The sequence below is a fragment of the Callospermophilus lateralis genome, chromosome 1 (assembly GCF_048772815.1).
Source record: "Callospermophilus lateralis isolate mCalLat2 chromosome 1, mCalLat2.hap1, whole genome shotgun sequence".
NCBI classification, from domain to species: domain Eukaryota; kingdom Metazoa; phylum Chordata; class Mammalia; order Rodentia; family Sciuridae; genus Callospermophilus; species Callospermophilus lateralis.
The window spans coordinates 224,869,005-224,937,691 of record NC_135305.1 but is presented as its reverse complement, the minus strand read 5'-3'; the positions used below and the strand labels follow the sequence as shown (position 1 = coordinate 224,937,691).

The 68,687-nt window shown below is 57.3% G+C and overlaps 3 protein-coding genes across 17 annotated transcripts in view; all 3 read right to left on the bottom strand.

Moving 5' to 3' along the window:
- Positions 1 to 27,174: 27,174 nt before the first annotated feature.
- On the bottom strand, positions 27,175 to 33,197 carry Plpp2 (phospholipid phosphatase 2). Of its 3 annotated transcripts, none has more exons than XM_077106060.1 (6): positions 33,059 to 33,197; positions 31,118 to 31,269; positions 30,729 to 31,006; positions 28,639 to 28,696; positions 28,223 to 28,399; positions 27,175 to 28,109 (listed from the first exon to the last, which is right to left on the bottom strand). In XM_077106060.1, exons 1-6 carry the CDS (start codon positions 33,108 to 33,110, stop codon positions 27,963 to 27,965), a joined length of 864 nt encoding a protein of 287 aa, XP_076962175.1. In that variant the 5' UTR covers positions 33,111 to 33,197; the 3' UTR covers positions 27,175 to 27,962. The 3 variants fall into 3 exon arrangements, with proteins under 3 accessions (XP_076962175.1, XP_076962181.1, XP_076962184.1); XM_077106066.1 differs by having other exon boundaries at positions 30,729 to 30,919; XM_077106069.1 differs by having other exon boundaries at positions 33,100 to 33,178.
- Positions 33,198 to 37,885: 4,688 nt separating this feature from the next.
- On the bottom strand, positions 37,886 to 59,037 carry Mier2 (MIER family member 2). Of its 13 annotated transcripts, none has more exons than XM_076852802.2 (15): positions 59,006 to 59,037; positions 52,838 to 52,925; positions 51,246 to 51,388; positions 49,900 to 49,965; positions 49,279 to 49,425; positions 48,713 to 48,833; positions 48,160 to 48,251; positions 47,715 to 47,781; positions 42,789 to 42,940; positions 42,398 to 42,479; positions 42,227 to 42,321; positions 40,710 to 40,834; positions 40,470 to 40,558; positions 39,232 to 39,649; positions 37,886 to 38,941 (listed from the first exon to the last, which is right to left on the bottom strand). In XM_076852802.2, the coding sequence occupies exons 1-15, from the start codon at positions 59,012 to 59,014 to the stop codon at positions 38,920 to 38,922; spliced, it is 1,716 nt and encodes a 571-aa protein (XP_076708917.2). In that variant the 5' UTR covers positions 59,015 to 59,037; the 3' UTR covers positions 37,886 to 38,919. The 13 variants fall into 13 exon arrangements, with proteins under 13 accessions (XP_076708917.2, XP_076708933.2, XP_076708941.2 ...); XM_076852818.2 differs by having other exon boundaries at positions 49,279 to 49,404; XM_076852826.2 differs by having other exon boundaries at positions 51,246 to 51,346.
- An 8,621-nt stretch (positions 59,038 to 67,658) lies between these two features.
- The window catches only part of Spmap2 (sperm microtubule associated protein 2), a 10,192-nt gene continuing 9,163 nt past the window's right edge, over positions 67,659 to 68,687 (bottom strand). The window contains exon 8 of the mRNA XM_076859302.2: positions 67,659 to 67,897. Within this exon, the coding sequence (XP_076715417.1) occupies positions 67,659 to 67,897 (239 nt within the window). The remainder of the gene's footprint in view (positions 67,898 to 68,687) is intronic.

Genomic DNA, 68,687 nt, shown 5'->3' with positions numbered 1-68,687 from the left:
ACCCACAAGGGTCCCCAAGCCAGGCGTGTCCCTCAGGTGGCTCTGAGGAGAAGTGGTTGCCAGGTCTCCCTAGAGACATGATCTACAGGGTCCCCAAGCCAGGCGTCTCCCTCAGGTGGCTCTGAGGAGAAGTGGGTGCCAGGTCTTTCTAGAGACATGACCCACAGGGTCCCCAAGCCAGGCGTGTCCCTCAGGTGGCTCTGAGGAGAAGTGGGTGCCAGGTCTCCCTAGAGACATGATCTACAGGGTCCCCAAGCCAGGCGTCTCCCTCAGGTGGCTCTGAGGAGAAGTGTGCTCCAGGTCTCCCTAGAGACATGATCTACAGGGTCCCCAAGCCAGGCGTCTCCCTCAGGTGGCTCTGAGGAGGTAGCAGTTCGGCCCTTCCCTGTCGAGTGACCCACCAAGTCATTGGGCCAGGATTCTCCCGCTTTGGTCCTGAAGAGGAGGCGCTTGGTCCTGAAGGAGGCGGAGGGGCATCCCGGATGGCCTGCAAAGGCCCCGCCCACACCTGGCCACAAGGCCTGGAGGTCACCCCTGGGATGGGCAGGGCCAGATCCTGCTGTGACGCCGCTTCCCAACCTCTGGTGAATTGAGCTCCTTCTTCCTCTGGTTCCAGCCGGAGCCTAGGCCTGTGCAGACTGACACAGCAGGGTCACGAGTTCCAAAACCAGCTTCAGCAGCTTGGAGGCTCTAAGCAACTCAGTGAGACCAAGTCTCTAAATAAAGTACAGAAAAGGGCTGGGGTGTTGACCCCCGGGTTCAGTCCCTGTGTGATCAGGGGCATCACAGGGAGTGGAATCTCAGGAGAGAAGAAAAGGGAATCCAGGAGACCACCTTCCTGAGATCCCACCCAGGAAATGCCAATAACTACATTGAGGTTATGTCTCACCCCGATTAGTATGATTACTTTCAAAAAACAAAAAAAAATATCAAATGGCGGTAAGGACGCGGAGATAAAGGAACCCTCCTGTGCAATTTAGTGGGAATGTAAATTAGTACAGATACGATGGAAAACAATATGGAGATCCCTTCTAAAAACTAAATGCACAACTGCTGTGTGATAGAGCTGTATCACTTTTTGGTATATATTCAAAAGGTGCCAGGTGCTGCTGCAGCCAGGCGCCATGTGAGCAGAGAAACCCGACATGCCATGCGCAGCTACGTGGAGCCCCAGCCTCACTCCTGCGACCCAGGGCAAAATGCCAGAAACTGGCCACCACAGAGGCCTTTGGGAAGTGTGGTCTTTAAGAGGGAGTAACTTAGCTGGGACTGCCCCATTTTAGGATCAAGGGTTTTAAGAACAGCAGTTAAATCCCAGTCCAAGGTAGCCACTATCAAGGTAAGGAGAACCTGAGCTGACCAAGCCCCCAGTAGCCTCTGGGAGCTGCAGGCTGCACCTTCATTCAGAACTCCCAGGGATTCTGGGGCAGTGGAGCCTGGATTTCTTTCCATACAGCCCTCATCCCAGAAGCCTATAGGACCTGCAAGAAGCACATACCCCCAGGATTCTGGGTAGCATAGTCCAGTATTCTACAATGCAGCCCCATTGCAGAAGTTTCTGGTTGCTGCATACTACCCCATCTTACAGACACCCTAAGGATTCTGGGAAGTGCAGTCTGGCGTTTCTGCCCTTGCACCCTTCACCACAGAGGATTCCAGGAGCTGAACCTCTACGGAGGTGCCCACATAACCCTCACAGGATCGTGGACATTGTAGTACGCTCTTGTTAGTGCAGCCCACACTACAGCAGCTCCTTGGAGTTCTGAGCCTCCAGGAATTCTGGGTATTATATATAGTCTGTTCCACTCAGGCAGCCCTGACCTCAAAGGTCTCTGAGAACTGTGGACCCTTGGTTATTTTGGTTAGTGCAGCCCATCATCCAAAGAGGACCTCAGCCTCAAGCTCCAAGGATCGCATACTACAGCCTACCTGGGCACCCCAGGGAATCCGGGTAGCAGAATACAAACCTTCCCTAAGAAGGTCTCAATGGGAAGGTGCCTGGGAGCTGCAAGCCCCAAGGAGCTCAGGGTAGTGTCGTCTGATCTGCAGCATGAGTAGCCTTCACTCTGCAGGCCTCTGGGAGTTGCAGGCTGCCCACTCACCTGCGCAACACCCCACCCAAGGATTCTGCTTAGTGTACCTGGGTTTTCAGCCTACAGTCCTCACCACAGAGGATCCTGAGAGCTACGGTCTCCTGGGGATTCTGGGTAAGGCAGTCTGTGTTTTTGCCTGTTCACTGCAGAGAATCTTGGAGGCTGCAGACCTTAGAAGATGTGGGCAAGCAGTCCAGTGGTTTGCACTTACCACAGAGGATTCCAGGAGCTATGACCCCTGAGGGCTGTGGGTAATGCAGACTAATGGTCTGTCTGACCAGCACAGAGGATCCTGGAGCCGCAGCCCTAGAGGATTCTGGAAAATGTGGCTTAGTGTTCTGCTTGCCATCCCTGCTGGGAAGACCACAAAAGCTGCAGACCCCATGCTTTCTCAGGTATCCTGAAGGTTATAGATAGTGTGGTCTACCACGGCAGCCCTCACACAGAAACTTCTGGGAGTCACAGAGTTGCAGGGTGCAGGCATCCCCAGGAATTCAGAGCCCTGAAGTCTGGTATTCTGCCCTTGGGCCTCACCCCGAGGCTCCTGGGAATGGCAGACAGCCCAGGATGACTGATAGCGTAGTTCGTCATTCTTCCCACACAGCTCTCATGGTAGAGGTCTTTGAGCCTCGGGTCCACAAGAGATCTGGGTAGTGCAAACTGACACGCTCGATATGAAGGCTTCTGGGAACTGCAGGCCAATAGTTGGCCAGGAGCCCCCACGAATTCTGGGTGGTCACTTTCTGCCCATGCAGTTCTCACCACAGGGGTTCCTGGGGACTCTTCTTTTAGTATTCTGTGTAATGCAATCCAGCATCTGCCCAAGGTCCTACCGGGTACGCCTTGTAGGAGCTGTAGGCCACATATTGGCCCTGATTCCCCAAGGATTATGGGTACTGCAGCCTGGAGACGGTCCACACAGCCATCATCACTGGGATGCCTGGGACTTGTCACAGGTGTCTTCTGAAATATCGTAGTCATGCAGTGGAAAAAGTCTTTCATACAGCCACAACGGAAACTGATCCCAGAGCTGGGGTTGTGGCTTAGTCAGTGGTAGACCACTTGCCTAGCACCCGTGAGGCACTGGGTCAATCGTCAGTACCACAAAGAAAAACTAAGCAAAATAAAGGTATCGTGTCCATCTATAACTAAAAACATTTTTTTTAAAAAATAAAGAAAATAATCATGAATAATTCGTTAATGTCAAATGCCCAATTAATATACCAATTTCTCCAGCTATTTCAAAGAAATTTTGGAGTTCGACACAAACAAATAAGGTTCAAATTAGGAGCATCCATTTCATTTGATTAATATATCTTCCTTTTCTTATCACCTTCTTATTGACAAAGGCAGTTTTTTTATTCATGCTGCAGATCTCCAAGTCTGTGTCTTGCTTCTTTGTTTTACCTCACAGTGCCTGGAATCGAGCCACATCCTCAGACATGCCACCCCAACTTATGACCCCACCCACTAAGTTCTCTGTAACAGACACAAATATGATATTTATACTTATTTATTCATACTTTGAATTTTAACACATCACTTTAACACTATAGTTCTTTAACACTATAAGAAAATGAGTCATTAAAACAAGATAAAAGCAAGAATAATGGGCACACTAGCTCTTCCCCTCGGGCCCCAGTAAGACTCCTGGGCTGGGCCCTCCCGGTGCCATCCTGAGGGGCCATCTGTGTTTCTCCTTTCTGTATCCCTGGGTTTCTCCCCCAAAATATACTCAAGCCACACAAGACACATTGACATGATGAACAACCAAAGTCTTGAGTAAGGAACACTGTTGCAAACAAGTTCTGCTAAGATGTTACCTTGTGAAGGACCCGGCAGTGTCGGCCTCAGCACACCAGGCAATGCACGGTGCTCGGTTCCTCACAGGGACCTCCCTCATCCTGGAGCCACAGTGAGTCTCCACGGCAGACGGCGAGGAGAAGGAAGCCCTGGTCCCCACCAGACAGGGTTCTCAGGTATCCCCAGGCCATAGTGTCTCCCAGGTGTGTTCTGAGAAGAAGGGAGTTCTGATCCTCACTGGACATCGTCCCCCAAGGTGTTCCCAGCCTAGCGTCTCCCAGATGAGTCCAAGGAGAAGGAAGCTTGCAGAGGACACAGAACACAGGCCCTCAAAAGCAGTGTTTGGCCATGTGAGAAAGTTGCTCTGATCGCCACCTTCTGGCCACTGTGGGAAATGCGGGGTGCTAGGGCTCACTGTTCAGAGCTGCCCCATGCCGCCTCCTGCTAGTCACAGTGAAGCTCTGAAACTCATATTCTGATTATTCCAGGTTATGATTTTTGAAATCAAAAAGAAATAGAAGCCACCATTCTCTGTCTTGGTCAGAAAGAATGGAGATAGCAAGAAGCAAAATGCATGGCCCATAGACAAAATTCCACTGATTTCCTATGTATCAGCAATAATGTAGAGGAAACGGTGGAATTTGAAAACTGGAATAAGAAAAATTTCAAAGCATTAAGATTAAAAATAGCACCTCCCTGGGACTGAGGTTGTGGCTCAGTGGTAGAGCACTTTACTCGCATATGTGAGGCATTGGATTCGATCCTCAGCACCACATAAAAATAATAAAGATATTGGGTCCATCTACAACTAAAAATATATTTTTAAAAAAAAGCAGCCCCCCTTATTTGCATGTAAGTCTTAAAGTACAATCATACCTTCAGTAAATCTTGAAACATGTAAGAAGAAATAAAGTAAAATATAAATAAATGCAGAGATATTCCTTGTCCAGGTCTCAATAGAGTTAATATGAAATCATCTCAGACCTGACCTGCAGATTCAGGGAAGTCCCAGGGAGATTCCCAGCTGTTTCTAAACTTAGGATAGACAGCACTGACTGCAAAAGGACACACGTCAAGAAAGCACACATCTGGACCTTAAAACCTATCAAAAATACTCCATAGACTTGCATTTAAAATGTGAAGCACAAAACTGGAGAAGTCGTGCATGAGCATATATTTCATGATGAGGTTTTAATATAGTCCCCCAACAATTCCATGAAAGAAAAAATTGATAATGTGGACTGTATTAAATTACTCTGTGAAAAATCATTTTAAGGAAATAAAGACAAGCCAAATACTGGGTGAAACATTTGGAAAGTACATGTGTAAAATAAACTTGAGTCCAAAATACAGTAAGACACTCAACCGTAAATAACTCAATGGCTAAAGATCTGAACAGACAACTCACAAGAAAGACACAAGATGGCAGAGAAGGGGCTGGGTGGTGGCTCAGGGGCAGAGCGCTTGCCTGGCACATGTGAGGCACTGGGTTTGATCCTCAGCACCACATTAAAACAAATAAACAAAATAAAGATACTGTGTCCATGTATAGCTCAAAAAAATATTTTTAAAAACAGATGGCAGAGAAGCATAGAGATGATCATCAGCATCACCTTTTGTGAGAAAAGCACAACTAAAACCCTCCGCCATGAGGACGGCAGGCAGCCTCGGCACTCTGGGGCCTGCTGGTGGAGTGCACAGCAGCTCACTACTGTCACACATGGCCATTTTCTCCACAGTTAGACCCGGTGTCACCACATGACCCAAAAAACATAGACGACTGCCTTGAAGACGTGTACTTAGATGGCAGCCTGCTCTGCGCACACTGGCCACACACTTCAGGAAATCAGGTGTGGTCCGGCAGGTGAGTGGACCCAGAATTGCAGAACACCGTGCCGTGCAGGCCCACCTCTGCTCTGGTCCACCCCTGAACCGCCTGGCCTGCCCTGCCCTGCGCCCCACAGTGGGACAAAGTGGGTTCTGCGTGGGGACACCTGTAGACACAGGTGATGAACTCAGGAGAACACAGGGACAAAGACCCAGGTGTGACTCTGCCCACAGGAGCCTCCTGGGGAAGCACGGCCAGACTGGAGGCCACTGCAGGAGCCCCACAGGGCCACATCTGCCAGGGAGAACCTGGAGGCAGCTCCGATGACCCACCTCTGATCAGCGCAGAGACCCTGTGCTGCACCTGGATTCCCCCGTCACATCTTCTGTGTGTTTCTCCACAGGCAGCCACTGCATCTGGAGCAGGATTCTACAGGTTGGTGTGGTATTGCAGAGAGAGCGGGGCCAGGCCTGGTCCTGAGGCATAACCGCTGAAATTCACTCTTCTGGTTCTCACACAACATAAATTTGGACTTTTAAGCTAAAACAAAGCCCAAAATCCCATGCCTTGTGCTGAAAGGATGGTGCTAGGGTTCATATTCCAAAGTTCTGCAGTCCAGAAAGCCCAGGGCTTGAGAAGCCACCCCTCACATCTCCTCCAGCCCCCCTCAGCCATCAGATTGGAACAGCTGAGATGTCTCAGCAGGAAGGGTGCCCCAAGAGGACACCTCCTGTCATAGCCCAAGGCACAGGACTTGATATCTCTGCTCCCCAAGTCTGTGAGAGTCAGCCTGGTGGGGGACGAGACCCTCACTGTACAGAACTCACAGGGAGGAGTGTGGCCTTGTGCACAGGTGGAGGGAAGGAGGCCAGCAGTGGAACACTCCCTCTCTAGGGAGACCTTCACTGTACAGAACTCACAGGGAGGAGTGTGGCCTTGTGCACAGGTGGAGGGAAGGAGGCCAGCAGTGGAACACTCCCTCTCTAGGGAGACCTTCACTGTAGAGAACTCACAGGGAGGAGTGTGGCCTTGTGCACAGGAGGAGGGAAGGAGGCCAGCAGTGGAACACTCCCTCTCTAGGGAGACCCTCACTGTACAGAACTCACAGGGAGGAGTGTGGCCTTGTGCACAGGTGGAGGGAAGGAGGCCAGCAGTGGAACACTCCCTCTCTAGGGAGCCCCTCACTGTGCAGAACTCACAGGGAGGAGTGTGGCCTTGTGCACAGGTGGAGGGAAGGAGCCAGCAGTGGAACACTCTCTCTCTAGGGAGACCCTCACTGTACAGAACTCACAGGGAGGAGTGTGGCCTTGTGCACAGGTGGAGGGAAGGAGCCAGCAGTGGAACACTCTCTCTCTAGGGAGACCCTCACTGTAGAGAACTCACAGGGAGGAGTGTGGCCTTGTGCACAGGTGGAGGGAAGGAGGCCAGCAGTGGAACACTCCCTCTCTAGGGAGACCTTCACTGTACAGAACTCACAGGGAGGAGTGTGGCCTTGTGCACAGGTGGAGGGAAGGAGGCCAGCAGTGGAACACTCTCTCTCTAGGGAGCCCCTCACTGTAGAGAACTCACAGGGAGGAGTGTGGCCTTGTGCACAGGTGGAGGGAGGGAGGCCAGCAGTGGAACACTCCCTCTCTAGGGAGACCTTCACTGTACAGAACTCACAGGGAGGAGTGTGGCCTTGTGCACAGGTGGAGGGAAGGAGGCCAGCAGTGGAACACTCCCTCTCTAGGGAGACCCTCACTGTACAGAACTCACAGGGAGGAGTGTGGCCTTGTGCACAGGAGGAGGGAAGGAGGCCAGCAGTGGAACACTCCCTCTCTAGGGAGACCCTCACTGTAGAGAACTCACAGGGAGGAGTGTGGCCTTGTGCACAGGTGGAGGGAAGGAGGCCAGCAGTGGAACACTCTCTCTCTAGGGAGCCCCTCACTGTAGAGAACTCACAGGGAGGAGTGTGGCCTTGGGCACAGGTGGAGGGAAGGAGGCCAGCAGTGGAACACTCCCTCTCTAGGGAGACCTTCACTGTACAGAACTCACAGGGAGGAGTGTGGCCTTGTGCACAGGTGGAGGGGAAGGAGGCCAGCAGTGGAACACTCCCTCTCTAGGGAGACCTCACTGTACAGAACTCACAGGGAGGAGTGTGGCCTTGTGCACAGGTGGAGGGAAGGAGGCCAGCAGTGGAACACTCCCTCTCTAGGGAGACCCTCACTGTACAGAACTCACAAGGAGGAGTGTGGCCTTGTGCACAGGTGGAGGGAAGGAGACCAGCAGTGGAACACTCCCTCTCTAGGGAGACCCTCACTGTACAGAACTCACAGGAGGAGTGTGGCCTTGTGCACAGGAGGAGGGAAGGAGGCCAGCAGTGGAACACTCCCTCTCTAGGGAGACCCTCACAGTACAGAACTCACAGGGAGGAGTGTGGCCTTGTGCACAGGTGGGAGGGAAGGAGGCCAGCAGTGGAACACTCCCTCTCTAGGGAGACCCTCACTGTGCAGAACTCACAGGGAGGAGTGTGGCCTTGTGCACAGGTGGAGGGAAGGAGGACAGCAGTGGACCACTCCCTCTCTAGGGGGACCCTCACTGTGCAGAACTCACAGGGAGGAGTGTGGCCTTGTGCACAGGAGGAGGGAAGGAGGCCAGCAGTGGAACACTCCCTCTCTAGGGAGACCCTCACTGTACAGAACTCACAGGGAGGAGTGTGGCCTTGTGCACAGGTGGAGGGGAAGGAGGCCAGCAGTGGAACACTCCCTCTCTAGGGAGACCCTCACTGTGCAGAACTCACAGGGAGGAGTGTGGCCTTGTGCACAGGTGGAGGGAAGGAGGCCAGCAGTGGAACACTCCCTCTCTAGGGAGACCCTCACTGTACAGAACTCACAGGGAGGAGTGTGGCCTTGTGCACAGGTGGAGGGAAGGGAGACCAGCAGTGGAACACTCCCTCTCTAGGGAGACCCTCACTGTGCAGAACTCACAGGGAGGAGTGTGGCCTTGTGCACAGGTGGAGGGAAGGAGGCCAGCAGTGGAACACTCCCTCTCTAGGGTGCCCCTCACTGTGCAGAACTCACAGGGAGAGTGTGGCCTTGTGCACAGGTGGAGGGAAGGAGGCCAGCAGTGGAACACTCCCTCTCTAGGGAGGACCTTCACTGTACAGAACTCACAGGGAGGAGTGTGGCCTTGTGCACAGGTGGAGGGAAGGTGGCCAGCAGTGGAACACTCCCTCTCTAGGGAGACCCTCACTGTACAGAACTCACAGGGAGGAGTGTGGCCTTGTGCACAGGGTGGAGGGAAGGAGGCCAGCAGTGGAACACTCCCTCTCTAGGGAGACCCTCACTGTAGAGAACTCACAGGGAGGGAGTGTGGCCTTAGGCACAGGTGGAGGGAAGGAGGCCAGCAGTGGAACACTCCTCTCTAGGGAGACCCTCACTGTACAGAACTCACAGGGAGGAGTGTGGCCCTGTGCACAGGTGGAGGGAAGGAGGCCAGCAGTGGAACACTCCCTCTCTAGGGAGACCCTCACTGTACAGAACTCACAGGGAGGAGTGTGGCCTTGTGCACAGGTGGAGGGAAGGAGGCCAGCAGTGGAACACTCCCTCTCTAGGGAGACCTTCACTGTACAGAACTCACAGGGAGGAGTGTGGCCCTGTGCACAGGTGGAGGGAAAGGAGGCCAGCAGTGGAACACTCCCTCTCTAGGGGGACCCTCACTGTAGAGAACTCACAGGGAGGAGTGTGGCCTTTGTGCACAGGTGGAGGGAAGGAGGCCAGCAGTGGAACACTCCCTCTCTAGGGAGATCCTCACTGTAGAGAACTCACAGGGAGGATTGTGGCCTTGTGGCACAGGTGGAGGGAAGGAGGCCAGCAGTGGAACACTCCCTCTCTAGGGAGACCCTCACTGTACAGAACTCACAGGGAGGAGTGTGGCCCTGTGCACAGGTGGAGGGAAGGAGGCCAGCAGTGGAACACTCCCTCTCTAGGGAGACCCTCACTGTACAGAACTCACAGGGAGGAGTGTGGCCTTGTGCACAGGTGGAGGGAAGGAGGCCAGCAGTGGAACACTCCCTCTCTAGGGAGACCCTCACTGTACAGAAACTCACAGGGAGGAGTGTGGCCCTGTGCACAGGTGGAGGGAAGGAGGCCAGCAGTGGAACACTCCCTCTCTAGGGAGACCCTCACTGTACAGAACTCACAGGGAGGAGTGTGGCCTTGGGCACAGGAGGAGGGAAGGAGGCCAGCAGTGGAACACTCCCTCTCTAGGAGACCCTCACTGTACAGAAACTCACAGGGAGGAGTTGGCCTTGTGCACAGGTGGAGGGAAGGAGGCAGCAGTGGAACACTCCCCTCTCTAGGAGACCCTCACTGTACAGAACTCATCAGGGAGGGAAGTGTGGCCTTGTGCACAGGTGGAGGAAGGTGGCCAGCAGTGGAACATCCCTCTCTAGGGAGACCCTCACTGTGCAGAACTCACAGAGAGGAGTGTGGCCTTGGGCACAGGTGGAGGGAAGGAGGCCAGCAGTGGAACACTCCCTCTCTAGGGAGACCCTCACTGTACAGAACTCACAGGGAGGAGTGTGGCCTTGTGCACAGGTGGAGGGAAGGAGGCCAGCAGTGGAACACTCCCTCTCTAGGGAGACCCTCACTGTAGAGAACTCACAGGGAGGAGTGTGGCCTTGTGCACAGGTGGAGGGAAGGAGGCCAGCAGTGGAACACTCCCTCTCTAGGGAGACCCTCACTGTACAGAACTCACAGGGAGGAGTGTGGCCTTGTGCACAGGTGGAGGGAAGGTGGCCAGCAGTGGAACACTCCCTCTCTAGGGAGACCCTCAATGTGCAGAACTCACAGGGAGGAGTGTGGCCTTGTGCACAGGTGGAGGGAAGGAGGCCAGCAGTGGAACACTCTCTCTCTAGGGAGCCCCTCACTGTGCAGAACTCACAGGGAGGAGTGTGGCCTTGGGCACAGGTGGAGGGAAGGAGGCCAGCAGTGGAACACTCCCTCTCTAGGGAGCCCCTCACTGTGCAGAACTCACAGGGAGGAGTGTGGCCTTGTGCACAGGTGGAGGGAAGGAGGCCAGCAGTGGAACACTCCCTCTCTAGGGAGCCCCTCACTGTGCAGAACTCACAGGGAGGAGTGTGGCCTTGTGCACAGGTGGAGGGAAGGAGGCCAGCAGTGGAACACGCCCTCTCTAGGGAGACCTTCACTGTACAGAACTCACAGGGAGGAGTGTGGCCTTGTGCACAGGTGGAGGGAAGGTGGCCAGCAGTGGAACACTCCCTCTCTAGGGAGACCCTCACTGTACAGAACTCACAGGGAGGAGTGTGGCCTTGTGCACAGGTGGAGGGAAGGAGGCCAGCAGTGGAACACTCCCTCTCTAGGGAGACCCTCACTGTAGAGAACTCACAGGGAGGAGTGTGGCCTTAGGCACAGGTGGAGGGAAGGAGGCCAGCAGTGGAACACTCCCTCTCTAGGGAGACCCTCACTGTACAGAACTCACAGGGAGGAGTGTGGCCCTGTGCACAGGTGGAGGGAAGGAGGCCAGCAGTGGAACACTCCCTCTCTAGGGAGACCTTCACTGTACAGAACTCACAGGGAGGAGTGTGGCCCTGTGCACAGGTGGAGGGAAGGAGGCCAGCAGTGGAACACTCCCTCTCTAGGGGGACCCTCACTGTAGAGAACTCACAGGGAGGAGTGTGGCCTTGTGCACAGGTGGAGGGAAGGAGGCCAGCAGTGGAACACTCCCTCTCTAGGGAGACCCTCACTGTAGAGAACTCACAGGGAGGAGTGTGGCCTTGTGCACAGGTGGAGGGAAGGAGGCCAGCAGTGGAACACTCCCTCTCTAGGGAGACCCTCACTGTACAGAACTCACAGGGAGGAGTGTGGCCCTGTGCACAGGTGGAGGGAAGGAGGCCAGCAGTGGAACACTCCCTCTCTAGGGAGCCCCTCACTGTAGAGAACTCACAGGGAGGAGTGTGGCCTTGTGCACAGGTGGAGGGAGGGAGGCCAGCAGTGGAACACTCCCTCTCTAGGGAGACCTTCACTGTACAGAACTCACAGGGAGGAGTGTGGCCTTGTGCACAGGTGGAGGGAAGGAGGCCAGCAGTGGAACACTCCCTCTCTAGGGAGACCCTCACTGTACAGAACTCACAGGGAGGAGTGTGGCCTTGTGCACAGGTGGAGGGAAGGAGGCCAGCAGTGGAACACTCCCTCTCTAGGGAGACCCTCACTGTACAGAACTCACAGGGAGGAGTGTGGCCTTGTGCACAGGTGGAGGGAAGGAGGCCAGCAGTGGAACACTCCCTCTCTAGGGAGACCCTCACTGTACAGAACTCACAAGGAGGAGTGTGGCCTTGTGCACAGGTGGAGGGAAGGAGGCCAGCAGTGGAACACTCCCTCTCTAGGGAGACCCTCACTGTACAGAACTCACAGGGAGGAGTGTGGCCTTGTGCACAGGTGGAGGGAAGGAGGCCAGCAGTGGAACACTCCCTCTCTAGGGAGACCCTCACTGTACAGAACTCACAAGGAGGAGTGTGGCCTTGTGCACAGGTGGAGGGAAGGAGGCCAGCAGTGGAACACTCCCTCTCTAGGGAGACCCTCACTGTACAGAACTCACAGGGAGGAGTGTGGCCTTGTGCACAGGTGGAGGGAAGGAGGCCAGCAGTGGAACACTCCCTCTCTAGGGAGACCCTCACTGTACAGAACTCACAGGGAGGAGTGTGGCCTTGTGCACAGGTGGAGGGAAGGAGGCCAGCAGTGGAACACTCCCTCTCTAGGGAGACCCTCACTGTACAGAACTCACAAGGAGGAGTGTGGCCTTGTGCACAGGTGGAGGGAAGGAGGCCAGCAGTGGAACACTCCCTCTCTAGGGAGACCCTCACTGTACAGAACTCACAGGGAGGAGTGTGGCCTTGTGCACAGGAGGAGGGAAGGAGGCCAGCAGTGGAACACTCCCTCTCTAGGGAGACCCTCACTGTACAGAACTCACAGGGAGGAGTGTGGCCTTGTGCACAGGTGGAGGTAAGGAGGCCAGCAGTGGAACACTCCCTCTCTAGGGAGACCCTCACTGTGCAGAACTCGCAGGGAGGAGTGTGGCCTTGTGCACAGGTGGAGGGAAGGAGGACAGCAGTGGACCACTCCCTCTCTAGGGGGACCCTCACTGTGCAGAACTCACAGGGAGGAGTGTGGCCTTGTGCACAGGAGGAGGGAAGGAGGCCAGCAGTGGAACACTCCCTCTCTAGGGAGACCCTCACTGTACAGAACTCACAGGGAGGAGTGTGGCCTTGTGCACAGGTGGAGGGAAGGAGACCAGCAGTGGAACACTCCCTCTCTAGGGAGACCCTCACTGTACAGAACTCACAGGGAGGAGTGTGGCCTTGTGCACAGGTGGAGGGAAGGAGACCAGCAGTGGAACACTCCCTCTCTAGGGAGACCCTCACTGTGCAGAACTCACAGGGAGGAGTGTGGCCTTGTGCACAGGTGGAGGGAAGGAGGCCAGCAGTGGAACACTCCCTCTCTAGGGAGCCCCTCACTGTGCAGAACTCACAGGGAGGAGTGTGGCCTTGTGCACAGGTGGAGGGAAGGAGGCCAGCAGTGGAACACTCCCTCTCTAGGGAGGACCTTCACTGTACAGAACTCACAGGGAGGAGTGTGGCCTTGTGCACAGGTGGAGGGAAGGTGGCCAGCAGTGGAACACTCCCTCTCTAGGGAGACCCTCACTGTACAGAACTCACAGGGAGGAGTGTGGCCTTGTGCACAGGTGGAGGGAAGGAGGCCAGCAGTGGAACACTCCCTCTCTAGGGAGACCCTCACTGTAGAGAACTCACAGGGAGGAGTGTGGCCTTAGGCATAGGTGGAGGGAAGGAGGCCAGCAGTGGAACACTCCCTCTCTAGGGAGACCCTCACTGTACAGAACTCACAGGGAGGAGTGTGGCCCTGTGCACAGGTGGAGGGAAGGAGGCCAGCAGTGGAACACTCCCTCTCTAGGGAGACCCTCACTGTACAGAACTCACAGGGAGGAGTGTGGCCTTGTGCACAGGTGGAGGGAAGGAGGCCAGCAGTGGAACACTCCCTCTCTAGGGAGACCTTCACTGTACAGAACTCACAGGGAGGAGTGTGGCCCTGTGCACAGGTGGAGGGAAGGAGGCCAGCAGTGGAACACTCCCTCTCTAGGGGACCCTCACTGTAGAGAACTCACAGGGAGGAGTGTGGCCTTGTGCACAGGTGGAGGGAAGGAGGCCAGCAGTGGAACACTCCCTCTCTAGGGAGACCCTCACTGTAGAGAACTCACAGGGAGGAGTGTGGCCTTGTGCACAGGTGGAGGGAAGGAGGCCAGCAGTGGAACACTCCCTCTCTAGGGAGACCCTCACTGTACAGAACTCACAGGGAGGAGTGTGGCCCTGTGCACAGGTGGAGGGAAGGAGGCCAGCAGTGGAACACTCCCTCTCTAGGGAGACCCTCACTGTACAGAACTCACAGGGAGGAGTGTGGCCTTGTGCACAGGTGGAGGGAAGGAGGCCAGCAGTGGAACACTCCCTCTCTAGGGAGACCCTCACTGTACAGAACTCACAGGGAGGAGTGTGGCCCTGTGCACAGGTGGAGGGAAGGAGGCCAGCAGTGGAACACTCCCTCTCTAGGGAGACCCTCACTGTACAGAACTCACAGGGAGGAGTGTGGCCTTGGGCACAGGAGGAGGGAAGGAGGCCAGCAGTGGAACACTCCCTCTCTAGGGAGACCCTCACTGTACAGAACTCACAGGGAGGAGTGTGGCCTTGTGCACAGGTGGAGGGAAGGAGGCAGCAGTGGAACACTCCCTCTCTAGGGAGACCCTCACTGTACAGAACTCACAGGGAGGAGTGTGGCCTTGTGCACAGGTGGAGGGAAGGTGGCCAGCAGTGGAACACTCCCTCTCTAGGGAGACCCTCACTGTGCAGAACTCACAGAGAGGAGTGTGGCCTTGGGCACAGGTGGAGGGAAGGAGGCCAGCAGTGGAACACTCCCTCTCTAGGGAGACCCTCACTGTACAGAACTCACAGGGAGGAGTGTGGCCTTGTGCACAGGTGGAGGGAAGGAGGCCAGCAGTGGAACACTCCCTCTCTAGGGAGACCCTCACTGTAGAGAACTCACAGGGAGGAGTGTGGCCTTGTGCACAGGTGGAGGGAAGGAGGCCAGCAGTGGAACACTCCCTCTCTAGGGAGACCCTCACTGTACAGAACTCACAGGGAGGAGTGTGGCCTTGTGCACAGGTGGAGGGAAGGTGGCCAGCAGTGGAACACTCCCTCTCTAGGGAGACCCTCAATGTGCAGAACTCACAGGGAGGAGTGTGGCCTTGTGCACAGGTGGAGGGAAGGAGGCCAGCAGTGGAACACTCTCTCTCTAGGGAGCCCCTCACTGTGCAGAACTCACAGGGAGGAGTGTGGCCTTGGGCACAGGTGGAGGGAAGGAGGCCAGCAGTGGAACACTCCCTCTCTAGGGAGCCCCTCACTGTGCAGAACTCACAGGGAGGAGTGTGGCCTTGTGCACAGGTGGAGGGAAGGAGGCCAGCAGTGGAACACTCCCTCTCTAGGGAGCCCCTCACTGTGCAGAACTCACAGGGAGGAGTGTGGCCTTGTGCACAGGTGGAGGGAAGGAGGCCAGCAGTGGAACACGCCCTCTCTAGGGAGACCTTCACTGTACAGAACTCACAGGGAGGAGTGTGGCCTTGTGCACAGGTGGAGGGAAGGTGGCCAGCAGTGGAACACTCCCTCTCTAGGGAGACCCTCACTGTACAGAACTCACAGGGAGGAGTGTGGCCTTGTGCACAGGTGGAGGGAAGGAGGCCAGCAGTGGAACACTCCCTCTCTAGGGAGACCCTCACTGTAGAGAACTCACAGGGAGGAGTGTGGCCTTAGGCACAGGTGGAGGGAAGGAGGCCAGCAGTGGAACACTCCCTCTCTAGGGAGACCCTCACTGTACAGAACTCACAGGGAGGAGTGTGGCCCTGTGCACAGGTGGAGGGAAGGAGGCCAGCAGTGGAACACTCCCTCTCTAGGGAGACCCTCACTGTAGAGAACTCACAGGGAGGAGTGTGGCCTTGTGCACAGGTGGAGGGAAGGAGGCCAGGAGTGGAACACTCCCTCTCTAGGGGGACCCTCACTGTAGAGAACTCACAGGGAGGAGTGTGGCCTTGTGCACAGGTGGAGGGAAGGAGGCCAGCAGTGGAACACTCCCTCTCTAGGGAGACCCTCACTGTAGAGAACTCACAGGGAGGAGTGTGGCCTTGTGCACAGGTGGAGGGAAGGAGGCCAGCAGTGGAACACTCCCTCTCTAGGGAGACCCTCACTGTACAGAACTCACAGGGAGGAGTGTGGCCCTGTGCACAGGTGGAGGGAAGGAGGCCAGCAGTGGAACACTCCCTCTCTAGGGAGACCCTCACTGTACAGAACTCACAGGGAGGAGTGTGGCCTTGTGCACAGGTGGAGGGAAGGAGGCCAGCAGTGGAACACTCCCTCTCTAGGGAGACCCTCACTGTACAGAACTCACAGGGAGGAGTGTGGCCCTGTGCACAGGTGGAGGGAAGGAGGCCAGCAGTGGAACACTCCCTCTCTAGGGAGACCCTCACTGTACAGAACTCACAGGGAGGAGTGTGGCCTTGGGCACAGGAGGAGGGAAGGAGGCCAGCAGTGGAACACTCCCTCTCTAGGGAGACCCTCACTGTACAGAACTCACAGGGAGGAGTGTGGCCTTGTGCACAGGTGGAGGGAAGGAGGCAGCAGTGGAACACTCCCTCTCTAGGGAGACCCTCACTGTACAGAACTCACAGGGAGGAGTGTGGCCTTGGGCACAGGAGGAGGGAAGGAGGCCAGCAGTGGAACACTCCCTCTCTAGGGAGACCCTCACTGTACAGAACTCACAGGGAGGAGTGTGGCCTTGTGCACAGGTGGAGGGAAGGAGGTAGCAGTGGAACACTCCCTCTCTAGGGAGACCCTCACTGTACAGAACTCACAGGGAGGAGTGTGGCCTTGGGCACAGGTGGAGGGAAGGTGGTCAGCAGTGGAACACTCCCTCTCTAGGGAGACCCTCACTGTAGAGAACTCACAGGGAGGAGTGTGGCCTTGTGCACAGGTGGAGGGAAGGAGGCAGCAGTGGAACACTCCCTCTCTAGGGAGACCCTCACTGTACAGAACTCACAGAAAGGAGTGTGGCCTTGGGCACAGGTGGAGGGAAGGTGGTCAGCAGTGGAACACTCCCTCTCTAGGGAGACCCTCACTGTACAGAACTCACAGGGAGGAGTGTGGCCTTGTGCACAGGTGGAGGGAAGGAGGCAGCAGTGGAACACTCCCTCTCTAGGGAGACCCTCACTGTGCAGAACTCACAGGGAGGAGTGTGGCCTTGGGCACAGGAGGAGGGAAGGAGGCCAGCAGTAGAACACTCCCTCTCTAGGGAGACACTCACTGTAGAGAACTCACAGGGAGGAGTGTGGCCTTGTGCACAGGTGGAGGGAAGGAGGACAGCAGTAGAACACTCCCTCTCTAGGGAGACCTTCACTGTACAGAACTCACAGGGAGGAGTGTGGCCTTGTGCACAGGAGGAGGGAAGGAGGCCAGCAGTGGAACACTCCCTCTCTAGGGAGACCCTCACTGTACAGAACTCACAGGGAGGAGTGTGGCCTTGTGCACAGGTGGAGGGAAGGAGGCCAGCAGTGGAACACTCCCTCTCTAGGGAGACCCTCACTGTGCAGAACTCACAGGGAGGAGTGTGGCCTTGGGCACAGGTGGAGGGAAGGAGGCCAGCAGTGGAACACTCCCTCTCTAGGGAGACCCTCACTGTACAGAACTCACAGGGAGGAGTGTGGCCTTGTGCACAGGAGGAGGGAAGGAGGCCAGCAGTGGAACACTCCCTCTCTAGGGAGACCCTCACTGTACAGAACTCACAGGGAGGAGTGTGGCTTTGTGCACAGGTGGAGGGAAGGAGGCCAGCAGTGGAACACTCCCTCTCTAGGGAGACCCTCACTGTACAGAACTCACAGGGAGGAGTGTGGCCTTGTGCACAGGTGGAGGGAAGGAGGCCAGCAGTGGAACACTCCCTCTCTAGGGAGACCCTCACTGTAGAGAACTCACAGGGAGGAGTGTGGCCTTGTGCACAGGTGGAGGGAAGGAGGCAGCAGTGGAACACTCCCTCTCTAGGGAGACCCTCACTGTACAGAACTCACAGGGAGGAGTGTGGCCTTGTGCACAGGAGGATGGAAGGAGGCCAGCAGTGGAACACTCCCTCTCTAGGGAGACCCTCAGTGTGCAGAACTCACAGGGAGGAGTGTGGCCTTGTGCACAGGTGGAGGGAAGGAGGCCAGCAGTGGAACACTCCCTCTCTAGGGAGACCCTCACTGTAGAGAACTCACAGGGAGGAGTGTGGCCTTGTGCACAGGTGGAGGGAAGGAGGCAGCAGTGGAACACTCCCTCTCTAGGGAGACCCTCACTGTACAGAACTCACAGGGAGGAGTGTGGACTTGTGCACAGGAGGATGGAAGGAGGCCAGCAGTGGAACACTCCCTCTCTAGGGAGACCCTCACTGTACAGAACTCACAGGGAGAGTGTGGCCTTGTGCACAGGAGGATGGAAGGAGGCCAGCAGTGGAACACTCCCTCTCTAGGGAGACCCTCACTGTACAGAACTCACAGGGAGGAGTGTGGCCTTGTGCACAGGTGGAGGGAAGGCAGCCAGCAGTGGAACACTCCCTCTCTAGGGAGACCCTCACTGTACAGAACTCACAGGGAGGAGTGTGGCCTTGGGCACAGGTGGAGGGAAGGAGGCCAGCAGTGGAACACTCCCTCTCTAGGGAGACCTTCACTGTACAGAACTCACAGGGAGGAGTGTGGCCTTGTGCACAGGTGGAGGGAAGGAGGCCAGCAGTGGAACACTCCCTCTCTAGGGAGCCCCTCACTGTGCAGAACTCACAGGGAGGAGTGTGGCCTTGTGCACAGGTGGAGGGAAGGAGGCCAGCAGTGGAACACTCCCTCTCTAGGGACACCCTCACTGTGCAGAACTCACAGGGAGGAGTGTGGCCTTGTGCACAGGTGGAGGGAAGGAGGCCAGCAGTGGAACACTCCCTCTCTAGGGAGACCCTCACTGTACAGAACTCACAGGGAGGAGTGTGGCCTTGTGCACAGGTGGAGGGAAGGCAGCCAGCAGTGGAACACTCCCTCTCTAGGGAGACCCTCACTGTACAGAACTCACAGGGAGGAGTGTGGCCTTGTGCACAGGTGGAGGGAAGGAGGCCAGCAGTGGAACACTCCCTCTCTAGGGAGACCCTCACTGTAGAGAACTCACAGGGAGGAGTGTGGCCTTGTGCACAGGTGGAGGGAAGGCAGCCAGCAGTGGAACACTCCCTCTATAGGGAGACCCTCACTGTACAGAACTCACAGGGAGGAGTGTGGCCTTGTGCACAGGTGGAGGGAAGGAGTCCAGCAGTGGAACACTCCCTCTCTAGGGAGACCCTCACTGTACAGAACTCACAGGGAGGAGTGTGGCCTTGTGCACAGGTGGAGGGAAGGCAGCCAGCAGTGGAACACTCCCTCTCTAGGGAGACCCTCACTGTACAGAACTCACAGGGAGGAGTGTGGCCTTGTGCACAGGTGGAGGGAAGGAGGCCAGCAGTGGAACACTCCCTCTCTAGGGAGACCCTCACTGTACAGAACTCACAGGGAGGAGTGTGGCCTTGGGCACAGGTGGAGGGAAGGAGGCCAGCAGTGGAACACTCTCTCTCTAGGGAGACCCTCACTGTACAGAACTCACAGGGAGGAGTGTGGCCTTGTGCACAGGTGGAGGGAAGGAGGCCAGCAGTGGAACACTCCCTCTCTAGGGAGACCCTCACTGTAGAGAACTCACAGGGAGGAGTGTGGCCTTGTGCACAGGTGGAGGGAAGGCAGCCAGCAGTGGAACACTCCCTCTCTAGGGAGACCCTCACTGTACAGAACTCACAGGGAGGAGTGTGGCCTTGTGCACAGGAGGAGGGAAGGAGGCCAGCAGTGGAACACTCCCTCTCTAGGGAGACCCTCACTGTGCAGAACTCACAGGGAGGAGTGTGGCCTTGTGCACAGGTGGAGGGAAGGAGGCCAGCAGTGGAACACTCCCTCTCTAGGGAGACCCTCACTGTGCAGAACTCACAGGGAGGAGTGTGGCCTTGTGCACAGGTGGAGGGAAGGAGGCCAGCAGTGGAACACTCCCTCTCTAGGGAGACCCTCACTGCACAGAACTCACAGGGAGGAGTGTGGCCTTGTGCACAGGTGGAGGGAAGGAGGCCAGCAGTGGAACACTCCCTCTCTAGGGAGACCCTCACTGTAGAGAACTCACAGGGAGGAGTGTGGCCTTGTGCACAGGTGGAGGGAAGGAGGCCAGCAGTGGAACACTCCCTCTCTAGGGAGACCTTCACTGTAGAGAACTCACAGGGAGGAGTGTGGCCTTGGGCACAGGTGGAGGGAAGGAGGCCAGCAGTGGAACACTCCCTCTCTAGGGAGACCCTCACTGCACAGAACTCACAGGGAGGAGTGTGGCCTTGGGCACAGGTGGAGGGAAGGAGGCCAGCAGTGGAACACTCCCTCTCTAGGGAGACCCTCACTGTACAGAACTCACAGGGAGGAGTGTGGCCTTGGGCACAGGTGGAGGGAAGGAGGCCAGCAGTGGAACACTCCCTCTCTAGGGAGACCCTCACTGTACAGAACTCACAGGGAGGAGTGTGGCCTTGTGCACAGGTGGAGGGAAGGAGGCCAGCAGTGGAACACTCCCTCTCTAGGGAGACCCTCACTGTACAGAACTCACAGGGAGGAGTGTGGCCTTGTGCACAGGTGGAGGGAAGGAGGCCAGCAGTGGAACACTCCCTCTCTAGGGAGACCCTCACTGTACAGAACTCACAGGGAGGAGTGTGGCCTTGGGCACAGGAGGAGGGAAGGAGGTCAGCAGTGGAACACTCCCTCTCTAGGGAGACCCTCACTGCACAGAACTCACAGGGAGGAGTGTGGCCTTGGGCACAGGTGGAGGGAAGGAGGCCAGCAGTGGAACACTCCCTCTCTAGGGAGACCCTCACTGCACAGAACTCACAGGGAGGAGTGTGGCCTTGGGCACAGGTGGAGGGAAGGAGGCCAGCAGTGGAACACTCCCTCTCTAGGGAGACCCTCACTGTAGAGAACTCACAGGGAGGAGTGTGGCCTTGGGCACAGGTGGAGGGAAGGAGGCCAGCAGTGGAACACTCCCTCTCTAGGGAGACCCTCACTGTAGAGAACTCACAGGGAGGAGTGTGGCCTTGTGCACAGGTGGAGGGAAGGAGGCCAGCAGTGGAACACTCCCTCTCTAGGGAGACCCTCACTGTACAGAACTCACAGGGAGGAGTGTGGCCTTGTGCACAGGTGGAGGGAGGGAGGCCAGCAGTGGAACACTCCCTCTCTAGGGAGACCCTCACTGTAGAGAACTCACAGGGAGGAGTGTGGCCTTGTGCACAGGTGGAGGGAAGGAGGCCAGCAGTGGAACACTCCCTCTCTAGGGAGACCCTCACTGTACAGAACTCACAGGGAGGAGTGTGGCCTTGGGCACAGGTGGAGGGAAGGAGGCCAGCAGTGGAACACTCCCTCTCTAGGGAGACCCTCACTGTACAGAACTCACAGGGAGGAGTGTGGCCTTGTGCACAGGAGGAGGGAAGGAGGCCAGCAGTGGAACACTCCCTCTCTAGGGAGACCCTCACTGTACAGAACTCACAGGGAGGAGTGTGGCCTTGTGCACAGGTGGAGGGAAGGAGGCCAGCAGTGGAACACTCCCTCTCTAGGGAGACCCTCACTGTGCAGAACTCACAGGGAGGAGTGTGGCCTTGGGCACAGGTGGAGGGAAGGAGGCCAGCAGTGGAACACTCCCTCTCTAGGGAGACCCTCACTGTAGAGAACTCACAGGGAGGAGTGTGGCCTTGGGCACAGGTGGAGGGAAGGAGGCAGCAGTGGAACACTCCCTCTCTAGGGAGACCTTCACTGTACAGAACTCACAGGGAGGAGTGTGGCCTGTGCACTGGTGGAGGGAAGGAGGCCAGCAGTGGAACACTCCCTCTCTAGGGAGACCCTCACTGTACAGAACACACAGGGAGGAGTGTGGCCTTGGGCACAGGTGGAGGGAAGGAGGCCAGCAGTGGAACACTCCCTCTCTAGGGAGACCCTCACTGTAGAGAACTCACAGGGAGGAGTGTGGCCTTGTGCACAGGTGGAGGGAAAAAGGCAGCAGTGGAACACTCCCTCTCTAGGGAGACCCTCACTGTAGAGAACTCACAGGGAGGAGTGTGGCCTTGTGCACAGGTGGAGGGAAGGAGGCCAGCAGTGGAACACTCCCTCTCTAGGGAGACCCTCACTGTAGAGAACTCACAGGGAGGAGTGTGGCCTTGTGCACAGGTGGAGGGAAAAAGGCAGCAGTGGAACACTCCCTCTCTAGGGAGACCCTCACTGTAGAGAACTCACAGGGAGGAGTGTGGCCTTGTGCACAGGTGGAGGGAAAAAGGCAGCAGTGGAACACTCCCTCTCTAGGGAGACCCTCACTGTACAGAACTCACAGGGAGGAGTGTGGCCTTGGGCACAGGTGGAGGGAAGGAGGCCAGCAGTGGAACACTCCCTCTCTAGGGAGACCCTCACTGTACAGAACTCACAGGGAGGAGTGTGGCCTTGGGCACAGGTGGAGGGAAGGAGCCAGCAGTGGAACACTCCCTCTCTAGGGAGACCCTCACTGTACAGAACTCACAGGGAGGAGTGTGGCCTTGTGCACAGGTGGAGGGAAGGAGGCCAGCAGTGGAACACTCCCTCTCTAGGGAGACCTTCACTGTACAGAACTCACAGGGAGGAGTGTGGCCTTGGGCACAGGTGGAGGGAAGGAGCCAGCAGTGGAACACTCCCTCTCTAGGGAGACCCTCACTGTACAGAACTCACAGGGAGGAGTGTGGCCTTGTGCACAGGTGGAGGGAAGGAGGCCAGCAGTGGAACACTCCCTCTCTAGGGAGACCCTCACTGTAGAGAACTCACAGGGAGGAGTGTGGCCTTGTGCACAGGAGGAGGGAAGGAGGCCAGCAGTGGACCACTCCCTCTCTAGGGAGACCCTCACTGTAGAGAACTCACAGGGAGGAGTGTGGCCTTGTGCACAGGAGGAGGGAAGGAGGCCAGCAGTGGACCACTCCCTCTCTAGGGAGACCCTCACTGTAGAGAACTCACAGGGAGGAGTGTGGCCTTGTGCACAGGTGGAGGGAAGGAGGCCAGCAGTGGAACACTCCCTCTCTAGGGAGACCCTCACTGTACAGAACTCACAGGGAGGAGTGTGGCCTTGTGCACAGGTGGAGGGAAGGAGGCCAGCAGTGGAACACTCCCTCTCTAGGGAGACCCTCACTGTACAGAACTCACAGGGAGGAGTGTGGCCTTGTGCACAGGTGGAGGGAAGGAGGCCAGCAGTGGAACACTCCCTCTCTAGGGAGACCCTCACTGCACAGAACTCACAGGGAGGAGTGTGGCCTTGGGCACAGGTGGAGGGAAGGAGGCCAGCAGTGGAACACTCCCTCTCTAGGGAGACCCTCACTGTACAGAACTCACAGGGAGGAGTGTGGCCTTGGGCACAGGTGGAGGGAAGGAGCCAGCAGTGGAACACTCCCTCTCTAGGGAGACCCTCACTGTACAGAACTCACAGGGAGGAGTGTGGCCTTGTGCACAGGTGGAGGGAAGGAGGCCAGCAGTGGAACACTCCCTCTCTAGGGAGACCTTCACTGTACAGAACTCACAGGGAGGAGTGTGGCCTTGGGCACAGGTGGAGGGAAGGAGCCAGCAGTGGAACACTCCCTCTCTAGGGAGACCCTCACTGTACAGAACTCACAGGGAGGAGTGTGGCCTTGTGCACAGGTGGAGGGAAGGAGGCCAGCAGTGGAACACTCCCTCTCTAGGGAGACCCTCACTGTAGAGAACTCACAGGGAGGAGTGTGGCCTTGTGCACAGGAGGAGGGAAGGAGGCCAGCAGTGGACCACTCCCTCTCTAGGGAGACCCTCACTGTAGAGAACTCACAGGGAGGAGTGTGGCCTTGTGCACAGGAGGAGGGAAGGAGGCCAGCAGTGGACCACTCCCTCTCTAGGGAGACCCTCACTGTAGAGAACTCACAGGGAGGAGTGTGGCCTTGTGCACAGGTGGAGGGAAGGAGGCCAGCAGTGGAACACTCCCTCTCTAGGGAGACCCTCACTGTACAGAACTCACAGGGAGGAGTGTGGCCTTGTGCACAGGTGGAGGGAAGGAGGCCAGCAGTGGAACACTCCCTCTCTAGGGAGACCTTCACTGTACAGAACTCACAGGGAGGAGTGTGGCCTTGTGCACAGGTGGAGGGAAGGAGGCAGCAGTGGAACACTCCCTCTCTAGGGAGACCCTCACTGTACACAACTCACAGGGAGGAGTGTGGCCTTGTGCACAGGTGGAGGGAAGGAGGCCAGCAGTGGAACACTCCCTCTCTAGGGGGACCCTCACTGTACAGAACTCACAGGGAGGAGTGTGGCCTTGTGCACAGGTGGAGGGAAGGAGGCCAGCAGTGGAACACTCCCTCTCTAGGGAGACCCTCACTGTAGAGAACTCACAGGGAGGACTGTGGCCTTGTGCACAGGTGGAGGGAAGGAGGCCAGCAGTGGAACACTCCCTCTCTAGGGAGACCCTCACTGTACAGAACTCACAGGGAGGAGTGTGGCCATGTGCACAGGTGGAGGGAAGGAGGCCAGCAGTGGAACACTCCCTCTCTAGGGAGACCCTCACTGTACAGAACTCACAGGGAGGAGTGTGGCCATGTGCACAGGTGGAGGGAAGGAGGCCAGCAGTGGAACACTCCCTCTCTAGGGAGACCCTCACTGTGCAGAACTCACAGGGAGGAGTGTGGCCTTGTGCACAGGTGGAGGGAAGGAGGCCAGCAGTGGAACACTCCCTCTCTAGGGAGACCCTCACTGTAGAGAACTCACAGGGAGGACTGTGGCCTTGTGCACAGGTGGAGGGAAGGAGGCCAGCAGTGGAACACTCCCTCTCTAGGGAGACCCTCACTGTACAGAACTCACAGGGAGGAGTGTGGCCTTGTGCACAGGTGGAGGGAAGGAGGCCAGCAGTGGAACACTCCCTCTCTAGGGAGACCCTCACTGTACAGAACTCACAGGGAGGAGTGTGGCCTTGTGCACAGGTGGAGGGCAGGAGGCCAGCAGTGGAACACTCCCTCTCTAGGGAGACCCTCACTGTGCAGAACTCACAGGGAGGAGTGTGGCCTTGTGCACAGGTGGAGGGAAGGAGGCCAGCAGTGGAACACTCCCTCTCTAGGGAGACCCTCACTGTACAGAACTCACAGGGAGGAGTGTGGCCTGTGCACAGGTGGAGGGAAGGAGGACAGCAGTGGAACACTCCCTCTCTAGGGAGCCCCTCACTGTACAGAACTCACAGGGAGGAGTGTGGCCTTGTGCACAGGTGGAGGGAAGGAGGCCAGCAGTGGAACACTCCCTCTCTAGGGAGACCCTCACTGTACAGAACTCACAGGGAGGAGTGTGGCCTTGTGCACAGGTGGAGGGAAGGAGGCCAGCAGTGGAACACTCCCTCTCTAGGGAGACCTTTAGTGCCCAGAACTCACAAGCACAACAGAGTGGATGCGCATGGCCTTCAGAGGAGCCAGGAGCCGTTAGGGCCACAGCCCTCTTCTCCACGTCCACAGAACAGACTCCTTTGGGGAACAAGGTGGTGAGAAGGGGTGAGACAGCCAGTCTGTGCATTTCTTAGGGCTGCCATGATTGTATTATAAGCTGCATGGCTTGACTTTATTACCTCAACGTTCTGGAGGCCAGAATTCTGGAATCAGGGCTTCAGCAGAGTGTTTCTCTCTCAGAGCAGCTTGGCAGGGTCCTTCCTCTCCTCCTCAGTCTCTGGTCGTTACTGGAGAGCTTCAGTGTTGCTTGGTTGCAGAAACAGAGGAACAGTTATCGAAGGGTGCCTACTGAGGCCCAGGAGAGAATTCAGAGCCATCCCAACAGGCAGAGACCTGGCAAGGCTCTGGGCTGGAGGAAGCCTCGGTAGGTGAGGAGGTACAGCCAAGGAGTCGGGCAGGGCCACTGATGGAGAGTCTAGGAAGAAGGGTTGGGGTGAGGGTTCTCCTGCCCTAACCCACCCCATAGGACTCCTGGAGAGAGACCAGCCCAGGGGACTAGATGAGGAGCCTGAGCAGAAATGGAGGGTGACCAGACACAGGAAGGGGGCTATGCCTGCTCATGGATGGGCGGGGTGCTGTGCCAGCCCTGGACTTTATCAGAAGTGCACTGATGGGCCCAGGAGAGGGTTCAGGAGCCTGCCAGGAGCCTGGGCAGGAAGAGAAGCTGCTGTTCCCTCCTTTTTTTTTTTTTTTAATGTATTTTGTAGTTGTAGATGGACACAATTCCTTTATTGGAGGTGGGTGGGTACCAGGGATTGATCTCAGGGGCACTTGACCACTGAGCCATATCTCCAGCCCTATTTTCTATTTTATTAGAGACAAGGTGTCACAGAGTTGCTTGGCACCTTGCCACTGCTGAGGCTGGCTTTGAATTCACAATCCTCCTGCCTCAGGAGGATTTTTTTTTTTTTTTAATTGTGGCGCAAGGATGGAACTAGTGCTCACATGTGCTAGGCAAGCGCTCCACCACTAAGTCATAGCCCTGCCCCTGCTGTTCCCTCTTGTTCAGGGAAAGACCTTCTCTCCTTTGAACACGGGCAGTCCACTTCCTCATCCGGTCATCTTCTGTTCATTCAGGACAACTGAATCAACTACTGGGACCTGGGATCAGAGGATACCTACTAGGTGGTGCAGGGAGGCATTTATGAGTAGGAATTTCTATGAAAATTTAAAAACACAGACTCTTACCATAGCTGGAAACCCGGGTCTGTGTGTGGAGGGAAGCAGCTGAGGTCTGAATATTGGCCCGGGGGTGGCAGTGACAACACAACAATGTCCTGCCATGGGGTATGACCATCTCTGGTGACAGCATCAGTGTCCTAGGACCAATGCTAAGCACGGGTTTTCAGAGCCACCACAGCAGAGGGGGTGTTCTGAGCAGCCCCGCTGCACCTCTCCCACCTGCTTTCTACCCCACGTGATCTGTGGGCCCACCGTGACCTCCCCCAGATGTCTCCAGCCTGGACTCATCCCAGGCACTGAGTCCCGTCACCCGCCTGCTGGTCCCGGGCACCCAGCTCCTTGGCCCTGGATGCGACTGGGAACCAAGCTCCAAGTTCCCAGGGTCCACTGGCACCAGGAGACGGCCATGGGCCACAGATGACCCCTTTGGGACTAGGGCAGGGTGGAGGGGATCATCCGTCTCAGCACTGGTGTGCCCACCCCACAACAGATGAGAAATAGAGCAGGTTCCAAGTGCAGACAGAACATCAGCAGACACTTGGAAATAAAGCACCCATCACAAAGACATATTTGGTAAAAAACAAAATTTATGTACCAGTCTCCCACTGAAAAGGCCAGCCCAGAAAGTTCTGAAATGGCTTAGAGGCACCAGCCTAGCATCAGGCTTCAGAACTGGCTGTGTCGGCAGAGGGTCAGGACGGCAGGGCTCAGGCCAGAGTCCCGTGGGGGCCCGGGGAAGGCATGGACGGTGCTTCCTACAGGGCCTGGAACCCAGGTCTGTGCAGGAGCGAAGGGTGTTGCTGGTTGGGCAGTGCAGAAGGCAGGACCCCCATCACATGTGGAGGGACTCTGAAGCCTTGGGGGCATACACAGTGTTGAGGAGGGGAAAGGGCAGGACTCAGGAAGGGGAGTGAGTCTGGCTGGTCTTTCAGGCCACCAAGGCCACCATGGCCCAGGTGCCTGGCTGTGCACTAGGGGTGTGCTTTCCCTCAATGCATTCAACCTGCTGTCTCCACCCAGACCTCCTCCCTGCTGCAGCCCTGGGGTCCTCCGGCCCTCTGGCAGGCCCTCTGGTCATGAGATAACTCTGTGCGCTGGCCAGAGAGAAGCAGGAAGCCTGGCAGCAAGGCCCTCAACAAATGCCTGCTTTATTAGAAACCCACGTGCACCCCACCACGAAGCACGGGGTGCCTGGCTCCCAGGCCCTTCCCCACCCCACATAGAGGGGCTCCCCAAGGAGCGGCGAGGGCAGCCCACAGGACACCGGGCCCCCAGGGGCACTGCTTGCCACTGGCAGTAGCTGGGAACCTGGGGCCTGTCTGGGTCCTTCTGCTGACCAGGGCGCAGGGCATAGCTGGCCCACAGACGGTCCCTGGAGGTCCTGGCTCAGGAGGAGGAGACCGGGTAGCCGCGGTGGTTGTGCGAGGCCTCGCCGACCGTCAGCGTCAGGGACAGGCTGGGCTTGCGCTCCGCCGCCGCCTCCAGGCAGGGCCGCAGGGGTCGCGCTTTGAAGAAGTCTGAGACGTACCGGACCTGAGCGGGCGGAAGAGCAGGGTCGAGGGTGGCGGTAGGGTCCCAGGGAGGGTGGGGGGAGGGTCTGGGGGAGGCCCCGAGGAAGCGCCCGGGTGGGTGGGGCTGGGACTCACAGTGAGGCCGGCCACCAGCGCCCCCTGCAGGAGGCCGACGAGGACGTCGCTCCAGTGGTGCTTGTGGTCAGACACGCGGGTGTAGCCCACGTACAGGGCGAAGGCCACCAAGAAGAACTGCACGGTGGGCCGCAGCAGCCGCGCCCACTTCCCGCGGAGCCGCGCCTGCACATACAGCTGCGGCGGGAGCGCGTCAGCGGGGCCCAGGCCCGCGCGGCTCGGCCAGGGCAGGGGCACCTGGAGCCCCAGCAAGCCCAGCCGGTGCGGCCACTCGGGGCTCTGGGGCCAGGGTAGGGGCTCAGGAACCCCGAGCCCCACGGGCAAACCCACCTGCACCTCCTCCACCTCCCTGAGGGCAGTGGGAGAGGCCGTGCCCTGGCCTCCCCACACCAGTGGGCAGAGAAAGAGAAACTCACCGCCAAGAACAGCATACAGTACATCCCGAAGGAGGAGTGTCCAGAGTAGAAAGAGAGCCTGGGAAGGAGCGTCAGCAGGGTTGGTGGGGGCGGCCACCTGGCGGCCAGCGCTGTGTCAGCCAGCCAGCCCACTGCTGTGCCAGCCAGCCTGCCCAGGATGTCTCCAAGGGGGTAGGGCCCGGGCTGGGCCTGCAGCCTCCAACACCACAGTGACACAGCGGGACCAGTCTGCCACCCCAGGGCCCAGGCAGGCAAAGCCAGGTCTATGCCCATGTCCCCTTCAGGACATTTCCACGTCTGGAACCTGAGGGAAGAGCCATGCTTTCTACCAACTCCAGACCCAGCACAGGCATGGAGGGACTGGCAGGAAGGCCATCATGCCCTGCTGGGGAGCTCTGAAGCAGATCAAAAGCTTGTGGCAACCAGAGGGCTCAGCCACACAATCAGTTCTGCACTACTGTGTCACACACCAGGACAGCACAGGCTGGGACAGTGGCACCGAACTCCCATGGGGACCTGCCACTCATGCCATCTGGTGCCTGCAGGAGGGTCTGGCTTCCCTCCACCTCATGCAAGGCCTTAACCACTACTGCAGGGCTATGGACAGGAACTGAGGCTGAGGAGAGGCCAGCCAAAAGCTAGGAGGACAGGGGCCACCAGGCAGAGGGCCCAGGCACTCTGCTTGGGACGAGAAGCTGGGCCAAGGCCACATGCCCCCCATGCAAACACTGGGCAGTTGTCCTTGTTCCAGGAGTTCAGGAAATCTGTGTCTGTGGCTGGGGTGCAGCTGGGGTGCAGCACCACGAGACCCTGAGCCAACCCCAGCACCGCCAAGTAAACCAGAGGAATCTACATCTGATGGCCACCTGTCCTGAGCTAACCGGCCAGGACTTCACAGCCACATGAGACTAAACCCGCTCAGAAACATCACTGCAGGCAGAAAGCACAGACGCAGGGAGAGATGCAGGACCTCCTTCCAGAACGTCCCACACGCCCCGTCTCCACAAAACACCGACAGGCACACAGGGGCTTCCGCCAACACAAGGGCAAAGCTACTTGAAGCGTCCCTGAGGTAGACACAGGACATCCGGTAGACCATGTTCAGAACTCAGCATCTGGCCTTAAATGTAAAGTGGGGTGAGGGAAAGGCTGCTGGAGGGAAAGAGCAATGGAAAGCTACAAGCAGGTAATCAGAGTGTCCAAACCCATTGCCCTTGGGGGCTGGGGCTGAGGCTCAGTTGGTAGAGTGTTTGCCTTCCATGCACAAGGCCCTGGGTTCCATCCCCAGCACCACAAAAAAAATACATAAATAAAATAACAAAAAAAAAAAAAAAACCTCACTGCACTTGACAAACAGGACTTGCCAAACTGTACCCCAAAACCCCCAGCCACCTGAGCCAAGGAAGGGGGCAGCACAGGTGCATTTAATGACCCAACAGGGGGCAGCAACACCCAGGCCCTCGGGAAGACTGTGTACCCCACAGTATTTGGCCAGTGAGGAACCAGGGGATGGACTCTGGGCACAAAATGCCGACTGTCCCTGACCACCAGGTGCCCAACCCTGCAGGACTGTCAGTGGAAAGTCTGGCTTTCTCTGGGCTTCTGTCTCAGCGCGTCCTTTGGGTGAGCTTGTTTCTCACGCGAAGGACACCCTCAGAAGACAAGTCCCTGGGTAAGTCACCTGACCCGTGGCCAGAGCTGAGAGGACCCAGGACCATGTCTCCACCAGAGCAGAGCTGAATCCAGGAGGACAAATGACGAAATGAAAACCAGCATCCCAAATGAAGAACGTCCCTCAGCCAAGATGGGATCAGGGCACGGCATGATGGCCAGGCAGAGTGGCCACACCAGCCCAGGAGAGGGAGCACGGAGCACGAGCGAAGGGCGCAAGACGCAGCAACCTCCAGGCAGTCTGGGGGACTCAGCAAGCCACAGAGACACAGGTGACCAAACTGTCCAGACACAGTCACAAGAACCTTAAGAGCGGCAAGAGGGACGCCCGAGTGCCCGGCAGACAAAGGCAAGGCCAGAGGCAGCAGGAGGCTGGGGCAGAGGGCTGAAGGGAGCACCCGCTCGCAGCCTGCGCCTACCTGGCCTCGGTGACGTTGGCAGGGCTCCCCCTGCACACCCTCTCCAGCTGCACATAGACGGAGCAGTTGACCCGGCTCCAGTCTGGGTCGCAGACGGCCAAGAAGTTGGGGCGCAGACGACCGATCATGTACTTGGCCAGGTCTGTCAAGGACTGGCTCACGGCTGCCCCAAACAAGAAGGTGCCCAGCACCTTGTAGAGGGCAGCCACATAGTTGTTGAAGTCAGAGCGGGAATAGAGGCGATCAGTGTACACCAGGTAGGCTTCCCCAGCTGAGACCTGGCAGAGAGCAGAGGAGGGCCACAGAGCCAGGTCTGGGCCAGCCCCAGGCACCCCACACCCTCAGGTGGCTCTGCTCAGCCCCAGCCACTCCAGACCCTTCAGCCTTACCAGGATGACAGTGGCTGTGATGGTGACCCCGGCCATAAGCCCATGGGTGATGGTGTCCGGGCGGTAGGGGTATCGGATGGAGTCATCTCCGCAGTAGAACCCTCGCTTGTACGGGGTGTTCACCAGGGTCAGGATGGCGAAGGGCAGAGAGGCTGGAGAGGCCAGGGAGGGACATGGAGCCCTGCCGTGGACACTGCTTGGGCCTCTCCACAACCCTCCAGTGGGGAACCTGCACCACCAGAGTCCCGACTCTCCCTGGGCCACTGGCGGCCCTCCCAGTGCTTGTCCACCCCAGCTCTGCTGTCCACCGTCCACACATCCACCTTACTGCCCTCCTGACCACCCACCCCGGGTCACTGTCACAGGAGGAAACGCCCACTCTTCCCGTTTCCTGTCCCCTGTGGAAGCAGTCATTTATGTGACATGAAAACTGGACATCCATCTGCTGTTGCGTTCAGGGCTGGATGTGGCCAAGCAGGGCTGGAGAGCCACCACAGCCCAGGACACAGCAAGCAAGGGGCACAGCCCAGGCCCTTTGCCCAGGCAGCCATGACTTCTCTACCTACATGTCGGCTGAGACCAAGACATGCCCAGCTCTGTCCAGGAGTCGCCTTACCAGAGATGGCCCCAAAGCCAAGGGAGGCCTGCAGACAGCAGCCGGCCACAGAGCTGGGCAGAGGGCAGCGCCCTCCCCAATGGCGGCTCCAGGGACAAGCCCAGGCAGGGTGCCCTTTGCCCCCAGCAGGGAGCTGGGTGTGAGTGGGTGCGGCTCTCTGGGTCTTGAAGGCCAGAAGGCAGGAGCCACACTCCCCACAAGCCGACCTGGGGACCTCCCTGGGAACACTCCAGGGAGGAGACCAGAGGTCCAGAGGCAGCCGCCCTGTGGGAAAGGGCAGTGTACCAGCTCACCCAGGAGGCCTGCGGGAGCCCAAGACAGGGTGGGGGGCACAGGGACAAGCACCCCAGGCCAGAGGCCCTGCCCACAACCCAATGGGCCTGGGATGGAGCCCAGACCAGCAGCCCTGCCCCGGCCCCTTCTGCTGGGAGATTCAAGAGCAGTCCCCAGGGCTGGGTTCAGGGCACTGGAATCTGGCCCAGACAGGGCCTCCTCTTCATCTGGGCATCTCCAGAGCCTCTCTGGCCTCCTCTGCTCCATACCTCTACCACCTACACCTGTGCTGTCTGAACTGTTTACAAACTCAGGCTTCTTAGGAGGGAACTAACTGCCCGGGCCACTGCTCTGGCACACTGCAGCAATGTACAACTGACTTTCAGCGCTGCCCTGCTGCTGTGTGACTCCACCAGGTGGTCCAACCTCTCTGGGCCCAGGCTGCTTGGTCGGAAAGGTGTAAATTATTTGCAGGTCCCTTGATGCCTAACATACAGTAAGCACCACACATCTGTTTAAACAAACAACACATGCACTCAGAAAACAGTACCCAAGGCTAGCAGATGATGAGCCAAGGGACTTACTGCTGTTACCTGACCCACTCTAGAGAGGGTGGGCCTGGCCTCCCCAGCAGAATCAGAAGCCAGACGGGAAGGAAGACGGCCAATGAGGCCAAGCGCCGGCCCCCGCGGGGGCAGCAGCATTCCGGGGGCCATTGTCCACTGGGCCCCAGGGCAACACTCGGCCTTTGTTCCCGGGACCTGGGCCGGGGCGGGCGGGGCCTCGAGACGCGCCCTCCCCCAGCGCAGCCCGCAAACCGGCCCGGCAGGTTAGGCTCCGCGCGGGAGGCCCGGCCGCAGCGCGGCAGCCCGGGGCGGCTGGTCAGCCTCTGGGGCCCGAGGGCAAGAGCTATGGATCTCGTCTGCGTCAGGACGGCAGGCTCGGCGGGTCCGGGGTCCCCCCGCCCGCCGGCGCCCCCTTGCCCCGCGCAGGATCTTGCGGCCGGGGGCGTGTCCGCCCGGGGTCCCCACACCTGGGCCCGCGGCTCTTACCGACCAACACGCACAGCACGTCGAGCAGCACGAAGACCCACCTCCGCTCCATGTCGCCCCCGTCCGGGCCGTGCCCGCGACCCCCGGAGCGCGTCCCAGCGCGTCCCGTCGCGTCCCAGGGCCGCAGGGTCACATGGCCGCGGAGCCGCCCCGGCGGAGGGGAGGGGCGGGGGCGGGGCGGTGACGGGGGGCGGAGCGGGGCGGTGACAGCAGGAGGGGCGGCGGGGCGGCCGGGGAATGCGGCAGTGCAGGGACCGGGGCACGCGTGCGGGGTGCGCGGGAGGGAACGGGGTGAGGAGCGCAGAGCAGAGGGGTCTCCGAGCTGAGAAAGGCCGCTGGACGCTCAGGGACAGCGGGCTCGAGGGCACGCAGGTGTTCCCCAGGGCGTCCTCCAGGGCAAGGGCGGCCTAACCCTAGGCAGAGTTTGGGTGCCCAGAGGCTGCAGATACGGGGTGTGGACAGCTCGGAGCCCACCCCGAAGGACACGTGCTCTGGGCTTCGCCGAGCCACACTTTACTCTGCGGGGAAGGGCACCGGTGCTGGACACCCTGAGCCCTGCAAAACCAGGAAGTACTGGGTGGGTGGTGTTCTGGCTCGGTCTCAGGTGTCACTTCTTTCTAAAACTGTGATCCTGGAGTGCTTGGGGTACCTGGCAGGTGGGAAGGTCCAGTTCCTCCAACACCCAGTTCTGTGGGTGGAAAGATCTGGATGCACCCCTTGGCACACTGCTGTCCCCACTCCACGGAAGGGCACAGAGAGATGCCCAGAGGTCAAAACTTTGATGAAGGGAGCAGGGCCTGCCCTGCATCCACACAGATCCAGGGAACCCTGGGACACGGGTGCCTGGTAGGTGGTGGCCTGAGGGACCAGTGGCAAAAGCGTTCAGTGTCTAACATCCACCTTGGACCCTTTTGTCTGGGACCACCTGGAAAGCTGTCTTGACTCTTTCCAGCAGGTGAACTGGTCACTTGAGGCTCACAGTGAGAGTGCCAGGTCTGGGACTTGAATCCTGGGTGCTCTGCTGCCTTGACCACCAAGGTCATGCTCCTGAGCACCAGCAGCCCCTCCCTCAACAATCTCAACAGCCTCAAGCCGGCAGCCCGGGTCCAGAGGAGGGCAGCGTGGCCCAAGTTCAAGCAGCTGGGCTGGACTGCACTCAGAGCCCCCTCAGCCCACTTCCCGCATATACCTGGGGTGGAGGTGGTCCTGGGGAATCCTGAGAGCACCCAGGTGGACAAGGCACAGCTGCCCTGTGGGAGTGAGGGAAGGTCCAGAGCCCAACTTTGCCCAGTCAGTTTAACTGGGTCCACCAGCAGGGCAGGGTGAGTTTCAAGTGCAGCCCCAGCTCCAGGTTCTCTGCAGCATCTGGGGAGGCATGTAAGGGCGCCCAGAGCCCCCAGACCCACTGCACACCAGGGCAGCCAGGTCTGACCCTCTGTGCATGAAGATGTCCCTTGCTGCACGGTCGTCATGAGTGGGTTTCAGATCCAAGCCACCCAGGAGGGCTTGGGCTCTGCCCACCTGGCACAGGGCAGGGGCCCCACCCCATCACGGCCCATTTGTCGGTCATGCCCACAGAGCCATGGATTCTACTGTGAGAATCTCCCCCAACGTGAAACCCTGGGCCAGGCATAACTGTGATATCCATGTGGCTGGCACCGTTACAGCCCCCAACTCTGCTACCTAGGACAGGGCCCTCGGGACGTCCAGACGCCCTTCCCCACTTCCTGCTGAGGGAAGGGGTAGCAGCTGCTCAGGGGCTGCTGGCAGAGGCTTCAGGGCAAGTGGGGCAGGGAGGGTAGACCACAAGTCCTTCCTCTTGGTTCAGGATTTGGGTCAGTCCTTAAAACCCTGGGCAGGGTCAGGATTAAAACCTGGTGGGGACAGCAAAAATCAGGATTAGGGTTTGGATTTGGGTCAAGGTTCCTACATCTGTTACCTGGGGTTATCCACACCTTGAGGAGCTACTTCCTTAGAGTTCTCACACCCAGAACAGACTGCCAGCCCCAGCTGCCCAGTCCCCCTCACAGGGAGGCCCTGAGGGGAGAAGACTGGGCTGGAAGTCAGGCCTCCCTCACCTGCAGATGGAGACCTGGAAGGGAGGGACGGGTGGTCCAAGAGAAGGCTAGTTCCGGGGGCCTGGTGGTTCCCAAGTGATGGAGCTCAGTGCCACCTATGCCCACTCAGGGCCTCACTGTACCTTACAGCCTCCAGACTGCTGTGGGGATGGAGCGCCCAGGCAGTGTGTGGAGGGCCTGGCACTCAGTAGGTGCCAACCAAGTGCAGACCGCACTCTACCTGCACCCTCCTCTCTTGGTGAAGTTGCACACCAAAGTCAGGGTTACAAGATTCCCTACCTCCCAGGGCCATGGAGGCCACAGGTTAGAGCCGGGGGGCTGCCAACAGGACTCAAAAGACAGTTGGTGGGCAGGCAAAGCTCCGAGGAGCTGGTGTGGGAATAGGTCTCGGTGTGCTGGATCTCCTCTGCCCAACTTTGGACCCCACGGCTTGCAGCAGGCACACTGGGAAGCACTGTGGCAAGGCCCAGGAGGCAGACAACAGGGCTGGGGGATGTGAGGACACCTTCAGAATGTCCTGCCTTCAGACCCAGGGCCCAGCGCCAGTGTCCCTGGGTCCCAGAACTGCACAGTGCCACAATCCCTGGAGAGCCCCCTAAGGTAGGACCACACCTCAGAGTCAGGGATGGGGTGAGCTTCAGGGTCCTGGGTGAAGGCACCTCGGCCACACCCAACTCACGCAGACACGTGGCCACAGGCTTGCGCCTGGTCCCCTGTGGGCCCAGACACACCACACAGGCTGTGCCTGTGCACAACAGCACCGGGAGGGCAAGGCCACACACAGCAGAGGCCTGGCAGCACTCAGAAATGAGGAAGTGAGCAGCAGGAGCTGAGTGGAGCCTGAGGCTGCAGGGCCACTGGACTGAGCGATCACCAGACCATGAGACAGGAGACAGGTACCTCAGCAGTGTAGTGGCAGCCCAGTCCAGCCCATTCACACTCTCCAGGCCCACCCCTGCCGCAAGCCTAATCAGGACAGCAGAAGCCATCAGCAAAGCACAACACAGGACCCACAGGCTGAAGACCCAGCTCCTGAGGCCACTGTGCTCAAGGGTTAAGGGCCTTCTGGTGACCCTCCTGGTGCCTCCCCAGGTGCCAGCTCCTCCAATGTGGGGGACAATCCCCAATGTGCCCTGTGGGCCTTGTTTCCAACTCTCCCCTGCACAGGAGTGACTCCTGACTCTGCAGTCCCATGGGACACCTTGGGCTAGCTGTGACTGGAGCACCTGTGCCTGCAGGGCAGGACCAGGGACACCCTCTGCAGGAAACAGGCACTGACATTCCCAAGGCACTTGACGGGCTGTATTCAAATACAGTATAGGGCTGGGGACGTGGCTCAGAGGTAGCACGCGTGAGGCCCTGGGTTCTGTCCTCAGCACCACATTAAAAAACAAAATAAAGGTGTTGTGTCCACCTACAACTAAATAAATAAGTGTTGTTTTGTTTGTTTTAAATATAGTATGACAACACGAATCTGAATCCTAGCAGGGCAACAACCATTTTTTAGTATACGTATATCCCAATATTATATGGGATACACTTACATCAGAACTATCTATCTGTACTTAGAACCAAACCGGGCACCCTGGGTTTTACCTGGCAGCTCTCCCTGGGAGTACCAACTAGGAAAACCAGAGCTGCATGGTCTCCAGGACGTGGCCGTCAGGTCAACGAGGCCAAGACCCTGGGGCAGTGGCCAGCCAGCACCAGCAGCTCCGGAACACTTGCCCCTGCTGAGAAGCCCTGGCTGTTCCTTCAGGGCGACCGCCTGCACTTGTCCAGCCAGGTCCTCACAGGGTCATGAAAGACGACCCTGGAAAACCACACAAGGCTGAGGACAGAGGGCTGGACCTGAGAGCGGGGGCCAGGCCGTCCCAGTGACTGCATGCCAGATGGAGCTGGTCCCCAGGCACGCACCAGGGGCAGGCTGGAGGGCAGAGAAAGTGTGGCCAGCAGGAACAGCTTGGTGCCTCCCTCAGAGCTTGACACCTGAGTTGAGCACCAACTACAGGGGGGCCCTCCCAACCAGCCCGAAGGCACCCTGGCCAAGACTACACTCATCCCCGCCCCCCGGTTATCCACACATGCCCAGCAAGCAATCAGAAACCCAGGACACCATCAGCAGGAACAGGAAACAGATGACACCCCAGGTTGGCACGGCCCCGCCCTCTCCAACCCACAGCACCCTAGGTCTTCAAGTTCCTCAGCCTGAGAAGCACCCGATGCCTCTCACCCTCAGGGACAGGCACACCACACTACGGCCTGCTGGGCCTGCACTCCTGGCCCTGGCTGTTCCTGCTCCAAGGCCTGTCCTGCCACCTCAGGTAACAGAAAATCACTCTGCCTGGCAGCCACCTAGGGGCCCGGGAGCTACGGCTTCCACCAGGAGGGGCTGTGGCCTCGGCACCACCCAGGCCACGGAGGGAAGCAAGGTCCCAGGGATGAGCTCAGAACTACACGCAGCCCCCCCACTGTGCCCCACCTCTGGGGCAGAGCCCTCTCCACCTGCTGCACCTCTGCCCTGGCCTCCTGCAGGGCTTGGCACAAACCCACCTCCCGAGGGAGCCCAGCCCTAACCCAGCACTCTGCTGCAGTGTCCATCATGAGGACCACTCCACGGTCCCCAGGTCTCCAGGCCACACCCCCTGCTGTCAAGGTCACCAGTTGGCCCAGATCCTCCAGCAGGACTCAAGTCCCCTGCCAGACGATGGCCTGAGTCTCCAGCCCCCACCCATCACCACAAGGCACCTGGGATTCAAATCAGATTTAATAAATAAAACAGCGAAGGGTGAGGCAGCTTCACTGCACGGTGTGGTCCTTGGTGGGCAAGGTGGCCATGTGCGGCTACAGAGAGCCCACAAGACCCCGCCCCACAATTCCAGGTGAGCTGTCCGCCTGGCCAGAGGACCACGCTGACTTGTAAACACCAACATAAATAGAGGGAGGAGGCCGGAAAGAAGACAGGATCCCGGCCATCTGCTAGGACACCTTGACAAAGAACTGCAGGGGGTGGGGGCAGGCAAGCGCGCTGGAGTCCGGCCTCGGTGCAGGCGACAGCAGCACTTCTGAAGCAACCAGCCTTGGTGCTGAGGGGGAAAGGGCAGCAAGGGGGTGGGCCACCAATCTCCTCAAACCCTCCCCACCCCGGGGCTTGCTAAGGACCCTGCCAGTCGCTCGGGGTCAGGATGGGTGGAAAGGCGGGAGGCAGGTAGGCATAAAGTGCGGCATTTCCTGAAGTGGAGACGTGGGCAGGGGCTGAGGGCAGGGAGGCCGGACAGAAAGCGAGGTATATGGCTCTGCACCCCAAGATCCGGCACTAAGCAGAGCTGGCACCAAGCCTAGGCAGGGCAGCCTGCAGCCCTGTCCCATCAGGGACAGAGCTGACTGGTGCTGAGGCCACCCAGGCAGAAGCTGCTGGTGCAGGCAGTATGTCCTGCCCACCTCCCCACGGGCAGTGACGTCTGCCCTTGCCTCTGCTGGCTACGAGGGGCCAGGAGGCCAGCTCTGCCCTGACTCCCGAGGGTCAGGCCCTCTCTGAGACCGGATGCCCAATGGATCCCAGGGTGCAGTACAGCCTGGAGCTGGGTGGTGGTGGCCCAGGGTCCAGTTTGGGTGGAAGGGCAAGGGCCAGAGGCCCAGCCACCTCACCCTGGTCCCAGTATTCGTTCGAAAGCAGAGAAGGTGGCAACCCAGCCCAAGCTGGGGAGGGCTCAGGAAGATGGGGGCAGGCCGGGTGGTGCCCTCAAGTCCCGTGCGGGCCACACAGCCCGCCCACGGCAGGGATCAACAGGTCATCACGTTGCAGCTGCAGAAGAGACGAGGACCAGGGTCAGCCGCGCCTGTGTGGCTCCACACGGCTCCCCCTCACCTCCCCCAGAGCCACTCTGTCCCCCAAACCCCTCAGGCAGCGTGCACTGGGAGCCCAACACCTGCCCTCACTTGTACCTTTTTACGTTTTGGACATGTGATCATATTACCACGTCAAAATGAGTCAGACGGTGGAGAGAATAAGACTAGGAAAGCAGTCACGACCCTCACAGGGCCACCACCCTTTGGCTGGGTCAGCCCAGCTCTGCCTAGGCAGGTGGCACTCACTGTGACAGGGGCTCCGAGTGCAGCCCGGGGGCCGGGCACGCTGGATGGCCAGCCAAGAAGGGATTCACGTCCCCGATGCCAATGAGTCCAAACTCAGTGACCGACAAGGCCACCTGCGCCGGGGCCGCGGGCTCCTCTGGGTCCTCGCTCAGACCCACGTGGCTGGAGATGAGGGGCAGCTCCTCGGGCAGCGTGAAGTCCACAGCCAGTCTCGGGCTGGCACCTGGTTCTGGAGCAGCTGCAGTAGAGGGGTACACGGCTGGGTCGGCCAGGGCTGGGGGCGGCTGGGGCAGGGTCACGGCAGGGGGTTTATCCAGCTGCGGGAACGGGCAAGGCCCTGGCTCCGAGGACAGCAGGCCACCGGAGCCCACTTCAGGCTCACCAAGGCTCCTGGACGTGCCACCCGTGCTCAGGGGCTCTGTGGGAAGAGAGCACAGCTGGGAGACCCCAACAACCGCACCAGGGCCCAAGAGCCTCAGGACGCTCCTGCCTCGGGCCTCACACGCAGCCAGGCGGCAGCTGTGGTGCCTGCCTGGCTCCTTCACAACACACTTCCAAGGCCAAAGATGCCTGCCACACTGCAGTCGGTGGACCCAGCTCAACAGCCCAGCCTTGGAAAGTGTGAGAGCAAATGCAGGCCACAAGCCATGTCTCCAACAGCACAGCAGCAGCAGAGGAGACCCACAGCAGCTGGGGGTGCTGCAGAAGACAGAGACAGGATTTCCTGGAGACTGTCCCAGCAAGCAGCACACAGGCCTGTCACACCTGCAGGCCTCTGGGGCAACCACAGAGACCAGACATCCCTCTCCAGCTCAACCTCCACACACGGCCCCAGGAAGCAAAGGGCCTTGCTCATGTCCCTTAGGGGCATCACCAGCAAGAGCATGGAGAACTCATGGGGCCATGTCTGGCTCCCAGATGACCCCAGGGCCCAGGATGCTGAGAGCTCAGAGCCACTCCTGTCCCCCCCAAGTGGCCTGGTGCTGAGGACTAAGCACCCACCCCAGGGACGGGCAGGCGCTCCAGTGACAGAAAGCCTGGGCTTTTGTGGGGGGCCACCCAGCCACTCCCCAGAAGGCCCAGATGACAGACATGACCCATCCTCAAAAGCATCCCTCCTGAGATGACCTCAGCTCCTTGGACACCCCCTGCTCACGGCAGCAACTGACCCAGACAGGCGCTAGGAGGCCGCTTTGCTGTCCCCACAGTCCCTGACCGGCTGCCACCCACTCTCTCACCTGTGCGCACCCCCGCCAGGGTGTCCTGCTCAGGGCGGGGACGAGTGGGGCCATCAGGGTCACTTCCCTCCAGGTCCTGGTCTGTGTCCCTGTGCAGAGCAGGCTATGAGGTGTAGGGAGGCAGGCAGGACCACCTGCCCAGGGTGCTGCCCAGATGCCCTCCACACCCACCCCCAGGCTGCAGTGGGCAGCCCAGCCTGGCCGACGCGGACGTTACTGCTACAGCAGCACTGCACGCACGTGGTTCCAGACGGGACGTACTTCCTCCGGCCCAGCCGCGTCTGCTGGGCAAAGTAGTCATAGCGCTCCGACTTCTTCCAGAGGTAATAGTACTCCACACACTCGCCCACTGATCGTGTACGCACCTGAAGATGGACAGACAGGCACCCTTGGCCCCACTGCCCAGCCTCAGGCCCCTAGGGCCACTGGGTCAGAGCAAGAGTCTAGGCTCCAAGGTCCTTCAGAGCAAGAGTCCAGGCCCCCAGGTCCTCCATCTGGGGCTCATGGCCACTGCTGCTGGCCAGAGCCTTATCCTGAGGCCCCATCAGAGACCTACCTCCTAGCCTGGGACCCTTCTCTCTCTCTGTGGTACCAACATCAAACCCAGAGCCCCCACCCAGCACCTGCCTCCGCACCCCAGAGGCAAGCGCCAAGGGTGGCAGGCATCCCTCTGGTCGACCAGCAACTCCCTGTGGGCCCCATGCAGTCAGCAGGTGCGGCCCACAGCCAGAGGATGGCACTTGAGCCAAGGGTCACTGTACGAGCCCCACAGTGACCCCCAGGAAGGGGTGGTCACTCAACACCCCAGAAGCCCTGAGCTGGGGATGCACAGCTGCCTGATTAGGTGGATGCAGGCCCTGTTGCTCGGTGCATCACACCGGGAGGTACATCCCACTGCGAGCCTAGGGCAGACCTCTAGTGGGAAAGCCGTCACCCAAGCCTACTGCTAACCAGCACGAGGCACTGAGGAGCCCAATGACCCCCACACAGGAAAGCCAGGCGGCCTCTCTGGAGGGCGGCCTTGCATGCGCACGAGGCAGCTGCTAGACGAGGGCCGGGCAGTAGGCATTCCGTGAACCGCTACTGTCTCCCACAGCCCAGGAAACACCCAGAGAGGCATGTGGCCACAGATCCATGCTCCTGGCTCTGCACACCAAGGTCTGATCAGGAGCGGGCAGCACTGCTTCCAGTCCACCACTGGGAAGTCACTGGGGCAACATCGCGCCTATACCCAATCACAGGACATGGCCTCCTGCACCCTGACCCTCAGAAGACACCCCCCACCACGTAAGCATCTCTGGCTACTCTCCTCGCCCGTCCACCTGACCCATCAGCAGGGACATCTGCCCAAAAGGATCAGGAGAACCACGGGAACAGGGGAGAGGCTCAGGAAGCTGCCAGCCAGGCCAAGAAACAGTCAGTGGCACTGCTACAGGCCCTGAGAGCCCCACAGGGCAGGGCAGGCATGGAAAGGCAGGAGGACAATGTCCCTGGAAGAGTCAGCTGACCCCCAAGGCCACGACATGGCAAAGGTGGGGTCTGTGCTGGGACTGAGCCAACAAAGGTCCACTTGGGACACAGAGCCTCAGCGATAGCCACAGCTGGCCAAGAGGGCCACCTTTTAGCAGATTCAGATTCACTCCCACGCTGGAGGCTTCTGCTTGTGCGGAGAGGACACCAGAGCCAGGACACCAGAGCCAGAGGCCACCCGTGGGCCTGCCAGAGCCCTGCCTCCTCCCTAGAGAGGGGAGATGCACCTTGTTGGCCTGTATCAGGTGGAAGTTCTTCCCATGCACACGGAAGCCGTGCTCGAAGTTCCGGCACTCCTCCTCACTCCAGGCACACAGTCCATCTGCAAACAGCAGGGGGTGGTCAACTGGGCCCCAGGGGGCAGCATGGACCAGCAGAGAGGCCAGGGCTGGGCTCACCTCGGATCACCTTCACATTGAACCTCAGCCTCCGCAGGGCCTCCTCCACATTGAAATTGCATTTCACCAGCTCGTACAGCGCCTAGGGCAGAGGGACCATTTATTCTCCTCACACGTCCACCTGGACCCAACAGCAGGAACATCGTGTCATCTCCCAGGAATGACATCAGGGGTGTCCATGCCACCACCAAGAGGGGCACAGGTCAATTGTGCCACTGCCCAGAAGTGACAGGGGCAGCAGCACCGCCGCCTAGAGTGACATCTTGACAAGTGGCTCTGACGTGAACTTGTGACCACGGTAGCCCACCCTGGGTGGGTGTTCCTGCCCACCCTGCACAGCTGGTAGGCCTGACCCCCTGGCACTGCGGCCCTGCCCAACCTGGAAGCCCACCTGCTCGCTGTCTATCACAGTCTCTCCCTGAGGGAGCTGAGAACCCGCCATCTCCTGCCACCTGCGCTTCGCAGCCCGATACAGGAACTCTTCTACCTCCCTCTCCGGGAGGACATTGGGGTCCCAGAGCAGCTGGTCTTCATTCTCATAGACTGCCGGCAGAAAAGGGCACGGGTCAAGTCACAGGCCATGCTAGGAGAGTTGGAGCAGCCATCTCAGCACCTCCCAGTGGGGTGGATACCAACTAATTCCTCACACTCTTGTGGTCTGGGCCCACCATCTCTGAGCCTCTGCAATTCAAAGTGACAGCTTTAAATGCCCAGGAAAAGGCCGGAGCCATCGGGGCCCAGAGTGGGCCAGTAGACACCTGACCCAGCCAAGAGCTCAAAGGAAACTTCCTAGAGGAGTCCAGAGAGCTCTGGGGAGGGGCCCACAGGATGCAGGATGTGACCGGCTTACAGCAACAGGCGGTACCACCAGAGGCAGTGGCGGAGGAAGCCAAGAAGCCCCCAAGCAAGGGCAGGGTATCCTGGCCACTAGAGCACAGACCAAGGGACTTGGTCAGTCCTGCCACAGTGGTGGGTGGGTGGCAGAGGAACAGCAGCAATGGGCTTCAGGACAGGGAGGAAGAGCTCGGGTGTGGCGGGGACAAACCAGCACCTGCACCCCTCAGCAGTCCCGGGCTTGCAGGGACCAAGCACCAGACCAACCAGGCCAAACCCACAGTGCACGGCAGGACATGGAGCACACCCGGAGAACTGTTCCACAGGGCAGTCCAAGGCAGCTTCAACCACACCCAGCAGGCTACTCCTGGAGCCAACAGCCTGAGCAGACGCGCTCAGATAGCACAGTCCCTCCTGCAGCCCACACTCCAGCCCTGCCTGGACCAAGGGGGTCCCTGAGAGAAGAGTGGGACAATCTCTGGAGAAGACAACATCATACCCGGCCTGGAACATGGTCAGGAAAAAATGTAAGAGGGATATGAGGCACCAGCAGCCATGAGGCTGATCCGAAGCCAGCATGCCAGGACCGAAAGCTCAGGCAGGGCCCCCAGGCAGAGGAGGATGGGAGGGAAGACCAGCAGAGAGTGGAAGTTGTGCTGAGGGACTTCCAGGACTGTGAACCCAAACTACAATACGAGCCCGGGGGGTTCCCACAGCAGCCTGGACCAGCACAAGACAGGGCTCCTGGAAGCGGAAGATGCAGCTCAAGCGTCCTGAGAAAGAACAGGTCTGCAGTATAAGCCCTCCAGCAGCCAGGATGTGCCCATGCCTGGGGAGCAGACTCAACTGAGGAGCTGGCCTGGGAAGGCAGTACCACAAGGAGCCGAGCATGCAGGAAAGCACACCACCGCAAAATGCCTCACACACAGGGAAGGGTAGAAGGACAGCAGAGGCCACAGCAAGATGCTGACCAACAGACACCAGCCAGAAGGCGGTGGACCTGCCCGTGGGTTCACAGAGCAAGCCAAACGCCCAGAACTGGAGTTCTTCAGACAACACTTGACCAGCCCTTCAGAGCATCTCTTGCACCGCAAGGACCACGAGAAGCGCCTCAGCATGCTCAGGCTGGCAGCGCCATGCACACTGCCAACTGGTGGAAGTCACAAGGGCAGGGGCAAGGGCAGCACACCGTCAAGTGACACTGTGAAAGACTGGTCATATGACCTTAGGAGGGAATTCAAAGGTCATTACAGACTAGGCTATGTGGCTGGAACCAGGAGACCGACAAATGAGCATTTGAAAAAACAAAAGGAAACCAAGAAAAAACAAAAGCAAACAGAAAGATGGGACCCCAAAGCTCATGGCTTCATGCTGAAATGATGGGTCTTCATAGCACCTGAACACACAGGTGGACTCGCCATTACACTAAAACACCAACACCACCACAACAGATAAATAAGATCCAGTGTGCCAAGACACACAGCTGGTGTGGACCGGAGCTAGCAGGGTGACCTCAGAGACACACACAGAAGCCTCTGCCCATAGCCAATAGCAGAGCAGTCTAAGTCTGGCTCGCGGACACACTCAACCAGCTACAGGGGACTTCAGTGACGCTCTCTGTTCTCTGACAGACAGGTAGATGGCTGCCAACAAAGGTCACTATAAAATCCCCAGTATTTGGAACTTAAACAGAACACCTCTGAGAACCCCATGCATCATCAAGAAATCACAACAGAAACTAGAGAACGACAAATTGAATTGAAATAAAATACAAGAGAATAAAGATAAAAGTAAAAATTAAATGGAAATCAGACAGCAAAGGAAGTCAAGAAGCCTACGTTGACCCTCTGTAGAGTAAGACAGTTGATGAACCCCAAACAAGACTGATTGAGCCGGAGAACAAAGTGAAGACATAAATGCCAAGTCGGAAACCTTGACCTAAGACACTTCCAGCAGGAGGGCAGGAGGGTGCCACCAGAGCCCACCACCTGCAGCACGGCTCACCAGAGAGGGCGCTCCAACAGATCCCCTCGGTTCAACCAACTAAAGTTTTTATTAATGACCTTCCAAAAAACGAAGCAGAACCAAACCCCAGGTTCAGGGTGCTCCACTGAAGTGTTCCTGCAAACTTTCAAAGCGGTAATTACAGCCATACACACACACACACATGCGCGCTCTCTCTCTCCTGGAGGGACCCTTCCAGATAGAGCGCAAGAGAGCAGCCCGCTCAGGGACACAGGTGCTCGGCACACAGCAGCAGGCCAGGCAGAGCATAGCAGGCCCATGGGGCTGCTGCACACACTTGCAGTCAGCCAGCAAATCAGCAGGTTCCCAGGTGTTGTTTCCCGATTCTTTCACACCCTGTAGCACCTGCAGCAGGAAGCTGGCCCAGTGCAGCACTCCTATACTCAGGGAAGTGATGCTGAGGGGCCGCTGCTACGGAAGGTGCCCGCTGGCCATAGGAAAGAAAGGATGGCAACAGTCTTGCCGCGGGGCGTGCATGTCCAGACCACCAAAAGAACGCAGTGCTGAGCCTGGTGCACACACATTTCCACAAGCAAGCAACAAGGAGGTCGGACCACATGAGGAGGGGCTTCAGCACAGCACAGCCACTAAAAACAAAACAGAGGGGATGCCCAGCACACAACGGAGCCAGTGCCACAGGCATAGCGGCAACAGCCAAGATGGTCCCTCAGGGACTCCCACCCATGGGAGTGTGGAGTGCGGGTCCTGAGTTGAGGCTGCAGGCGAGGACAGACACCATCCACTCCTCTCCACCCTGACCTGCACTAACAGGGACACATGTCAAGGGAAAACAGGACAAAGACTGGAAAGAAAGAGGCTGCGCTGTCCTCAGCAAACAGCACGATGGGGCAGTAAGAAACTAGCAGATCTACGAAGTTCTAAACTGATTACGTACGAGATCAGTTAAAATAACAAACTGCAGTTCTACCAGCAAGAATCCAGCAGGAAGTACCAAGTTTGGAATATCCTTTGTGACAGCACCGTAACTGAAGACAGAAGTGCCACCCTGGAGAGCACACAAGCACTGTCAACGCTGGAGGCCCAAGGGCACAGCAACCCAGACCCACAGGCAGAACTGCTGCCACTGCTGACCCAGGACCTCTCCCCCTAACCTCCAGCTCAGCACAAGCCTCCTCAAAACCCTGGCAGCTTCCTGAGGCAACTGACCAGCCAACCCTAAAACCTCAGCAAACATACCAGAGCAGAGCCCAATGGTCAGAGAAAAGAATGTGCTTCCAGGCATGCACACCTGGAACAGCCTCAGGCCCCACCAGCAGCAGCTCGGACAGCACAGTCTCACATGCCAGCGGGAAAACTCCAAAGGAAAGTCTCCCAGGACCTCAGCCGGCCACCCCAACCCACTGCCCAAACACACACCAACAGCGCCTCATTAAAACCCAGGCATCAGCCTGGGCCAAAGGGCACTACAGCAGTGCAGATACCAACCCCATACAGCGGCCCCCTCAGAGAGAACCAGGCTACAGGTTGTACACCCTTGAACATGCACCATGCCTGAGTACGTCCAAGTGGCTAGTGCACACTGCGCACAAGCGAGAGCTGCAATGAGGCAGTCCCCTCCATGGGAGACTCTTGCAGCAAGACAGCATCCCTGCTGAGGTGTGGAGCAGTGCAAGGCCAGCACTGGAGGGATCTCCTGCAGAGCCTGCCCACGCACAATAGAGACACGTGGGGAAGACAGCAACACCAACCAGCAAGGAAGGAACACGCTGTGAGGACACGCAGGGCACGCTGCCCAGGCCGCGCAGATGTCCTCCCAGATGCAACACTGGCCAGCGGCCACAGGAACAGCCCTGGCTGCCCCAGGAGGGCACAGCTCCGGGGCAAGCTGGGCCAGGAAGGGTCCAGCTGGAGTCTACACCAAGGCTCGAGCCCCTCAAGGGCATAGCCAAGGAGTGCACAGGGAGGGCCCTTTCCAGGGCAGCACCCCTCGACACCTAGGGCCCTACTTAGGCAGGCACATCCCAGGCACCTGGGAGACACCCCTCTACCCTCAGTACTCTGCTCTGTCCCCAACCCCAATCCCACTGCTGAATCACAGGGAAACAATTCCCCAGCAGGACGGCCTGGGCCCTGCAGGGCTCCAGGGCAAAAGGACAAAACCCAAGCCAGCAGCAGGTGGCCAGTCTAGAGGAACAAGAGGGCTCCAGGCTGGGGGGGGGGGGGGACAGAAAGACAAGCATCACATCCCAGAACAGCAAGCACCTAGAGAGGAACAAAGCAGGGAAGGAGACACGGGGACAACAGGAAGGTATCTGCAAGGACATCTAGCTGCAAGAGGAGGGAGGAGGAGAGGGGAGGGGCTGGGAAAAGGGTGGCTGGGGCCAAGTCTGCACAGAAGGAAGTACAGCTCAGGATGTGGCAGCACAGCCCAGGCTGGGCCCTAGTCTCCATAAGACCAGCTGCTGAGCTGGGGTCCCCTGCTGCTCTGACTACTCACTCTTCTCATGTCGGCTCAGGTGCAGGTTGCTGAGATCAGCCTGGAACTGAGGTCCCACCATGATCTCCTACAGAGGAAAAGTCACTATCAGGAGCCCAGCCAGCCTCCAGCCATTTGGGAGGCCAGATGCCACAGCCCTGCCTAGACTCTAGGCTGCAGACCACTGCCCCAACCTGCCCGTGCCACCTGCCAGCAGACAGTGGGAGACCCAGAACATCCTGACAACAGCCCAGCAGGCCCCAGACAAGGTGTTGGCCACACTGCCAGGCCCAAGGGTGGACCCCAGGGCAGGCACAGAGCACAGTCCCAAGACCCTGCTGCTGGTCCGGCCCACCTCTTGGGAGCTGTGTGGGCCATTCCCCTGGGACAAAGGGCACAAACCCAAATCAAGGGCTCAGCTGGTCCTGGCTTTGGCCAACAGGGTCAGGAGCTGCCAGCTACGCACCTTCTTACATTTGTTGGCAGGAAGAGCATCCTCCTCGGTGTCAGAAGAGGCAGAGGAACCCGGCTCTTTGCCATCACCAGCCAGGAAGCGGGCTTTGGGAAAGAGAAGTGAGCTGCACCTGCAGCCCTGGGAGTGGGCCAACCCCTGCTCTCAGGCTGCAGCCTGGATACTCCCTTCTTTTTACAACCCCATCCTCCACTATGACCTTCCTCTTAAGCACAGGGCCAAGAACCACCTACAAAGAGGGGCCTCTCTGCTGCCACAAAAAGCCAGCACAGAGGCAGGCAGGTCCTGGAGTAGGATGGTTGGGGACAGTCCAGGAATGCTATCTCTGGACCTGCTAGAAAAACTAACAAGTTCCCTCCTGGTGTAAGCCATGGTTACCCTAAGGATTCACAGGCCAGGACAGAGGAGAGCGCAGCATCCCAGTGCACCTGGTGCCCTCCACCCCCATCCCAGCTAGAGCTCTGCTCACACAACCTAAGGCCTGCTGCCTGCACCCCCAGGGCCAGGCACAGGCCAAGCTGGTGGAGGGCAGCACGGGGACACCTACACCCACTTTGGCTGGGAAAGAGGACTGAGGCCTCATGGGCAGTGACAGACGGGGCGAGGTCATCAGCAGAGGACTGTGTCTCCTCCTCTTCTCCTGAAAGCAAGTCCTTCGCGATCTGTTCCTTTAACGAGAGAGCAGAGGGAATGAGGCAGTCTGGTTGCTTTCCATCTCCACACGACTCACTGCTGCTGCCGCCCTTGCCACAGTGGCATGCCCACTTTGGAGCTGGGCTTGTGGCACACTCTCACTTCGTCTGGTTCTCAACTTCCCTGACAGAGACCCCATGCTCTGGAAGCCCCAGCATCCTGGCCCGTGATGTCCCTGGCATCTCCTCTGCCCACTCCATCCACCCAAACCAGAATGCCAATGGGCCAGCCCAGAACCACCCTGAGCCTGGACAGGAAACCACAGGTGGACAACAACCCTCCCTTGGCCTTGGGCTTGCTGACTGTGTCTCCCTTGTGGGCACAGGGCCGCCTCTGCTCGCTCCCACTTGGAAGCAGTCAGGGGCCATGTGTGAGTCCCCCCTTTACTGGGGGCCAGTTCTGGGAGGGACCCTCACTCACCTTGTCCAGAGTCATGTCTGGGAGGTTGGGGGCTGATTCACCACCTTCGCTCTCTCGCTCTGAGATGGGGTCAGATGCCTCGTAGCCGTAGAGTGCCAGCAGCTCATCCAGGGGCATGTCACTGCTCTGCACCAGAGGGGATGAGCCCTATTAGGAGATTGCCCAGGGCTCTGGTCCCCACTTCTGACTGAGGCTCCCAGGGCTCCACCACCAGGACCATTTGTCTACTTCTCAGCAAGACCCCATGTGGCTGTGCTGCCCTGCCAACCCTCAGGCCAGCCCTTGGGGACTTCTCTACAGCCCAGGACAGGCACAGGTGCCCAGCCCTTGGGAGCTCTTCTACAGCCTGGGACAGGCAGAGACATCTGAGCCTAGAGGCTACCAGTCCAGAACAGGGACAGGTAGGGACAGCCTCTGTGCACACCCACTGCCCAGCTCCTGCCTCCCTCCTTATACCCCAACTCCTGTCCTCATTCTCAGGGCCTTAGGTCCTCACAGAGAACCAGCAGCTACTTCCAGCCCTGGCCCTAGAGACAACAGGCAGCATCTGGGCACGGCCATGGGGCTCCCAGTGACGCGACGGAGGCTGGTAGCAGGCTGAGACCCCACTTCCCTGGATACCTTTGCAGCAGGCCTGATGTACCTGCACCCTCCACTGCGCTGACACACAGGACAGTCCTGCAGAGCCTGTGGGCACAAGACCGGTCCAGCACAGCCACAGTAGTGCACCACAAAGCGGGGTTACCATTCTGAATACTCAGGATGAAGTCAGCAACCTCAACAGCTCTCACCCTGACAGGCATGATAGCTGTGTGGGGTGCGGAAGGCATGCAGAGCGCCTGCTGTATAAGTAGGGAAGTAACCACTCCAGAGCACGGGACGGATGGGGCAGGCAGGAGCCCACCGTCTACTTCTGTCTGGAAGAACAGGTGGCAGACACTCCACAAAGTTCCCCCTCCTCCACAAATTCTTTTGTTTTTAAAAATGGAATAATTTTCTCATCTGCACAAAAATGTTATTTCCAGGGGCTGGGGCTGAGCGGTACAGCACTCGCCTGGCATGTGTGAGGCACTGGGTTCAATCCTCAGCACCAAATAAAAATAAATAAACAAAATAAAGATATTATATTCAGAGCTGGGCATGTGGCTCAAGCAGTACAGCGCTCGCCTGGCATGCGCGGGGCACTGGGTTCGATCCTCAGCACCACATAAATATAAAATAAAGATGTTGTGTCCATCGAAAACTAAAAAAATAAATATTAAAAAATTCTCTCGGGGCTGGAGATGTGGCTCAAGCGGTAGCGCGCTCGCCTGGCATGCGTGCGGCCCGGGTTCGATCCTCAGCACCACATACAAACAAAGTGTTGTGTCCGCCAAATATTAATAATAAAGTCAATTGTTTAAAAAAAAAAAGCTAACATTAAAAAAAAAAATGGACGAATTGTGTCCATAGAAAACTAAAAATATTAAAAAAAAAAAAAAAAAAATTCTCTCTCTTTAAAAAAAAAAAGAAATTATGTCTAACTACAACTAAAAAATATATTTAATTTTTAAAAAAGGTTATTTCCATTAACATATATTTGGTGCCTTCTCTGTTGTTGTTGCTGCTGGGATTGAACCCAAGGGCCCCAGGCATGCTAGGCAAGTACTCTATCACTGAGCCACACCCCAGTACTACTATTATTTCATGAACTAGTGAACAAATATTGTCAAATGCTTCAGTTTTGACGGAAAATGCAGTAAAAGGCAAGCTTCTCAGTCCCTCCCTGACTTCAGGAGCACAGAGAGCCTCTGAGAACAGCAGACCTGAGCTCAGTGCAGTCATGTCCAGCTGCCAAGATGGCCTAGAGCCCCACAGGAATAGGGTCAGGCTGGCATTCTGTAAACAGGTGTGCACGTGGTGCTTGCACAGAGAATCCAAGAGCAGAAACCTCAAGTGTGCCCAGGAGGGCACCGCTAGCCACGTACCTGGGATATGAAGTCTTTGTCCAGCTGCTCCTCGGGCTTCTCAGGGCACCGCAGGGGCTCTGTGCACTCCTCCCGAAGACTGTAGTTCTGCGACAGGATCTCTGCAAGATTGAACTGATGGTCTGCAGAGCCCATGGACACCACTGTGGAGGAGACCCAGCCTGGGTAAGCACCCCCCAGTGCCCATCTCCAACTACCACGAGGCAGCTGAAGATGTCCAGGGTAGGGAAGGCAGTGGTGGCCCTGCCACCCCAAGGACGGAGCACTCAGTGTGCATCCACATGCATTCTGGTACACACAGAGGATACCCAGCAGGCCAGCTCCCGCATGTGAACCCAAGAGTCTCCAAGGACCATGGGGTGCTGACCGAGGAGCACATTAGTACACACACACACACTTTAAGGGTCTGGGACATGCGTTTCTTTCTGGGCACTGCTTGGTCCTCCTGAACACCCAGATACCCACGAAGGCCTGCGGGAAGGTAAATGGCCTAAGAGGCAGGTACCACTGAGGTTAGGGTGGAAAGAGCAGAAGGGCTCCCAGGTGCCAGGGCCAAGCCTGGCCCCACAACACAGTATAGACACAGGAAGGCCCTGACTCCTAAAACCTGGGGTGGTGGGCTGTACAGCTCACTACAGGATGGAGCTGAGCTGTCAACACACCAAGAAGCAGCACTGTTAAGTAGGGCAAACAGGACAGGACCCATTGCTAGACTTTGGGTTTTCCCAAAGGCCCAGGGTGTGTCCACTGCACCTCCGCAGTGATTTTCAGCAAGTTAGATTCAAAATACACACAAGAGGGGGCTGGGGCTATACTTCAACGGCAGAACACTTGCCTCACACCTGTGAGGCACTGGGTTTGATCCTCACACCACAAAAAAATAAATAAGGACAGACACCATTGTGTCCATCTTTAAAAAAAAAAAAAAAAAACACACACACACAAGAGAAAACAGCCAGGGCTCCATTAACCCCGGGACAGGGGTGTGGGAGCTCAGGGGCCCAGGGAAGTGGCCTTGGAGGACAGCTACAGAGTCAGCACAACAGCTAGGCAGCTGCCTGCAGAGTGGCACCCAGTACAGGTGAAGGGGCCAAGAGCTGCCAGTGCCCCGAACTTCCACGGCCAGTCCTGGAGGAGGTGGGAGTGGGGGACAGGGACACTGCCACTCCTGCAGAGCTACAGCTGGAGTGATGGCCCTCTGCCTAGCCTGCAGCAAGGGTCCAATCACAGGGGCTCTCCTCTCCTGCAGCAACACCTCCACAGGGCCAGAGCTGTGGCCAGCAGGAGAGGGCCTGGGAGCTTCATCCCCACCCAGTGGGTGCAAGTACCTAGGGTGTCTCCTGCCTAGCCCTTCAGCCGGTTCTCCCTCAGCCAGTCACTCCCGGAGGCCACAACAAGCAGATGCCACCCCCAGCCCCAGTGCAGATCTGCACTCTAGTCCACGCAGGGTCGCAGCTGGCCCTGCCTGGGAACAGGGGGTCCTGAGCACTCTGCCACACACCTCCACCTGACCCAGCAGAGGCTGGAAGCCACCAGAGGGTTCTGCCTTTCACAGTCAGAGGCCCTGCTGGACCTTGGCAGGAAGACAGTACCTGCTGTCTGCAAGCCGGGCTCCCTGGGACACAGGCTGTGAGCAAGGCAGGAGGCCACGTGAGGACTCTGCCTCCCCACCGAGGAGGCCTGTGGAGACAGAAAAGCAAGGTCAGCTCCACAAGCCCAAGGCCCGGCTCCCACCTCCCCTTGGGTGGCCTTCTCTCAGCCTCCAAAGGCTGGGCAGGGGCACTGAGAATGCAACAAGCAGCATGCACCCACACAGCCCACTCCAGGGCCCAAGCACTCACACAGGAGAGCTTCCCACATGGCAAAACTGCCCACCACCAACCCCACAATCCCAACCAAGCTGCAGCATGCACAGCCTAAGGGTCTCACACTCAGCAAGAACCAGGCACAGGGCCACAGCGTGGGACCCAGCAACAGGAGACATCCAGGACAGGGGAGTCCAGAGACAGGATGTGGACTCATGCATGCCAGAGGCTGGGGAGGGGTGGGGGACTGACCGCTCACGGGAACGGTGTTGCTTTAAGGGATGATGGAATGTTCTGGAACTAGACAGAAGTGCTTGCTGAAAAACCACTGATTCTACATTTCAGGTAGATTTCACAGCATGTCAATCTAGCGTGTGAAACTAGGGACAGAAGGGACTCTCTCAGCCTGATGAGACACCCAGGAAGCCCACAGCCACAACACCCAGAGATCAGACTTGAGCTTGCCCTCCATGTGGGGGTGTGGGGGGCTATCTCCCACCACTCATACTCAGCACCTCCCCAGGGGGTTCCCATCCATGCAAGAAAAGGAAATAAAAGGAACCTAAATGGATAAGGAAAGAACAAAACTATATTTCTTTTTGCTGGTGACATGATCTTGTGCCTATAAAATCCAAACTAAAAACTATTTAAACTAATAAATGATCTAAGCAAGGTTGTAGGGTACAAGATCAATGCATAAATATTCACTATATTTCTATATGCTAGCAATGGACAATCAAAACATTAAGACAATTCCATTTACAACAGTGTCAAAAGTTGCATAAGATATACCCCTTAAGAACACAGCAGGGGCTGGAGTTGTGGCTCAGTGGTAGAGCACTTGCCTAGCATGTATGAGGCACTGGGTTCAAGTCTCAGCATCATATATACATAAATGAATAAAATGTCTATCAACATCTAAAAATATATAAAAAAAAAAAAAAAAACAGAGCAGAACCAGGCCCAATGGCACATGCCTGTAATCCCAGCAGCTCAGAAGTTCAAAGCCAGCCTCAGCAACTTAGCAACACTTCAAGAAACTTAGTGAGACCCTCTCTCAAAATAAAAGATATAAAGGGCTGAGAACGTGTCTCAGTGGTTAAACCCCTGGGTTCAATCCCCAGACCAAAAAATAACAAAACAAAATTTCATACTTCATTATCAAAAAAGTGAAACAACTCACAGAATGGAAGAAAACACCTGCCAATCAATCATACACCTGGCAAGGGACCTGCATGTGTAAAGAACTCTTGTAACTCAGTAACAAAAAGGCAAACAACTCAACTTAAAAAAGGACACAGGATGGACTGGGGTTTTATAGCTCAATTGGTAGAGTGCTTGCCTTGCATGCACAAGGCTCTGGGTTCAATCTCCAGCACCACAAAACACATTTCTCCAGTGAAGACCTATGAACGGTCAATCAGCTCACAGAAAGACATTCAGCATCCCTCGGCATGCAGAAGCACCATGGCCCAGCAAAACACCCCTTCTCAGTCACAGGATAGCTTCAATCAAAAAGACCGATAACCACAATACTGTCGTGGACTAGTCCTGGAGAATGTCCAACTGAAGTCTGGACACGAACGGTCACAGCAGGGTCAGACTCACATGGAAACAAAGTGGAAATCACCTCGACATCCATCAGGTGACCAACAGAAACAGAAACCAGCCTGGAGCGTCCTTGGCCAGGGCAGCAGCGAGGTGACAGATGCAATGTAGAGGGATCTGAGGACCTGAGGACCTGGTGCTAAGTGACAGCCAGACACACAGGCCACAGTTTGTGACCCAGTGACAGCAGAGTCCGGGACAGGGGAGTCCAGAGACAGGACATGGACCCGCAGGTACAGGGCTTTTAAGATGATAAAAATATTCTACAACTATCTGTTGGCAGTTATGTAACTCTGAAAATACTAAAAACCATGAAGTTCTACGCATTACAGGAGGGCCACTGCGAGGCAGATGAACTTATCTCAGTAAAGCACTGCCAAACACAAATAACTAAGATGTTTAATAAAACGAAGCTCAAAAGTTTGGGAAGGAACTCCTTTGTCACTCGGTGCTCGGGAATCCTCACGTGAAGTGTGCTCATTCTCTCCTTAAGGAAAACCAGGAAACCAAAGCTCAGAGAGTTCAGGCCACTAACCTAAATTCACACAGTAAGCATGTGATACCAGTACAAATTCAGTTCAGGCCTTATGTCAGAAACCCTCGCCACCCTCTACTCAGAATACAAGGACAGTGCACACTGACGTTGGAGGGACAGCTAGGAGGCACAGGGTGCCCTCAGCACTGCAGAGACCTGGCAATAGGGCTGCAAGGTGTATTCACCTGACTGAGGTCCAGAAGCCCCTGAGGGTCTGGTGGGGAGGGAGCGGACCAGCCCGGCTTTAGACAGTCTACCCAGCGGCGGCAGAGGGCCATAAACAGAGCACAGGAAGCAGCACCCATGGTGCTCAGAAGCAGGCCAGGGATGCAGAGCACCTACAGCCCAGGGGCCTCTCACACCTCATGCCCTGGTAAAGCAAGGTGGCTTCACCTCCATCCTGGACACACAGGTATGCCAGCCCTGTGGCCACCTTAACACAGCCACGTGCATGGCGAAGCATGATGAGAGCACCCAGGGTGCCAGGAGCCCTCCTCAGCCCTCTCCAGGACTGCCTGGGGCGGGGGGACAGGAGCTCCCTAAGCAACCTTCCCACCTATGCCAAGGGACTAACTTTCTGTTCTCACAGCCAAGAGGCCTAAGTGAGGTGGGGAAGCATCTAACGAGGCCACAGTTGGGATGACAGGTTAACAGCCCCCACAGGCTCAGTGTCCAGAAAGAATGAGAATAACTTTGGCCTCAAGAATGATGGTCTGGGGTCCCCGAGCAGGGTCTGAAGAGGACTCAGCCCTGTCTGACTTGCCATCTAACAGGGCTCAGGCAAGAGAGCAGAGATCACCAGCCAGGAACAGCCAATGTAGGGGGATCTGAGGACCTGAGGACTGGTGCTAAGTGACAGCCAGACAGTGAGCAGCTGGCTCCCCACAGGACCACCAGCCTCAGATCCTACATGCATCTCCAAGGGGCTCCAAGCTCCTCAAAACTTACCAGGGATCACGGGTCATGGCTGGCTTCCTCCCCCACCCGTTTCTGGTGCCCACACAAATGGCAGATTCCCAGGTCCTACTTCCATTTACTTAGAACATACTGGATATCCCCCACAGCGTCAAAGGCCAACAAAAGTCAAGCCTCTGCTCTGTGGAGAGGAAAGGAAGAACAGAACAGGGGCTGGTCAAAGGTGAAAGAGAGGACGACGAACAGCACTAGAGAGGCAAAAGAGAGGACCTCAGACAAGGGCCCACCCAGGTCTTCTAGGGGCAGAGGAGGGAGGAAGCAAGCTGGTATACACGAAGACTCCCAACTTCTCACAGAGCATAGGACGGCCCTTCTCTCAGGGCAGCACCCATTCCAGCTCTCCACTCTTCAAAGCTTGACCCAGAAGGACATTGCAACAGATTCCACACTCCCTGGAGGCTGAGCCCACACCTTCCAACACACACTCTGCTTTCTGTGTGACCACATGGAAGCACTCTCTCCAGTCTGGCCAGGCCTGGTCACAGCAGGTAGCTCAGTTTTCTACCAGGCCTCCTTAGGAACAGCCACTCCTGGAACACAGCCGCCATACTGCATAGAAGCCCAAGCCACACACAGAGGCCAGCAGCCAGGCACAAGTGAGGAAGCCCCCAGCAAATTCCAGACCCGGCCAGCACTATGCTAGGGGAAAGAGGCCCTACAGGAGAACTGCCTGCTTGAGTCAGCCTCAAGAATAAGAAATGACAATAAAGTGAGTGCTGTACTGTCCCAGAATCGACTTCTGAGGTGACCCATTACATAGCACCAGTTAACAACAGCGTCCTCTGGAGTCCTCACTGACCTCACCACCCATGCCCAGCCCAGGCATCGGGTGTCCCCTTGATCCTCCACCTCAGCATTTGCTCTGGGCCCACCCGAGGAGCAGGTTCTGCCTGTCTCCACCCACATGGAGTTGCCAGTCTAGTCCGGGCACACCTAATGAGCTATGAATTCATACAGCATGGAGAGAGAAATGAGGGCACAAGAAAGAAGACAGGATGGGGCTGTGTAATTGAGGATCAGGGACAGCTCTGAAGTTCTCTCCAGCAGGGACCAGAATGCAGAACAGTTCCAGGCAGCCCCACAGTCCACAGAGCACACCAGAAACCAAAGGAGCCATGGGCTGCAGGGGTCACAGGGGCCACACCACAGGGTAGCTGATCATAAGAGATGATAAGGGCAGTGAAAAGCCACAGAGGGTCTGCAAAGGAGTGAAAGCTGGCACATTAGGTTAAAAAGATTAATCTAGTACCAACAGGAACAGGATGGAATGTTCCTGTCTTTCACTGGGTGCTGATGATTATTTTGAGACAAAAATACAACGATTAAGCAGATCAAAGCAGCTAATACTAACCAACCACCATGAGGTTACAAATGGCTACTTTTATGGGTTAAAAACAGCTGAATACTAGCCATTTCATAAGGTTCAACTTCCATCTTTAATTCACAGTGCCTAAACCTCATGAGCTTTCTTAGATTGGGAGGTCAACATCAACTTCCCAATCTAGAGACTCAGTCCTTCTGCAAGGCTCCAGGGCCAGATAAGGCCTCCAGGACGGAGGCTGGCCGGGGCCCTACAAGATCAGCATCTACATGTGTTTTAGTCCTTCATTGATCAGCGTCTCTAACCAGTTTCTAGACAGGCCCCATCTGTTCTACGCACTGTGGGAACCCTACGGCATAGCACAGGCGACGGCCTACACAGGCTGCGGCCTCAGAACATCAAATCAAATGTACTCTACAGGGCTCCACCCCAAGCTGCTTTTATGGGTTAAAAACAGCTGAATACTAGCCATTTCATAAGGTTCAACTTCCATCTTTAATTCACAGTGCCCAAACCTCATGAGCTGGTCCAGCCAGGCACCCAGACAACTACTGTCTCTCTGGCACAAACACAGAGCTTGTTGCTGCCCTGAGAAGGCCACAAATGGGAAAGAATGGCCAGTCCCACCCTCCACAACGCCTACACATGTTAAGCCAAGGCATAAACACTCAGCCAGAGTTCCAGTCCCAGCTCCCAGGCCTGCTGTGCCTCTCGGGGTGGGGGCCTTCTCCTCTCTGGGACTCAGGAGCTGCACGCCTGACACAGGTTTGTGGATCCCTTTTAATTTCTGCAGGAACAGAGCCCAACAGGCCGCAGGCACAGAGCGGCAACGCGCCGGAGCCCCATTTATGCAGCCTGACAGAGGCTGCACCTTACCCACATCCCCTTCTCCCTCCCCGCTGTACCTTAGCGGTGAAAGCAAATCTACATTGTCCCGTGCACCATCCCAAAGCCAAGCAAACCCCAAACACCAAAGTTTCCGTTCCCAGGGAGTTGTTCTGGGCAGTGCCGGTTGAGTCTGATGGAACATCACAGCCCCAAGCCCTCGAGTTCTCAAGTCGAAGACGAGAGCCTTCTAAACACTGCCGGCCGAGGTCTTCCGAGAAGTAACTCCTTGAGGGAGCGGCCGACCAGCTCAACCTGTGGTCAGCCAGCAGCCCACGCCGCCTCCCGCGGGTCCGCAGTGGGGCCGCGCGGTCCCGCCGGACGCCACCGCCCCGGCGCTCCGCAAAGTTGGCGCGCGCGCGGGGAGAGCTCGCCCCCGCCCGCCGCGCCCCCCGCGCCCGCGCATGCGCGCCTCCGCCCTCGATGTGGCAACGCGGGGGGGGGGGGCCGCCGGGCCGGGGGCGGCCGCCGACGAAAACCCGCGCCCCCGGGCCCCGAGAGGGCGGGCGCCCCGGCCGGCCCCACAGCTCCCGGCGAGCGGCTTCAACCCCGGGCCCCTAGAGCTCACCACGGCGGCGGCGGGGGGCGCGGGCGCGGGCGGGGGGCCGGCTCCCCCGGCCCGCTCACTCACCTCCGCCATGGCCGTGTGTGCGCGGGAGGCGGTGGCCGCGCCGGGATCCCCGGATGAGGGGCCGCGCGCTCATTGGCCGAAGCCCTGGTGGGCGGGGCCGGGGCGGGGCCGCGCGTAGTAGGTGCGCGGGCCTCGCGAGCGGGCAGCGGGCGTCGCGGTTCTGTCAGTGTCGCGTTCCCGCACCCTCGGGCGCCCGAGGCGGATCGGTCACGCCACGCGCGGCGGAGGCCGGGACTGGAGGCCAGCTCCGCCCGACAGGTGCGAGGGGCTCTGTCCGTTCCCGGGTCGTGCCGGAGCGGCTCAGGGACCCCCGCGCTTGCCGCCGAGATGGGCAACCGCCCCGAGGGCCCAGCGCCGCCGCGCCCGCTCCTCCGTGCGCTGACGTCATTCGCGCCGGGGCTCTCCCCGCGCTCCGGACGTCTCGGGAGGGCGTTTCGGTCGGTTAGTTGACGCGCCCACGAGCTCAGCGCCGGCCCTGCGCGGCCTTGCTCCGGGCGCTGGGGCGACCCAGGGAGATAGATGGACAGGTGCGGGAGTGGCCCGGGGGGCCCAGCGAGTGGCGGTGCAGGGAGCGTGTTTTCAAGGTCGGACAGTCGTTGGGGGCGGCCGATTAGTTTCAGTGGAGAAGCGTGGCAACCTGTTGTCAGGTGATACGCGGGAACATCGCTCGCGAAGGGCAGATGGACATCCTGTGCCCCTGGGTGTGATGCCCTGAGGAGGCCACCACCTCCTGCACCCGGTGGAACGCAAAACCTGTGTCTATCTGGAGGAAATTGCAGGCAAGGCCGAAATATGAACATTCTACCAAAGTGGCGAGGAACTGCGTTTTTCAAAGCTGTTAGTGCCAGAGAAGATAAGCCGTGGCTGAGCCTAGACCCTGGAATCAGCAAAATGCAGTGGCTGAGCCTAGACCCGGACCCAGCAGAGGAGCAGAGAGTGACACAACAGATTAGATGAAAGGACTGGATCAACGTGAGGTTTACTGAAATCAGTGGCAGTTCTGTGTTTCTGTCGGAGAACATTCTTACTTAAAAATTCACACTGATTCTGGGCGAGGGGCACACGCCTGTGATCCCAGTGGCTTGGAAAATTGAGGCAGGAGGATCCAGAGTTCAAAGCCAGCCTCAGCAACTTAGAGAGGCACTTAGCAACTCAGTGAGAATCTTTCTCTAAATAAAATACAAAAAAGGTCTGGGGATTTGCCTCAGGGGTTAAATGCTCTTGAGTTCAATCCTCTGTACAAAAAGAAAAAAGAAAAAAAATTTACACTGACCTATTTAGAGTATATGCAACTTATTCCCAAATGGTTCAGAAAAGCATGTTCTTACGGCTGGGGTTGTGGCTCAGTGGTAGACTGCTTGCTGAGCACGCATGAGGCACTGGGTTCAATCCCCAGCACCACATAAAAATTAAAAAAAATAAAAAATAAATAAACATGTTCTCATCTACAATCAGTGATAACAGCAATGGGGGCAAAATACCGATATCTGGATCTGGAAGTGGGTATGTTAATTATTCTGTAAGCATGAAATGATCTTCAAATAAAAAGCAAAAGAAATAAAGCAGAAAATAAAGACCACTTGAGGTTTGAACCGAGACCTTGGGAGAACTTGGCCAGCAGTGGGTGGGGGTCCCAGCAGTTGGTCAGCCAAGGTGAAAATGGAGTCCAGAAGGGACTTGTGCTGGGGAACGTGCTGGGCAAGTGCATCCCTGGAGTTTCTGGTGGCACCTCTGCTCCTTCCGACTTCAAGTCGAGGGCTTGTTTGGACCACCACAGGGATCCAGAAGCTGGGGATGAGGTCTGGGTCGCTGAACCGTGGAAGCCTCTAGAGTGGTGGAGGGAGAGCAGGCATGCAGGTAGATAACCCGAGGCTGCAGAGAATCTTCTGGGTCTTGCCTTCAGCTGAGGACAGCCACCTTGCCACACTTTCCAGGAGGCTGCCACATCAGCCAAGATTAATGTAGAGTGTAAAAGTCAGCCACCAGGACCCCTGAGGCATCAGCTGGCTCCCCTGACCGGCACTGAACCCAAAGGTAACCCCTAGTTCTTCCTGCACATCATCTGTTTCAAAAGTCTGTTTCCAAAAATAAAGGAAAGAGGGAAGGAAGGAGGAGGTTACATAAGGAACCAATCAAATACAGATTAATAGATGAGCTAAAAACAAATCTAAAAGAGAAAAGAGAAGCAGGGGACAGGAGGGCAAAGGGAGCTTATGAACTGAAATCAATTTTCATGCACATGAGTTTCTCAGGGTAAACCCAGCTAAAATGTATAACCATAAAACTCTAATTAAAAAATTTTTTAAAATCCTGTTTCCAGAGGGCTGGGATTGTGGCTCAGTGGTAGAGCTCTTGCCTAGTATGTGTGAAGCACTGGGTTCAATCCTCAGCACCACATAAAAATATATACATAAAATAAAGGTATTGTGTCCACTATAACTAAAAATATATTTTTTAAAAAGTTTCCAGGAATCTAACCTGTGACACAAAAGTTGAGTCATGCATGTTTGAAAGATTTAAAAAACAAACGGCCAAGCACAGTGGTACACACCAATAGTCCCAGGTACTCACATGCTGAGGCAAGAGGATCAAAATTTTGACGCAGCTTTGGGAATTTAGGGAGACCCTATGTCAAGATAAATTTTTAAAAAGGGGCTGGGGAAGTAGCTCAGGGGTAAAGTGCTTCTGAGCTCAAGCCCCAGTACTGCCAAAAAAAAAAAAAGTATCTTAGCCTGTCTGTGCCACTATAACAAAATACCAGAGCCAGAGGAGGTGGTTAAAACATTACCATTTATTAAAACATCCCAGCTGCTCAGGCTGAGTTAGGAGGACCAGGAGTTTGAGATACTGTCTCACAGCAAACAAAAACCCACAGACTGGGTCATTCATAAAAACTGGAAACTATTTCTCACAGTTCTGGAGGTTGGAAATCCAAGAGGGAGGTGCAGGCAGATTTGCCGTCTGGTGAGGGCCACATTTGCACTTCCAAGAGGCCTTGCTGTGTCCTCCAGAGAACAAGCACTGCGTATGCATGGGGTGGAAGGACCCTGCCACTCACAGCCCTCTGTAGGGGCACTGATGTCATTAAGTACCTGCCCAAGCCGCACCGCTCAATACTGTCGCCTTGAGGACTAAGTTTCAACATGAATTTTGGAGCAGTGACATCATTCAAAGCATAGCAAGAAACAATAGTTTCAAGTGCGGCACAGTATGATGAAGAACTAAAACGAGGCCCCTGGACTTCCAAGAGAGGTAGAAACTGAGCTCAGTGGCCCCAGGGTGACCAACCATTCCCTGTGAACTGGGGCAAGTCTGATCGCCAGCGTCCGACAGCATCCTCTCCGCTGCACACACCTGGTCACTTGCATGGGTCTCTATCAGTGCCCACTGCTGCTCACTGGCTCTCAGTGCCACATTACCCCCAGAACCAGGAGCCTCAGGGTGACAGGAGCCACTCAGCCACAGCTCTAGAACCTGCTGCTCCTGCAGCTTCTGAGGGAAGCAGACCTGCAGGTGGAGATTTGTCGGCAGCAAGTCCACAGGGAGAGCTATCAAATGGACCCATGGAGATGAAGACAGTGGATAGAGGCCTCACACTGAGTCACCCAAGGGGCTGCCTAGGGAGAGCACCTGGCCACAGTGAGGCCATTCCCAGATGGGCGCCAGCTGCCATAGAGTCTGCAGCGCAGTATCCACATCACCGAACACATTTTGCTTTCATACCTGGTTTTCCTGAGAACGTGGATGGCTACCATGCTTATTTGAGCAATTAATTTACAGTTCTACATAACTTACTTGATAGGAACATGAGGTACCTGAATATCTTCCCATAACTGCATTTTTTTAAGAGAGAGAGAGAGAGAGAATTTTAATATTTATTTTTTAGTTTTCGGCAGACACAACATCTTTGTTTGTTTGTGGTGCTGAGGATCGAACCTGGGCCACACGCATGCCAGGCGAGCGTGCTACCACTTGAGTCACATCCCCAGCCCCATAACTGCATTTTAAAAAGAAATGGAGGGCTGGGGTTGTGGCTTAGTGGTAGAGTGCTTGCCTGGCACGCATGGCCTGAGATAGTAAGTTCGATCCCCAGCACCAAATAAAAAGAAATACTAAGTAAAGGTATTGTGTACATCTACAACTAAAAAAACATTTTTTAAAAACAAGAAATGGCACTTCAGTAATAAATTTTATTGAAATAAGTTTATTAAAACATTACCTGATCATGTATAACAATAGAAATTAAAAGTTGTGCATTTGTGTTAAAAAATTAAAAAATAATAAAAATAAGTCGTCCAGATTAGAAAAAAATTTCTGTCCAACACAGAATCAGCGAATGAAATATAAAGGTATGAATGAGTTTGTTCCACTCTTTTTTGTTTTGTTTTGTTTTGTTTTTTGATACCCAGTATTGATCCTGTGGTGCTTACCAAACTGAGTCAGATCCCCAGTCCTTTTCTAAAAAAAAAAAAAAAGTCATACACAATACCTTTATTATATTTATTTATTTATACATGGTGCTGAGGATTGGATTCAGCGCCTTGCATGTACTAAAGGAATGCTCTACTGCTGAGCCAAAACTCCAACCCTCCCCAGTCCTTGTTTTTTTATTTTTTAGTTGGACACAATATATTTTATTTATTTATTTTTGTGGTGCTGAGGATCCAACCCAGGGCATTGTGCACACGTGCTAGGCAAGCACTCTAAGGCTAAGCCACAACCCCAGCCCCTCCCCAGTCCCTTTTATGTTTTGAGACAGGATCTCACTAAGTTGCTTAGAGCCTGATAAGTTGCTAAGGCAGACTTTGAACTTGTGATCCTTCTCCTCAAGGTTCGAAGCCTCTGGAATTACAGGAATATTCCATTCTTTTTTCTTTTTCCTTTTGTGAATCTTACTTATTCATTCTTTGTCAGAACTTTTTATCTGTTCTACTGCTATGCATGACAACAGAATGCATTCCACTTCCCTGTACACCAATACAGCACGACTCTTCAGTTCTCTGATTGTCCGCGATGTAGAGTCTGCGAGGTAGAGTTGTACCATTCGTGCGATCGGATCCTGCATGGATCTAGGGTAATGATGTCCAGTCCATTCTTTTTCAAATGGACTCCAGGTAATGGTGTCGTTTTCTCGATCTTATGTAAAATACTAAAAGCAGACTCAAGTGGCACTGCCTGAGATCACAGGCTGCAGTGACGTCGTCTTTTGTCATCACCACAGGAGGTGGTGTTGGCTTCCGGTGCCAGGGCTCGCGTCCCTCACCCCAGGCTCCTGCTGACTCAGAGTTCCTGGAGGTCCTGTTGCTCTGCCCCTCCCTCTTCCTGGAGCTGTCTGCTTGCTGGGCGGGTGCCAGCGCATCTGTGCCGCTCCCATTGCCCTCAAGCCCTGGCCCCTGGACAAGCCTCTGCCTAGTGTGATAGCCAGCACTGCCTCCTGGAGCTGCGTCGCTGGCCCTCTTCACCTCTGCGGTGGCCTGACTGTCTCAGTGCTGTCCTCATTTTCTCTCCTTGGGCCACCCGGGATCCTCAGCCACCCTCTTTTCCTGCTCACTCAGAGCTTCTTTCTCTGTCTTTCTACTGCATGGTGCTGGCCTGGAGGGTCAGCTCTTGGTCAGCCACTGCCTCCTGTCCCAGCGATAGAGCCTCTGGGAACAGAGGGGCCTCACTGCCCTGGGCCGTTGGCCTCCGGTCCAGGTGGTCACAGAGCCCAGGGTTCTCACCCTGTGCGTGTTCGCGCTGGTGCTGGATCTGAGCCAGCCCGGCCTCCTCTGCTCTTCAGCTCTGCAGTCCCTCAGGCTGTGTCTGGCGTCCCTTTCCACCTGCAGGTCCCATCTTCTGTGCTCCTGGATGCCTGCTCTATTCTGGCAGCAGTGTCTCCTTGAGGATTTGGAGGACACAGTCCGTGTGTGTGGCGTCCCCTTTCCCAGTCTCCACAGCCCCAGCTCTTCTGGCCCCTTGGTGACGCTGCACTTCCGATCCCCAAGGAACGCTGCACCCGGGTGACCGCGCCTTCCTCCTGTCCTCAGTGCTGCCGCACTGGAGCGTGAGAGCCATGTGGGCCTGCAGCCGGCTCTCTCAGGTCTCTCCTGCCCTCTGCACTGGCTGCCCTCCGGTGGCTCAGGGACCTGCCTGGCTCGGGCACGGAGGCAATGGTTTCATTCATTTATTTACATCTGTGTTTTCTGTTTTGCAGTCTTCATTTTACCCACTGTGTGTTTCTCCTAGGAGCCCCTGACTGTGAGGAGGCCTGTTGGACCTGGGCTCAGCCTCCTCTGCCTCTGCTCTGCAGCTGCTGGTGGTGGTTCAGCAGCGCAGCTCAGCGGAGGCCACGCCCCACCCAGCCAGATCCAGGCGGCCTGCTCCCGGTTTCCTGGGTAACTCCTCCTCCACCCAGCATGCCCTCCGTCCCTTTCTGCCTCTGGGGGTGTGCACACCTCACAAGCTGCTGGCGGCCATCCCCCTCCTGGGCGCCTCTGAAGCTAAGCACACCCTGCCTGGCCCCTCCTCACTGCCCATTCTTTTCAGGGTACTAGGTTTCGTTCTGCTTCTTATCTGTGTGAGGCAGCCCTAACAAGAGAGCAGCCCGTGGATGTGGGCACCATTCAAATGAAACATCTCGTTTTGTTCTGAAGGTTACGTGTGGAAGACCCCAGCCTGTGTGTCTGAGGATGGGCTGGGACGAGACTGGGGGGCAGGTCTCCACAGGTTGGAACTGGCTTTGGGGCTGACTTTGAGAGCCCCAAAGGCCAGGGTGGATCTCCCTCCTTCCAGAGCCCCTTCCTCAGCCTCTCCCTCATCTTCTCGCTGGTCGCACAGCACCTGCTCTGTGTCACAGTGGCCTCTCCTGGAGTGGACATACTCCGGCCCCCAGTGCTGTCCACCAGGCAGTCGGGATAATTCCCTGGATTGCCACTGCTCTTCAAAGCCTTTGCCCCCGCAGGGAACATCTCTCAGTGTGGAGGACAGGGCCTGGCTGAGCTGGCTGGTCCTGCGTGCTCCTCCTCACCATCTGCTCCGGGTGCACCCCCCGCCCCCGTTCTCCTTCAGGGAGGCACCCAGAGTGGCCTGGTTGGGGCTTTGTCCATGGTGGTCCATGGCGAAGTGGGTGCGGGAGGAAGAGCAAGCCTCTGCACACACTCAACCACGTGCCCTGAATCCGTGAGCCAGCAAATGCCCCCAAGGACAGCAGCTGGGGCGCCTGGGCACCCAGGCTAGGGGGGTGCTTTTGGGTGCTGTTGGGTGGGCACAGGGCCACCTGAGGGTCGACTGGAGCACAACTGTGGCCCATGGTAGGAGGACCTGCCTGGGGCTGCTGATGTGAAAGGGCTGGTGGGCGGCAGCCGTAGGCTGGGGTGAGACTGCCGCTCAGGTCTCTGGGGCCGCGGGGAACCGCCTTCCTCTCTGGAGCCCCTCTCTTGCTCTCTGCTGCCTGAGCCTCTGCTGCTCCTTCCACCATGACACCCGCCTCACCTCGGTCCCAGGGCACGGAGCCCTCCAACCACGGACTGGACCTCTGAAACCAGGAGCCGAAATAAACCTCTCTTCCTCTGAGTTATTCTGTTGGGTATTTTGGTCACACTGAAGACAAGCTGACCAACACAGTAGGATCCAAAAAAAAAACTGTGGACGGGTCAGGCCAAACCAGTCCACGCGTCCCACCGGTGACCTGACCTCGGCGGAGCCCGGGAACAGGAGGGTACCGGGTTTCATCTTGGAGGGTTCACAACAGCCCCCAGGACGCCCACGTCCTGACCCCAGAACCTGAGGCCACGCACCTCCCAGGGCAGAAGAGATTCTGAGGTGGGATCATGGGAGGCCCTGAGCTGGGGTCACCACAGGGTCCTCATGGGAGGAGGCAGGGGGGTGAGAGTCGGGGAGCCTGGAAGACACTGCGCTGCTATCTCTGGAGCTAAAGGGCTGCGGCATCTCGGGAGCTGGAGGAGGGGGACGCAGACTCTCCTTGGGCCTCAGGAGGCCAGCCTGCTACAGCTGGGTCTACTCAGCAGGGTCCGAGTCGTTCCCGACCAGTACCTGCTGTCCTAAGGCCTGTCTGGGCCTCTTTCTGTGGCCGCAGGAGCTTCGGTCTGTCCACACTGCTACAGCAAACTGCCATGGACAGAGCGGTTCCCAGAAAACGCAAGCCCGTGTCCCACCATCCTGGAGCTGGACGTGCAAGGCTGGGCCGCTGGGGGCCTTCCTCTGGGTTGGCAGCAGGGCGGGGCGCTGTTGGCTTCACTGAGTTCACAGCTTCCGACCCCAAGCCCCACCTCCCAGCACCACCACCTTGGGGCACGGTGTGCAGGAGCCGGGCCTCCCGGCCTCTGGGCTTCAGCCTCCCTGTCGGTAGGCCCATGGGTCAATCGGGAGAGCTCCTTGGGTCAGAGGCGCCATGGACCACAGATGGCTGGATGGCAGGTGGGGGCTGGGGAGGCTGGGGAGCCTCGAGCCTCGCAGGTGGAGGGGATGGAAGCCCACCCTCGGAGACTTGGCGGAAGTGACTTAGGAAATGAAAGGGCCGCACAAACCGCAGGCACATGCAAAAATATGCATTATTATTGCTCCCTGGGCGCCGCAGCTCGCCCCCCAGGCCAAGAAGCTCAGCGCACACGGCGGTTACTCTTGGTGTTTACTGGGAGCTGGGTCAGGCCTGGTGTCACACTTTCTTGGTGATGCTCTTTGGGGTGGCAAGCTCGTAGAGGCGTGGGGACGCCTGTGCCACCAGGGAGGCTGGGGAGATGCGGTAGGGGTCGTAGTCCTCATTGAAGTCCTTGCGCACCTTGGGCTTGGCCAGGAAGACCACCCGCGGGCTGGCCACCGCCTTCTTGGTGCCATCCAGCACCTCCCAGCGGGGATCGCGGTCAGGAACGCATTTGTCTGACTGGGCCTTGGGCACTAGAGGGTGGGAGAGAGGAACGGGGGGGGGGGGGGGCTCAGCCAGGTCCCACGTGGCGGCAGGACTCACAGCAAGGCCACGCGCACCTGGAGCGCGCAGCCACGAGAAGAGCGAGGTGACACACTGCAGTGTGGACGGACCTAAGGACCACATGCTCAGGGAGAGACAGACACACAGGCCACGTATGGACTCCAGGACAGGAGAGTCCAGAGAAGGACGTGGACATGGACCCATGCATGCAGAGCTCAGGAGGGAAAGGGGACTGCTCATGAGGACAGCCTTCCTTTGGGGTGATGGAATGTTCTGGAATTAAGTAGAGGTGATGACTCCATAACCCCAAGAGTGTACTAAATGCCACCCTTTAAGAGGGTAAATTGTGAAGAGAAAAGGTTTCAACTGGCTACAGTTCCACAAGTCCTTGGGGCCAGCCCAGAGTCCACCCTCGGCTCTGCTCTGGTGTCACTGTGGGAAGGGGCTCACAGAGGCACCTCTTCTCCCAGGAGGTTAGGGAGGCCGGACCACTCCCATGGCCAGCTCCCTCCTCACCATCTCCCCACCCCCCACTGCAGCCTGTTGGGGAAGAGCGAGCCGGCAGGGAGGAAAAGCAGCCCCCAGACCCTTGACTTCCATCTCTGGGAACTCTGGCCCCATACTGGGGGTCACAGCCCCCTTCCAAAGCCCCTCTTTGCTTGGTGTCTCAGTGCAAATGGACGAGGCTCCCGGGCAAGGAGACCTGGCTCCCCGGGAGCCCTGGGGGAAAGCCAAGCGGGGCCCAGGTAGGGACACAGG

What these genes read in the sequence shown, in the direction of transcription:
- Mier2 (XM_076852777.2), bottom strand. Translation starts at nt 58,519, where the DNA reads ATGTTCCATCAGACTCAACCGGCACTGCCCAGAACAACTCCCTGGGAA. An exon ending in GATTTGCTTTCACCGCTAAG is followed by an intron (nt 52,926 to 58,394) that starts GTACAGCGGGGA and finishes CTGTCTCCACAG; the next exon opens with GCCTCCTCGGTGGGGAGGCA. An exon ending in TACGTCCCGTCTGGAACCAC is followed by an intron (nt 40,559 to 40,709) that starts GTGCGTGCAGTG and finishes TGCTCTGCACAG; the next exon opens with GGACACAGACCAGGACCTGG.
- Plpp2 (XM_077106060.1), bottom strand. Translation starts at nt 33,110, where the DNA reads ATGGAGCGGAGGTGGGTCTTCGTGCTGCTCGACGTGCTGTGCGTGTTG. An exon ending in CGTGCTGTGCGTGTTGGTCG is followed by an intron (nt 31,270 to 33,058) that starts GTAAGAGCCGCG and finishes TGGCCTCTCCAG; the next exon opens with CCTCTCTGCCCTTCGCCATC. An exon ending in GCCAACGTCACCGAGGCCAG is followed by an intron (nt 28,697 to 30,728) that starts GTAGGCGCAGGC and finishes GCTCCTTCCCAG; the next exon opens with GCTCTCTTTCTACTCTGGAC.